The sequence below is a fragment of the Passer montanus genome, unplaced genomic scaffold, assembly GCF_014805655.1.
Source record: "Passer montanus isolate IOZ18808 unplaced genomic scaffold, ASM1480565v1 scaffold52, whole genome shotgun sequence".
NCBI classification, from domain to species: domain Eukaryota; kingdom Metazoa; phylum Chordata; class Aves; order Passeriformes; family Passeridae; genus Passer; species Passer montanus.
Window position 1 is genome coordinate 922,175 of NW_024370152.1, and position 72,089 is coordinate 994,263.

General features: G+C 38.3%; 1 protein-coding gene across 11 annotated transcripts; it reads right to left on the reverse strand.

Moving 5' to 3' along the window:
• Positions 1–1,909: 1,909 nt before the first annotated feature.
• Positions 1,910–57,390, reverse strand: PCGF3 (polycomb group ring finger 3). 11 transcript variants are annotated; one of them, XM_039724093.1, is made up of 12 exons: positions 57,117–57,390; positions 51,357–51,394; positions 29,458–29,500; positions 25,541–25,603; positions 22,792–22,909; positions 17,968–18,064; positions 14,160–14,215; positions 13,093–13,203; positions 12,500–12,588; positions 10,726–10,863; positions 8,642–8,722; positions 1,910–7,237 (listed from the first exon to the last, which is right to left on the reverse strand). In XM_039724093.1, exons 5-12 carry the CDS (start codon positions 22,898–22,900, stop codon positions 7,190–7,192), a joined length of 729 nt encoding a protein of 242 aa, XP_039580027.1. In that variant the 5' UTR covers positions 22,901–22,909; positions 25,541–25,603; positions 29,458–29,500; positions 51,357–51,394; positions 57,117–57,390; the 3' UTR covers positions 1,910–7,189. The 11 variants fall into 11 exon arrangements, with proteins under 11 accessions (XP_039580027.1, XP_039580025.1, XP_039580029.1 ...); XM_039724091.1 differs by lacking the exon at positions 51,357–51,394; XM_039724095.1 differs by lacking the exon at positions 29,458–29,500.
• Between the last annotated feature and the right edge of the window lie 14,699 nt (positions 57,391–72,089).

The window sequence follows — 72,089 nt, forward strand, 5'->3', positions numbered from 1 at the left end:
CTTTGTGTTCTCTTGGAACAAGGATTCAACCAAGGGACAGCGAACTTTGCATCAAAGGAGAAAACAAATAAACAAATAGCCTTTAAGAATTTAATGACAATGAAGTTTTACTTTCTTCAAGTGTGTGAAGAAACAATTGCAAACTACAAACTGGAGCAGGAAACAACAAACAAGGCTTTAACGGCAACATCTTCTCATGGAAATCACCCAATCAAGTCTTCGGACTGAAGCCAATGGCTTTCATTTTTGTTTCATTTCCATGGACACATCAACATGCAATCATTACACAAAACACAAAAAGCACAGACATGTCCAATTTAAGCCCTTCAGTAAAACACCCCTACACACGACAAGTGCAAGCGTATTGCCATGTGAAAGACTAGACACATTTAAACAGATGTGGATCACATCTTCCTTTTAGTAGCCGAATAATCTCTCAGACTACTGTTGCAAACCTTTTTATCCACTTTTTCAAAATAAAACTAATGAAAAGGAAGCCTAAAAAAAATCAAGAATATAAAAAACTAAATGAGGATGATGTTGGAAATTAAAGATGCACAGGAACTTGTTATGGAGGTACTAGGGATTTGCACTGCAGTCTACCTCTATTCATATGCAGGACTGGATTAAGCCTAACTTCAGTTGTGGCCAGTTGAATCCTGAGTGACTATGTCTACACCTGGGTTTAAACAGCTGAATGTATCTATCTTAAATGCACATATTCAATTGATGTGGATTTTTTCTCTGACTGCTCTAATCCCAAGGAAGAAGTTATTGCACAAAAAAAGGTAGTGCACTCAAAGTAATGATTTTTCTGTAGCAGAATAGTCAATCAGCAAAATAAGAAACTCTATGTTACATATAAAGTAAGAAATACCAGTAAAAACTTGTATTTCCTCTGGGATAAAAAATGTAGTTAGTTTCTACTGGCTGCAGGGCAGGTTTATGCTTTCAGGGCTAGCAAACACAACTATTAGCACAATTAGCACAATTTCTTTTTGTGATGCTTGGGAATTTCAGTCAAACAGGAGAAGGTTTTACTCTTTATTTATTAGAATAACACCATGTTTAGGAAAGGGAGGGAATGAGGCCCATACTGGTTATGTCACAGATAGATGGAAGCAACCAGTAGCACAAAGTTCAGGTAAGTATTAAAACCACATATAATAAAGTCTTTTGGAAGACTTTCAAAAAGTAACACTTGCTGAATTAGTGCTAATTTTCATTCACTTTTAAATGACTATACACAGGCAAAGGGACTTTTCTGCAGTTAGTCTCTCATATTGATATTTAAATGAAGCTAGTAAGTGGCACATGCCTAATTTCCTCAGGACAATTATGCATGAGTAATATTAGTGCAAATAAGAAACGTGTGTATGAACTGATTTCACAGCAGCCCAGAGCTGCTGGCAGTTCCTAACAAGCCAAGAGCATAAATAAAGGTATTGTCCTCTCAGCATGCACAGCAGTTCACAAGCTATACATCTGCATTACTCCATGTAATTCCAAGAAATTCCACTACTGTAGCATCTGTTTTGCATTGTTAATGTCTCAACCAGGGTACGGTTGTAAGAGTAAGACTGAAAGGAACGCATATAGGTCAAGTAAGTACCTCTTTATCCAGGTACATAAAGACATCAGGATAGTGCTGTTTTCCCTCTGGGTGACTGAAGCCATTTAATTGCCTATCTAGCAGTTACTTGACACACACTTGTCACAGACATACTGCCAGCGGAGTAATACTTTAAGCCATCCTTCTGTTTTGAGTAAAAGGCAGATTTTATGACAATGCAATGCCACACCACCTCTGTTTCAGCCACACTGCATTTATTCAGTGCTACGATGACTGCCAGCTCCTTATGTTCCTGGGAGAGAATGGGACAAAAACTTTCAGCCTCACAGCATTTCAAGTTAGTTTCTCTGCTTTTATTAACAAGCATATAATATTCATTGGCAAAACACTGGATACAAGCTTCACTATCATAAAATCAAAACATTAAGCATTAATCCCCAAAAGGCTTATTCAGACAAAACTAGCCACCAGTAGTACAGAAATTACACAGCAACACAAAGCATAAAAAATTGTAAACTTTTAAATGAAGCTAAGCCAAAAATATGGTTTTACACTCTGACAGTTCCAGAATCTTTATTATGCCACATATAAGGATAAAAGGCTTAGTGGTTGCACTGGCTAATTGTCCCTTAACTGCAAAATGATCCTGTTTGCAGAAGGAAAGAACAAACTTTCCTTTTGTCCAGATAAGTCACTTGAATTAAAGATTCCATCAAACCAATACTTTCCATTTCAAACAGAAATAACAAAAATAGTGGAATATCAGTACTCAAAACTCAGGAGTTCTTCCTTCAGCCACACCTCTGTTTGAATGAATGATCCCACTGGTTTCTGTGGAACCATCCAGGTTATTAGTAAAGTTACCAATGTAAATGTTCATAGAATTGGACATGTAGTTCCTACCCTACCACCAGGACATGGACAGGTCATTGTGGCTTCAAAAGATTTCCAAAAAACTCTAAGTAGGATAAAATATGGAAGAAATACTAGAGTCATACCTTTGATTTGTATATAAATAAAACAGGTAAAACACTACCTGCTGATTTGCCACAAGACCCAAGTTCCTAGGTAATTTTTGTCCTGACTGCAAGTTTTGATGAGAGCAGAGATTGAAGCATTGTTCCATATTCTTTACTGTTGTTCTCTGCACCTTCTTCAAAAACAGATCTCAAGACCCAAGTAACATCTAATTGGATCTTATGTAGGGAGACTTGCGTGCGGAACAATTTCTGTTATCAATTTTAGGCAGACTAACTAAAGTTGCATTAATGTTTTCAGTGAAACATCCAAACGGAAGTGATTACCTGAGGAAAAGCAGAAACTTGATTTTTCTGTTCAGTAAAGCCTTCTGTACAAAATGTGTACCTAAGATTCATCTCACTGATGTACAGACTGGTTGGCTTTTTCCTATTATATTTATCTCAATGTAATATGCAGAATGCTGTAAAACAGCAAGTTATATTTATTATCTAGTAGAAAAAAAAATCTGTAAATCCCCTAGAACTGTGTTGTTATAAAGACAATAAGAGCCACATAAGCTTTCAAAGGCTCATAGCCTATTGGAAAAAATAGCACCATCATAGTTGTAGTCTGATATTTTTTACGGTCCCATATCTCCTGAGTGACAGTGTTGTGTATACTATTGCACAACCGCAGAAAAAAATATTCCCAGGTGTGATGGTACACAAATATACCAGACCTAACAATGGCACAAAACATTTTCAGATAGGCTGCAAGTCTTGTCGATTGCTTCCACAATTCACATTAAGGTTTCTTGCAAGATCATTTATTTTAAAATATTGCTGACAGATAGTTCTTGTACTTACAGATATTTTAAATCCCCCATTTCACTCTTAAAATAAAAAATGGAACAAAGCATAAAACACACACACCCACCCCCAAATAACAGCCCCAAATAAAACTCCATTTGAACAAGTGAGAAAAGCCATCTACATTCCTTTTAAATGTAATGGTAAGTAGATGCTACATTTACAATTTAAACATAAGCCTAATAAATGCATGTTTCAAACCTATTGCACGAAAGCATAATAATGCTCTTTATCCATACAAAACAAAAACATACAGATGAAAGCTACTCAAACTCAATGTAAAATGAAGAAGCTTGTAAAAACATCTTACAATTTCAATTTATATGCCCGTAAATAAAGCTGGACCACTAAAACCAAAAATACTTGGATGGTAAAATAAGACAGAAGGCTTAAAATAGAATAAATAATTTTATAAAGTTAAAATTTAAACCCCCAAATCTTATTTAAATTCAGTATTATATATTCTATCTGAATTATTTATTTTTACTGAAAGTATACTTAATGAGACTCTAAGCCCAGGTGATTCATCAGTCTCACTGCTGCTGAGGATAATGCAACAAGATACTTCCTTACCGCAGCTATTTACCAGCGTAAGAAATTGTAAAAACTACTTCACAGTAATGGCATCTTCACAAAAGCCAAAACCAACTACCATGATCTCATCAGGACTAAGAAATATGTATGGCCAAGTCCAAATTTTAGTTCAACTTTCAACAGTATCAGGGTTACTTTACCCAATATAATCTTGATATAAATTGTCTCTTAAGTGTCACAGAAATTCAACAAGGCTCTGACCCAAAGAAGACCTCGCTCTACACTGGAGTCTTTTAGTGAGACTAACATATGGTACAGACAGTCACACCACTTCTGAGGGCAATTTTTGTAGTGAAGATGTTATCACATGTGATTTAAAAAAACAACTGAGTAACTTTGGAGTTTTCTGTTGGTTTGGGGGGTTTTTGTTTGGTTTTCTTTGTTTGTTTTTTGTGGGTTTTTTTATTTTTTTGTTTTTTTGGTTTTTTTTAATTGGTGCGGTTTTATCAGATTAAACACATTGCAAAGCAGTTACACACAATTACAAGCAAAAACCCCAGCTATAGGTATTAATACTGGCTTGAATTTATGTATCCATATAAAGTTTTCTATATACTGATAGCACCATAACAAATTCAAGTGATTCTAAAGATGGTTATAAACTTATGAGTTTTGTATTGTAAGTTGTTACAGCAAGAGATAGATTTGAAAGGCTTCTGAATTTGTGTGTTCGTAATTAATTTCTCAGTTGCTCAAGTACACAAGGAAGAAATGAAATCCTAATGTACTTTAACAGCACTGCGTCAGTATCTAGTCATACAAAAGTTTCCTGCAGTACACACACTTGAGGTAGACAGATCTCATTTATATGTGTATATGTATATATATTTTTGTTTATGTGTGTGTATATATATAAATATATATATATATATTCTGATTAAGGTGGTTAATCAGAATGCTGTCTGGCAGCTTTAGTTCAATGTCTACATCAGGTACAGCCACTGTGTGTATACTATGGGTGCACAGAGCTGGGACCCTTACAGTCCTGTCCACATTCCCAGGGCCTCAGTGGCAAAGCCAGCCTCTTATTTACACTAGAACAGTAACAATCACATAGAAACAGCTCCAGAGAGGCCCATTATGAAAGCTTGTGTACACATCCATACCACCTGCATTGACTGCTTTCATGGAAAGTTTTAAAAATGGTAGACACATGATCTTGTTTGCTCTTTTCTGCCAGATCAAGTAATGCTAAATACAGAAAAAGAAAGCTGAAAATACACAAACAGCAAGACAAAATCAGAGCCAAATTTGATTCCATGAATCACAGACATGCATACAAACACCACACAAGAACCAGATGTGGAGTTCTGTGTAACCTAAACATTCAAATGCAGCTATCTTAAGACTTTCACCCACAAGGACAGCAGCATGTTCTGGCCATCGTGTGGCTCTCCTTTCCATCTCCACAATTCAGGAGGCTCCCTTTCATTCTCTGCTCACATAATTTCTTTTTCATTTCCTTCCTACTCACATCTGTGACTGTAATCAAAAATAAGGAGCCCTGTTGTCAAAGGTAAGCACAAGCAGCAGCAGAGCTGGGAAAGGAGAACTGAAGCCACGAGTCAAGGACACTAAGGGAAATGTGCTGAGGAATGTAGGGCTTTGAAAACTCAAGAGGAAGAATATTTAAAATGCTTAGATAAATCTCTTGCAGTATCAGCTTCCGGTTACTAAGTAACACTTTCTAGCAGAAGAAGCAAAGGAGCACAGCAAGAGGAAGCAGGGCTTCTTATCCAAAGACAATTTTTCAAAAAATAACAGGGTTTAATAATAGGAATAATGACTAACATTTTCAGCTGACAGGAAAAAATTCCTTCAAAAAATCAGGTTAACTATTTCCAGCTGGCAATAATAGGGCATACACTGTTTTCAGTGACTTCACACCTGCGCCAGACAAATGTTCTTACAATTGTACTATGGATGATACACAGTGGATATAGCTTGCAGAAATCACTTTCAACTACAGTTTTTTAAAAGCCAATTATTTTCAAAAGCCTTACAAAAAGTGCAGTGAGCCCTGCTAAGTGCCATTGAGGGTTCTTTCTATAATATAAATAGTTATATGTGTATACAGATGTATGTACCCATACATACATTAATGTGTATTACCTTGCATCCATTAGGGCTGATGCAAGCAAAATTACTAGTTAAGGCCAAAAGGTGCTAAAATAATCTTGTCTTGACTCCCCCTTCCTCCCCATCCCATGTAAGTTAGGAATTGCAGCAAGTAAAATGCCATGGTTTCATAAGAAAACAGCTAAAGAAATTTAAAGCTGCTAAGTTTTAATCAGTGAAATGAAAAATCTGCAATACTCCCAAAGTTGTCCAAGAGCCACTTTTCCAATAGATAGTGATAGCAAATTCTCTCTAAATTAAAAACTGATTTCTGCAAGCCACAAATACATAAGAAATGTTTATTTTTTAAGAAATTCACAAATCTAGCACTTGTGAGTATTTGTCATTACGTGGTGCAATGTATACCATAGCAAAATATATATCACAGCACATGAAAATCAACTGAAATTATTTCTCTTAGCCTTACCAAATTAACACGTATACAGAAGTATCAAAACTTTATTAAAACACAGGTGAGGGAAAGCAATGGGCAAAAATTACAGATTTACTGGTTTCCCAGATCTTCTTAAGTTTTCAATGCAGCATAATAAATTATCACCAGTCACTGTATTATCAGGTATGTTCAATGCTCTACAGAATAACTTGAATAAAGCCAATGCAATCAGGCATACTATATAAGACAATAACACTTTGCAAAAATATAGTTTTTAAAGATTTAGAATGCAAGTAACTAAATGCAACTTGGTGTCAAAAGCAACATATTTATATCACCCCACAACACTCAAACTTTTTTTTCTGTGTGTAACTGTAAGAGACAAATCAGGCTGAGCTACATGGAACTGTGAAGTGTTTTCAGTATCTGTAAACTTAATGCTGGTAGTGTCGTGCTGAGTTGAAACTTCTTTCTTCTGTACAAAAAAAGTATAAATATTGTCTGCCCAGAAGTCTAGGTAACACTTCCCTAGAAGAAATATTCAGGACAGCCCACTATGAAAGCCCTCCAGTCTTCCAAAATTATTCAGCTGGTTTGTGTCATGTGATTAGTGATGCACTAAGAAGGTGCCAGATGATAGTCTCTGCAAAAAGCTCTGTCCAGAAGGACAATAAAGTTCCCTTACAGCAAGTCCATTTTGGGTCTATAATGTAGAAGTAGAGGTGCTTTCTGCAAGACAGAAATACCAGTAAGTTAAGAAACAAATCCAGAACTAATCTGCTAAGAAGGAAAAACTTCTGCGTCATAAATTAAAGCTTCAATTAATATAAGAGCAGCCATCTGATCTGTCAAAAATTCACCAAGACAAAGACAAGGTGCAACTTCATCTGTGGAGCTCAAACAGGTGATAAAGAACCCTTTCCCCTTTATCTCAGGAGCATATCTGTTTATCTTGGAAAACTCCCTGAAGTAAGGGATGTCTAGAAAGCAGCACTAGACTATGTGGTAGTTCACATTTAATAGCTCTCACTTGAGTCCTCCTCTGTGAAAGCATCTGTTGATTTTTTTACGAATAGGCAAATATCCACACCACAACATCCTGCACCATGGACTTCTGTGTCTCATAAAAACAGTTACTTCAGCTTGTTTGTTCTGGACCTTCTGCGTCTCAGTTCCATTTTACATCCACCACTTCTTTTACATGGGAGGGCAGTTTACAGTTCTGCTTTCCACATGACTCACAATTACACAGATCTCTCACAGTGGACTGTACAGATGCATATCAATTTGATGCTCATGTTTGGTTCACCCAGCTACACCACAAAACCCTAATGTTTGCATTGTATCCTTTTATCTATACCTACATTCAACTTCAGATATTTGTTAATCACCTGTCACTCAGAACTGTAAAGACTTCATCCAATATTTTATCATCAATCTGTCACTAACCTAATTAATGACAATGAGGTCACTGCACTGGTAATGAACTACTCAAATGCACTTCCAGGTCATTCAGAAACACCATATGAAACAGATTCCAGCAGGATTCCACTTATGACATCTCTGCATTTTTAACACTGACCACTGACTTTATCCTGTGACTCTTATACAGGTCAATTATTTTGTAATTCCAAGACAGAAAAATGCTCCCACATGGACCTCTTCTAGATACGCATCCAAAGTCACCGAGTGATTTCACCTCAGTGTACATTGTATGCTCAGAATGTGTTGCTTCTGCATTACAAATACAAACTTCTTCCAATAAGTCCATGTATACATATACTGACTATGTTCAGTGTTGACTTCCCTCACAAGAGTTCAGTTTTGCTACTCATTCATAACCCCTTCTGCCTGAAAGGGTTAAAAATAATACATTTTGAAGCTTCTACTTCCTCTGACAGACTTGATAACAATTTGACAACTAATATAGTGTTCCCTTTTCTCTTCAATGAATACTTAGTTCTCTTTTCCTTAATTTACTGGAAACAAATACTTGGTGTCTAAAGATATTGTAGTAGATATTTATAAAAGTACATTCCATAAAGGTATACTGCAGTATATTCCAAATTATTGCTATTTTATAAACATTTTATTTGGCCATTTCATGATTTACATTGAATCATTGTGTCATACCTTAAATCTCCATCTAGTAACAACTACAAACTTGAGCGTATGGTCCTTGCCAAGAATCTCTTCATTGCATAATATGTCCAGCTGACAAAATAAAGGAGACAGTTAATTCATTGGGACCCAATGCACCAAACAACATATTTCACATAATACAAGACTTTTTTTTTTCTCTGAAGACACTGGTACTGGAAATTCTGAAGTTGCCCTGCAGACAAAAATCATACCAGGAAAGAAAAGATAATACCTGCTCTCAACATAAAGTACCATGTCAAGGCCTGCCTAAGAAATACAGTATGATAAGGATTTAATGTTTGATTTATCTTCCCAAGCAGTACTCAAGTTATTTCCTGAAAGCTTTACATGCTTTAAAAAATGTTGAATACATGAACAAGGGGACAGAAATCTCAAAGAGAGCTGTTATTTAGCATACTATGAATTTTTTTTTACCTAACACCAGTCAGGTGGCATTGTTACAAGGCACAGGTTTTTTTAAAAAACACCATCTACCATATACTTATATGCTACATTTACAGGGATTTTACAGATACTCAACAGGTATTTTTTGTTTTCTATCTCTGTTTTAAAAAATCTTGATATTAGAAACAGGGAGGATCTCAACATAAAGGCATGAGGATCATACGACTACTAAATCAGCTGAACTACAATATCTGAACATGAACTAAAACCAGGCAACATGTATGAAAACAGCAAGTTCCACAAAGATGGTTTATGTTACAATGCTTTACCCCATAGCCTAGAAAGGCCTGAATGTGCATGCAGTCCACTTACATGGCAGTAACTCAAACCTGGAATAGTCTGTATCAAGCAACCAAGTAACCATATCCTCAAATTCTCCTTCTATGTTACTTGGTACTGGTACAAGGATTACACGGTATTTATGTATTTTTTAAGAAGGCACAAAGCGATAACAAGGAAATAAACAGTACTCCATAAAAGTTTTTCCTTCAGTAGAAGCCAAGTAGATTTTTAAGTTACATCTTGCCACACTGCATTGGAGGGCTTACACACACATATACCAAAAGAATATATTAAAAATAAACCTATTTGAACAATCCTTGTAGCTATGCAGCTGCTGTGCTAAAGCCAGGAGTCAACCACCTCTGAACCAGCTGAGAACAAGGTGGGATATATAGTTTTGTTTTAGGAAAACTGGCAGAGTTTGGGGATATACTTGAACCATAAGAGAGAGAGTGTGTTTGAAGTGTACAGAAGATATGAAGGAAAAGTGATAGAGATGCAAATTGGCTGTTGACAAGTTTGAGCAGCAAGGTGTTGACACACTGGACTGGAAAGCAGATGATTTGATTTGTATGAAATATCTTAATGAAATTCAGTGAATCAGTGTCATAATATGGAATTGAGAGATGTCAAGCTGAGAATCAACTGAGATGCCCAGAAACTGTAACCAAGATCCAGCCAAGTGATAAATAGGGGCTGCATTCACAGTTTGCCACTTTTCATTTTTGAATCTGGTCTAGGAGAAGTTCAAAGTATTGCCTTTCCTGTACCTTTCAACTTAAACTCTTCCCATGATACCCTGCAAAGACAAGGAAAAGTAGACATCTGATAACACTCTGGCTGTGGTAGGCAGCAACTTCAGATTGTGCTTCACTAAGACACAGAAAATAATAATAATCTATTTGTGTTGCTTTCTCTTCAACTGGGCTTTACTGTTGAAGTGTTGATTTCTGTCTGGCCCCTGCAGAGTGCAAACTTCCTAAAATGCTGGAGATAAACTCAACTACAATCTGTCAAACAAATCGTCTTGCCAGAGTCCATTTCAACACATGGAAGCACATAACCAAGGCTTTTTGCTCAACTATTTATAAAGCGCATTAAAAAACGCACTGCAAACTAAGTGGGAAGTCCTGTACAGACCCAAGAAAGGACAAGAAAATTGCTACATAAAATATAATTCAAGAAGCAGTGTATGCTTCTGTTTCCTGGAAATAAAATCAGAATAAAAGACATCCTTTTGCAAAGGAACAAGCCCACCCCTTTCAAGTTTTCGTATCTGTACGATACAGATTTTTAAAAATTAAAATTTTTAAAAATTAAAATATTACCTCATTAAAAGAAGAAAGGTTGAGTTTTTTGGCAATGAACTTCTTTAGATGCAAGACTGTTGCTTGTGCAGAGCAACGAATCCATTTTCGTTTCAATCCACGCAGTTTGCTACTATTGCACTCCAAGCAGATGCTCACCTTCAGGAAAAGGCAAAAAATCAAGAGTTGGCTGCAACAATTTCCTGCAGTCTCCTATGTATTCCACATGCAGTTTTTATTAATCCAATACAGTGAAGTACAGTACTAGTGTTCTTTAAATTGAAACACCTATTAAGAAAACCACTTTTTCTAAGATTTCATAAGCTGAGTGGTAAGTAATAATCAAAAATCTTCAAGCAGTAATTTTTGATGTTGGAACAAGGAGGCTACTTCAGTCCAAATTCATAGGCTGTCAATAGCTTAAGAGGACCATATGATAAAAACTAGAGCAAGAAAACAGTAAGCAAACCATTGTCAATTCTTAATGATTGCTTCTAACATAATTTCCAACTGTCAATGCAACTGCTAATCTAGTTTAATTTTAACATGTTTAGAAAGAATTAATATAAATTATATGACAAATATTTCAAATGCTCACTTTTTTCCCTTCCAGCTATTCATTACAGTCTAAACTCTTTGTGATGGTATGCACTTGTATTGCACTAGGAGGATCTAGTAACAAGTATAATCCCTTTGAAAGTTCCCTTACATGGCAACTGAGAAGAAAATTAACCCAATCTAAAGTTACTCTGGACATGCATAACTAGAAAACTTAAAAGGCATGGCCTGTTTATACCAAAGGGAATTTTCACCTTCAAACAGGCTTTGTGTTTAAAACTTAAAAGTGGACTTCCTCGCTTTTATGATATTTTTATGATACAGGGCTAACACTGACTTAACATTAAAGGTTGAAAACAAAATATGTAATAAGTTAGTAAGAGTGCTGTTAAGGAAGCTTCCCTGTCTGACCATGCAGGAGCCACTCTGGCAGTCACATTCACACCAGCTAAGCTGGGACTGAAGCCCCTTCACAGCTACACCCCTCACACTTCCATTCAGACCAGGATTCCTTACCAACTCAACCCCAGGTTTCCCATAGCAGAGTCTCAAACATCCAAGTCCTTCAGATAGCTTAATTGTGGTGCAGTAACTAAATAACAACAGCTCCAGCTGGTGGCTCTGAGAAGGGGCCCTGAACAAAGGAACCCCTGGGCATTCAGACCCTAGCAGCACCAAAGTCTGGGGGTCTCAGCTACTGCTGTGTCTCAGTGTCCAGTCCCCAGGCTGATGCCACAGGTCCCTGTGCCCCTTCCTGTGCCAAGGGTTGGCAGCTCATGGCCTTGCCTCGGGCTCCCACCCAGAGCTCAGCCTGCAGCTCTCATGCAACTGCACCCTGAGCTAACTGCACTGAATGTGTTAACAGTGCCAGAGGTTTAATTCATAATTATCAATACACATTCAGTTTAATGTATCATACTAACACTGGGGTACATTCCTATAGAAGGTGGAAAATTACACAAATATGTTTTCACAGCAAACTTTGAAGACTCACAAACAGTCAGAAATATAAAGACATTTGCATGAAGATTTGAATGTATTCTCCTGCCAAAACCCAAAGGTAAAACCTCATGCTTACAAAAAAGCATTGCCCAAGCTGCATCATGTTTGTATCAGACAACAGAAAAAGTAGCTTCAAATAAGCTTATTTTCTTCTCTGTTAGATTATCAAAGTTACCTTACCAAAACACGACAGCTAAAACACAAAATAAAACTAGAGCATGCCCTATGATCCCACCTGTTCATCACTTCGGTGGTAGTCATTATCTTCTTCCTGTTTTTCCTCTGAAGTTTCTTTATTTATATTTTCGTCTGCTTTAGTTTCACCTTAGATAAAAAAACACAGATATATGGGATACATATATATTATTTTCATATATAAATCCCAGATATACTCAGCAGCAGCTTATAGTGCTAATACAATTAAAACAGCACGTTTCAGGACCACAGTACAGAATAAGCTTTGCTATTCCCAAATTGTACTTATAGGCTCAAGCAACACTTGTAGCCAACAGCCCGTGACATGAAAGAGGAGAACACCTATGGAGTTCAGCTGCTAGCAGCCCAGAAGCTGGCTAATTTCACAATCCCCATAGTAGACACTACTATGGAGACCAACTTTGCCACAAGCAACATGCTATTAACAGCTAAAACCAAGAATTCTGTGCACAAATAAGGGACAAGGCAACAATCCTATGCTGATTCTATTCCTTGCTGTTAGGAAACAATTATGACTGTAATATACCCACTGGGCACATACTTCCAACAGATCTGTTTATCAATTTACTATATGTCACCCACCAAAGACAGAATAAATAAAGGACTATTTACCATTTCGATGAGAATCTAGGTGCTGTTTTGTAGAACATGTCTCCCCTTTGATGTCCCCTGGAACTTCCATGCCCAGTTTGTGATAAAACTCCCTTTGCTTTTTCATTTCCGCTGTTTAAAATTGCAAATATTAATCCCTGTAATCAAGTTCTAATGCAATATTCATGAAGTTATTCCAAATCCCTTCCCACTTAAGGATTGCCAACAAGTGGTGGTGGTGTCATTATTTACTGTCTTCTATCTCTCCTATCACATCAAGTTATGCCTAATCTTATTTTTCAGAATTACAAAAGCATAAAGTTATCTGTATAATTACTACTATACTATTACTACTAGAATGAGATGGAATTTAAAATACTACAACTAATTCTGAATATCCCCTATTTTGAATATGACCTTATTTCAGTCAAAACATTGGTTTTGAATTTTTATTCATAGTTCTGATTTTCCCAGAAATAATTTTTCAAGTATCTATTTAATCACACTGATATTTGAAAATGCTCTGGTTAAAAAGAAGCTTCAACAGAGTAAAATACTCTACTTAAATGAAAGCTTTAACATACTTTAAGACAAAAAAACCCCCACTGAGCAATATTTATAAAGTATTTCTTTAGTTTAACAGATCTCGTGTCAAAGAGGATTATCAAAACAGTAATTGAAAGTTCTCTAATAAAAAAGAACTCTCAAAACAACAGAAACTAAAACCATTTTAAAATTGCATTTTACCTCTGAGAATTCTAGAAAGCTTGCACAACAGGTATACAGTTTAACAAAAACAAATTAGAATTATGGTATGGCAGCATTCAAAAGCTGAATGACTATTCTGCTTTACATAATATTGCTTTTGGAAGAAACATCCCATGTTGTCTCCCACCACCCCCACACGCAGTTGCTGCTAGTTCAGGTATGAAATTAAATTAATTGCTAAAAATTACACAAGTGAAAGAGTCTAGTTTTCTGCATTTTTTCTCCCATCCCTTTTTCATCACTGAAACTTTCTTTTTTTTTTTTTTAATGTCAAAGAATATGTGCAAACTGACCTTTAAAAAGGTCATACCACAACTTACCTTCCTGGAGGCCTGGCACAAGTTTGTAAACAATATCTTGCATTGTTCTGTCATGACTAGCAAGGAAAAAAAAAACAACAAAGAAACAAAAACAAAATCAAAAGCTTAAGTTCATGATCTTGATTGAAAACATTTCTCTTTAAAAAGTTCCAGTACTAACCATATGCAAAAATCTCGAAATTCACCTAAGAAGAATTTTACTTCTCAATCAGTATTTCTATCAAACCAGAAAGAACAGCAACACAGAAGAAATTATGAAAAAGTACAAGCTAAGATAGAAAACAAATGAAACTTTGAGAAAGACTAGGCTGTAGAAGAATTCACCCCACTGATATGTCCTTCTGCATCAAGACAAGAATGTCAGGCATAATCTAAAATTCTTTTCCAACTTAGAGGTAAACTCATTTTTATTACAACAGAATCAATAATAACTTGTTTCTCACTCCTATAGACTAATTTCTCACATTTCTAGATTAGTTATATTTACTAGGATTCTTCTAAAATGCATGAGACCAGTTCACAGAAAAAGACCACGACAAACTAAATTTTACTTTGTTCTTAAAAGGACAAAGTAACTGTGAGAAACATTATGTAGCTAAGCAGCCTGTAGAGGTAGTGTGACTCAAATGAAAAAAAGGTAATAATTGCACTGCAGGTAGAACAGTAGGGCCAGTAAAGATTCTAAACTTTAATCCCCAGCTCACCGAGAAAAATCCTGTTCTAATCCAAAATAAGTCATGATCTCAAAGAAATTAAATATTACATTAAATTCCAATTAAGAAATAGTATATGAAGCATTTCAAGTGTCTGCCTTGACTGCTGCAATGTCATTACCTCAAAAGTGTCTGCAGTATCAAGTCATAAATTGGACTTGAACAGAAAAGGCTTACAAAAGTAGTCTCAGGATTCTCATCACCTGACATGAGCATTTCACAGCAGTAGAGATCAGTAAGCAAGTACAGAAATGGTGACAAATCAAGACATTTACAAACAGTAATTACAATATTCTAAGTACCACTACAACAAGATCCAGAATATCACTTATCCTAAATTCATGTCATTTTCACCAGCAGCAATCCCATTTGTACAGGCTGAGATTATGAAGTGTCATTTGTGGACTGCAAACACATTGCCAAAATTATTTGAACAAAAATATATAAGACATTAAATCAGAGGGGACAATTTGGGGGTTGGAACTAGATCATACAGATGATTTTAAGGTCCCAAAGAATTTAAGATTCTATGGTGATATTTAACAGTATTTAGAAATGTAAACAAGGAGATACATTTAGTTTACTTATTTTTCAGACAGACACATATGAATAGGAGTTTAAATCTTCATTTTCAAACACCCTTTGAAACTCTGGAGTGTCAATTATTTTTTTTTAAAAAGTAAATAAATATATCCAAAAGCAGGCCGGTCAAAGTCTGTTTCAATTTCGATGGGGCAGTATTTTAAAACTAGTTTAAGCAGCTTACGTAAGTTGAAGTGTATCCAACAATAAAAAACAAATAACAAATTGCCTTCTAGCCGCTCTCAATATCATGTTGTTTCCCGGCCCTTTTAGCACAAAACCCAGGTTTTTGAACCAAGGCAAACATGTTGTCTTACATGTCATTTATTCATTCTTGGCTATTTGCATGTACTTGTCCCTTTAATTATACACTCACACAGGAGTATGAGTGTATTATATGAATGTGGAGACAGCATACTTAGTTTCAGGCTCCTGAATGAGGATGAGCTTGAGCAATTCAAGTGTGTACGGAACATCGACAGTTTTCTGTAAAAGTGCAATCAGACTCATTTGCTAAAACCATTGCTTCAGAAATTGTTATAGAAGTGAGAAAGGCACATTGAAAAATGCTATGAACAAACACATGTTCTTTATAATGGAAGACAAAACACTACACGATATGGAACAGGTAATGCAGACATGTCATTACAATGTATTTTCATCAGCAGGAGTAAAATGGAAAGCACTCAAGGAAAAGAAAGAGAATGTCTTTTCTGGCAAGAAAAGGAGGAAAAAACCCAACAAAAATACTTAGTGAACATGCAATTTGACTATGTAAATGCAGACGGAAAATAAGGAGGAGATTGGCAACAGCCAACATGGCTTTCACTATGAGCAAACCATGTCAGACAGATTTGGTGGTCTTCTCTGATGAGGTTACAGAGACAGTGGATGAAGAAAGGGTGAGTCACGACATCTACCTGGACTAGTGCAAAGCATTTGATGCTGTCCTGCACAACATCCTTGTCCCTAACTTGAGAGACATGGATTTGACTAATGCAGCACTTGGTCGACAAGGAATTGGCTGGATGGCTGCACTCAAAAGTGATCAACAGTTAATATCCAAGATGAGACTAGTCACAAGTGCTGTCCCACAGGGGTCAGTACTGGGATCAATGCTGTTTAACATCTTTGTCAATGACAGTGGGATTGAGGGCACCCTCGGCAAATCTGGCAGTGACATCAAGCTGTGTGGGGCAGTGGACATGCTGGAAGGAAGGAATGCTGGAAGGAGGTGGGTCCATGTGAAGCTCAGTTCAACAAGACCATGTAGAAGGTCCTGCACCTGGACTGGGGTAATTCCAAGCACAAATGTAGGCTGGGCAGAGAAGTGATTGAGGGGAAGGACTTGGGGATACTAGCAAACCAAAAAATCAACATGACCTGGCAATGTGCACTTGCAGTCCAGAAAGCAAATTGCAACCTGGGCTGCATCAAGAAATTCGGCAGCATATCGAAGCAGGTGATTCTGTCCTTCTACTCTGCCTGCAAAAGCCGCCACCTAGACCACTGCTTATTTGGGGCCCCCAAATAAGAAGGATGTGGATCTGTTCGAGTGAGTCCAGAGGAGAGTCATGAAAATGACGAGAGGGATGGACTTCCTCTCCTGTGAAGACAAGCTGATCGAGCCGGAGCTGTAGAGCCTGGAGAAGGAAGACTGCAGGGAACCCTCAGAGCAGCCTTCCAGTACATGCAGGGAACCCAAAAGAAGGCTGGAAACAGACTTTTTACATAAGCATGTAGTCATAGGACAAGGAGGAATGGTTTTAAACTAAAGTATAACAAATATAGGTTAGATAATAGGTAGAAATTCTCCAGTGAGAGTGCCAAGGCTGGAAGAGGTTGCCTAGAGATGTTGTGTATACCCCATCCCCAGAAAGATGGGGGTGCAGGCGGAGGGCAGGGTCCAGTCCAGGCTTCATGAAACTTTGATCAATCTGGGGTCAGGTAAAAGGTGTCCCTACCCATGGCAGGACAGTTGGAACTAGATGATTTCAAAGGTCCCTTCCCACCCAAACCATTTTATGATGATTCTATGACATTCTTATCTGCTCCTACGACCTAAGCAGACCGTTGAAAGATTAACTGAACAACAAAGCTGAAAATTATTTCTATTACTACTGTGAGACACTGAAAAGCACTGTTCAACTGAGACTAATTTTTGATAATTTTGTAAAAGTGTAATACCTAGAAATGTTTCATATATATAATTTTTGCAACCCAAGCATACAAAATGAGGAATGACTATATCCCATTAAAAATCACACAAAAATTAAACATTTGAGTGTATAGTTTACTTGTTTGTAAGTCTGGAACAAACTGCCATGCTAAGGCCTTGCAAACTCATAGCAGAAGTTTCATGCTGTATCTCCTCCTCAAGCTCCTTCGTACCTCTTTTTCAATGTTTAACATGCTGATAAGCATGAATGAAAATTTTGAGAGAAGCTGTAGTGTATCAAAGGGGATGAACCAGTCTAGAGTAAAGCTACCTGCACTTCTGCTTTTATACTTACCCAATATACTGCAATGGGTGGCTCTGATGTATAACAATCCTACATGTTGGACAGGTGTTGTTTTCCTCCAAATATTTCACTAGGCAGCTTCTACAGACTAATAAAAAAGACATTCACGATTAAAAAGGAATAAAAGTAGCATAACAGAAGTCTGCTTTTATACAGTCACAGAATGCACATTACTGAAATTTACAACAAGTTCATTTTTCTACATCATAAGTGCATGATGTCCAATCTTGCAGAATACAGTTTCCAGTACCTTTCATAAATTTTCCTGATATAGGGAAAGGATGCACTAGAATTAAAGCATCATACCTGTCAAAAACCTTAACACAGTACACAACACTAAATCTCACTTCAAAATTTACTAGAACAATTTCTAGCAGGTCAACATGCAGCTTGCATGGATGACATTACAGGAACGATTTGCCATTACAATACTAAACAAAAAGTATTTGCTTTAACCATGGCCACATACAGAACAAGTGTGTGTGGTGGCAACACACAAAAAGAATTCCAAAGCAGGAAAATGGAAATCTGGGTGTTATCTTAAATCTAACTTTCACAGAGTGTACTACAGCTGAACTTCCATCAGAAAAAAAATTACATTGTCACAGACCCTCATTATTAGTAAAATATCCTGCTAGAAGTTGCTAAAGAAGTCATTCACTATTAAGCTGCACATTTCTATATGCATACACACAATCACCCATCTTTTTCAAAGTAAACTATTTATACACCACTCTCCTCTCCTGCCCCAAAACAGTACTCATAAAAAACACTACTACATGATATCCTCACTCACTTGAATTTACAACTGAGAAGGTATGGAGCAAAGAAGGGAGGTTTTCTTGAAGTGCACTAGTTCATGTAGTCTTGGTATTCATGCACTTACCACACAAAACAAAAGGATTTCTGTAACTCTAGTGCCATCTACCTCTCAAACAAGAAGACAGTACAATTACATAAACACCCGTTGACTAAAAAAAAAAGTAACAGTAAATGAAGTACCATAACTTTGCAGTGTGTTTTGCATTTACACACCGAGGATGACAGCCCTGTTGGTGGCAGAGGTAAGACAAAGCCTCCTTGTCTTACCAAGAGGTAAGACAAGCACAGCAGCTTGCTCCAGCAGGGTGCCAGAACAGTAGATCCATCCACTTTGCAAAACTGGAGTGAAACACCATTCCTACCAAGCCAATAAAAGCAGAATCTGACAGAGGAATCAGGGACAGGTATCCTGGAAAGAGTATAGGGATGTTGCTAACTTGGGTAGGGAAGGGTCAGAAAGGTTCAGCTGAAGCTGAACTCGGCGAGGGACATGAAGCATTATAAAGGGTTTCTGTAAGTATGTCACAAAAAGAAGGCCAAACAATGTGTAACCCCCAGACACACATGACTGGTAAACCAGTAACAATCGACAAGAAGATACCTGAGGTATTCAATTTTTCTGCCTCAGTCTTCTCTAGCAATTTCTCCTCCCACAGCTCTCACACAGATGAACCGCAAAGGAGGCACTGGGGGTGTAAAATCCCTTCTACTGTGTGAAAAGATCAGAGTTATGAACACCTGGGAATGTGAATACATGTAAGTCTCTGGGACCTGATGAGATGTGTCCCAGGGTCTCAAATTGGCTGATGTAGCTGCCAAGTCACTAACAGCGATAGTCCTGACAGTCAGAGGAAATGTCCAGTGACTAGAAAAAGGCAAACACTGCTTCCACTTTTAGGAAGTGGTAGAAAGGGTGAGACCTGGAAATCACCAACATGTCTGCCTTGACTCTGTGCCTGGGAAGATCATGGAGTACTAAAAGCTATGCTAAGGCACGTGGAGGACAGGGAGATGACTCCGGACAGTCAGCACAGCTTCACCAAGGACTCTGAGAATCTTCATGCAGCTGAAGATGCCCTGCCCATTGCAGTGGTGATGCATTATGTGACTTCAATAGTTACTTTCCAACCCAAAGTAATCTCTGATATCTAAAACATCATCCCATGTTAGCACATCTTCCAGCTTGGACTGGGTAAACACTAACTCCTCCTAAAATGAACTGGTCACAAGTTAGCTAATGTTCTGGCAGGTTTCAGTCTGAGTACAGCATCCAAATAAATGCCACTAGATGGCTTATGAAGGGTGCTGCAGCCACCTAGATTCTTTTTTTCTGGGATCAGGTTGAGATTATAAACTCTCCTGAAATGAGAAGTCTTTGGAACAATGGACATGCAACATGGAAATCATTCTACAGCCTGAAACAATATTATTTCAAGAATTTTCCATTACTTTGGTTTTCCAGTATCTCTGATCTCTGTTCACCCAGACATACAGGCACTGATTGTGGACATAGACTTAGCTGTACATTTTCTGATTTCTTAAACACATCACAGAGGTTTAATCAGAACAGGAACAGGCAAGGCTAACGCTCACTTTTTTATTTTAACAGTTTCACTTCTCTTGACTTTTTTTATTTTCGGTATCTAGTTCAAGCTGACCTTTTATCATCCTGATGCACTCAGAAGATGATACGTGAGGTACACCTCATAATGTGAGGTTTTCCCTTTCATAACACAGGACAGCTTTCACATGTAAACACTAAAATACTGACATTATAAACACGAAGTTTTACAAGACCTCCATACATCATCTAGTCTGGAAGTTTAATCAAGGAACAAACACAAACTAAAAAGACTTGACTTTTTTTTTAGTTACTACTAATGAAGTTTTTAGCCACTGATTCAGTGGCCTACTGTCACCAACAAACTAAAACCACAGCAGAGAAATAAGTAGGATAAAAATTGTTTTCTCCTACATTCCGTTTTACAAAAATTCGCTCTGTTCCTCCAGAGGACTGGCCTTGGTCCTCCAAATTACTTCCACTAAAGGACTCAAGAACTTTATTTACTACTGAAGAATCTTTGAATGACTAAAGATCAGTAAATTAGAGAAAAATTGAAAAGGTAAGAAAAATGTGCAGTTCTGAGTAGAAGAGAATGAAAATTTCAAGTTGGTATAATTTAGAAGAGAATTCACTACCTCAACAGACAGGGTAATTTCATTATGGATTTTGAAAGGATGCTTTTCCACGAACATACATTATTAGCATTATCTTATATAATACAAACAATGCCAACATGTATGAAGTTTTGTTAAAAAGACAGGACAATGTGCCTGTTCTCAAAAAACTAATTCTACAGGCACAGAGTGAAGTAGTATTCATAAAATATGAACTGTCAAAGTAAGGGAGAAACAAGCCAAAGAAAACCGCAGAGAAAGCAGCAGGAAAAGGTAGTAAGGTGCATTTCCTGGCTTTTGCAGCAAGCACCATAGAGCTGTGGATCTATGCATTTCCCCCATAAGTAAATATAAGAGATGGTGCGGATGGTATCAGCTGAGGCGTATTTGTGAGGTTTTGCTTTGTTTTTAAAGAACAATAAAAAATTACCTCTCTCTAGCTCTCTGTCAGCCATGTTAACTTGTTATGATACTCATTTTGGATAGTCTTCTAACCAGCAACAGTAAAGAAATCTGGGCACAACTAAGTAGAAGTCTAGCTCTGAAAATAATACTACAGAAATTGAGACAGGAAGCAAGGCTCTGGAGAGACCTTAAAGCAGTCTTACAAAAGTTTAAGGGCACTACAAGAGAGATGGAGATGAACTTTCTACAGGTGCGTGTACTGACAGCACAAGGGGGAATGGCTTCAAACTGAAGGAAGATAGGTTCAGATTAGATATTAAAAAGAATAAGGGTAATTGGCACAGGTTGCACAAAGAAGCTGTGGACATATCATCACTGGAAGCATTCAAGGTCAGGTTAGATAGGGCTTTGAGCAACCTGCTCCAGTAGATGCTGACCCTGCCCCATGGCCAGGTGATTGAATATAGATTCTAGAACCATTCTGTGATTCTTGGAATCATACAACAAACCCTTCTACTGTGCTAGATTCTGTGAGGATATTCAGAATGACATGAAGCGTGACAAATGCAACAAATTCATCAAGGCTGATAAACAGAGCTTCTAAATGGAATATAATAAAAAACATAATAAACTGACAAATCATGAACATTGCCTTTCCCCTTTGTCAGATATAAAAGCTGAAGTCCGACGACACTTATTGTTTTATGATAAAGACACAGTCACCAAATAATTGCCTTGCAAGAAAATTTAGGACTAAGTCATTAGACTAACTAAACAACCTACCAGCTTTATCAGAATAAACATAAATATTGTGACAGAGCAATTTTAAAACATAGGATGGGTTGCAAGGTTTTAAGTCATCCTTCGCTTACATGAAAATAGAAATTCACGGAGTAACTTATCAACAAACAACTACTTTATCACAGTGTTTTGGAATACAAGTTTATTTCTAGGATACAATACAAGATACTTATTCCTTATTGGTAAACTACTCTGTTTTCTGCAGAGGAACAGGAGAGAAAGAAACATCTAAAAGGCTCCAGGTGGAGAACATATGCTACATCAACTGTCACAGAAGAGAGAACTAGGTATTCCACATTCCTTTAGCATGAAGGCACACTGCATTCTTGAATAGTTACACTGCCACAAATTGTATATGGCTTCAAGTTTATGCAGCACAGCTTTAATGTTCCCTCCATTTGTTTTGTTAAAAAAGCAAATCATCTGTTAAAGAAAAGCAGTCTAGTAAAACACATGCTTTTTGGCTGATGCACAATTTGAAATTTCAACTGAAAACCATTACAATATGTTTGAAACCTGCATATCAAGTTTTTTAAAAAAAAAAAAAAAGCCAGAGACAAACAGATACAAAAAAGTCAGCAAGTTTAACTTAATTATACTTCTACTTACAAGTATGCAAGCATTCTGTTACAGTAGTAGCATCAATCAGGTATCCATTGCACAGACGACAGGTTATATGGGCATTAATGTCCCAAAGCTTAATCTTCCTTGTTAGCATCTTTGGTGTCTGTGGAAGAGACGCATCATAAAACAACACAGCTGTAGTCATTTGGGAATAAATTATTAACTTGTGTTAACCTAGCTTCAGACTTTTGTACAATGTACATTGATGTGCAGGCACAGTGGTGGCACTAACTTTTATGTCACTTCACAGAAACTAAACAACGTAAACCCCACACTATTTTGCAAGTCAGTACTGCAAGAGCATAGAAAATGGCCCTTCTGTATGCTACTACTAAGTTCCTTTACCAACCAACAGACTCAGATTTAAAGTGAAACCTACTATCCTGGTAACTTGAGTCATCATAGTCAATCGAGTAATGATGTAACTCACAAAATATGGAGGAAGAAAATCCTCAAAGTAATTTCAGATTCAAAAATATTTTGACAATTCAAAAGTCAAAGCAACTGTTCAGTTTAACCACACTTTTAAGTGTTTGCCTATGTGAAAGCATAATTTTGAATCTGTCTCTCAACAATGGAGCTGGAAAGTAAACCTTCTGAAATCCCTTTTATTTAAACAGAAGTAAATTGAAGACTACACTACAGATTAAAATAATTTCATTGGCAGAGGAGCAGTTGATTGTGCTAAAACTAGAACTAGACATTTTTCCTTTCTTTTGAGCATAGGATGGCATAACCATCTTTAAAAGGGAAAAAAAATAGAAATCAAAAATGAAAAAGCTCATTTAACTTTTTTTTTGCAGTAACTCCAACTGCTTAGAGAGAAAACACCACACAAAGCCCATGCCTTTACAAACACACTGTTACATTTTAAACACAGCTGTTATTATTTTTTTCAAAACATTTTGAAAATTGTACTGTTACCAGAACTTGATCAGCATTCTACTTACCACCTACTATATTTGTTCTCGTACTGCAATAGTCACCAAATTATACTGTTTTCCTTTAAAGTGATTTTACTGTCCCTGGCTCACAAATACTGGTTTTCATCTAGCTCAGTTTGGAAAACATTTCAGAATTTGAATGGTGACACATGTTCCCCAAGTTTCACAGTGAACAAGGTTGTCTGATTTTAAATTTTGTCAACTTTCTTTGTCTATGTTCAGTGAAGTGGTACTAAGAAAAAGAAACAGCAAACAGCAAACTTCCACAATCTGAACTATGCCAGTGCAGAGAAGTACCAAATGTTCCACTGTAAACTGTAGAGAAACATATCCAACACCTATACATGTAAATCTGCATTGTCCTATACAAAAAAACTAGGAAGATTTCCAGGTCTTATTGTTAAGAATTAAACAATGGGAGAAAAAAAAAATCAGTATTATTTTATAGTATTTGAGATTTAGCTATAAATCTAGTAACCACCTATTAAAGAAGAATAAAAGAGCAGCTTGGTTTTGCAGCAGACAAAATAGGTGAGAAACATTTACTCAGAACCTGAATGACTTTCCTAATTGTAGAATTATTTTTAACCCTCTGAAAACCAGATGCACATTAAATCCTTTCAAGTTAGTACATGAGGTCATCAGTTAAACGCTACTACATGAGATATGTAAGTTTCTGTGGTGCTGAGGAAGAGCTATTCAACATCACTCTTCAAGAAGAGCTCAAGAGATGGCATTAAGCCACCAGTTAATTTGAAAGTGGGCATGCTAAAAAACACAATTCATGACAGACAAAAGGGAAATTAGCCTAAACAGATCCTGAAAAAGGCAGTATCAATACAACTAGCTGCTTGTCTAGGCAAGAATTGAGAAGGTGTTGAGAACAACCACAGGCAGAAATCCAAGCACTCCTAAGGCAGAAGAGCCAAAGACTTAACAGTGAAATCTGAAGCAAAGAAGTTTATTTTCTAGAAAAAAAATTACAAGTTTTCCTCCCAACAGTAGAGATAAATGCTGGCACTAGAAGAACCCTCAACAAACAAAAAAAAAATCAGATGGGGTATAATATTATGAGAACAGTGACTGAACCATACAACAAAAGCAAAAATAATACCAAATAAAGACCATTGTGCTAGAGGAAAAAAAAAGGGGATATCAAGAATAATATACACTTTTCCAACTTAATAGGAAAAAAAAAATCATACACATTTTGGCACTGGAAAAATGAGCATCTTCTAGAATATCAAGAGCAAGCCTATCAAATCAACCTTATGAAAATTTCATACACCTTTGAAGGAGGACAGAAAGTCGCTCTCATTAGATGTTTGAAGGACTGAGAATAAGAACTATTGGAAGAAGCAACAGAAAGGTAAGAGGTCTTTCCAGGACAGTAGACACCTCAAAAGGTGATAAAACCTACAGAAGGAGCTGCCTTCTTGCAGCTACTAAAACAGGAGAAGGATCTCTTCTCTGCTCATCCAGAGATCCAGACATGGTTGCTTCAGCACACCTTGAATCTCCCAATGAACAATGCAACTTTCAAGATCTATAAGGAAGCTATCAGTGTCATACTTTATTTGAGCATCTTCTACAATTGTGACCCACATCCTCCAGTCTTGGGAAAAAAAATAACTCAAAATGCCTCTCTTGCTTTTCAAAACAGTTAACCTCTTACAACAAGAGGACTTATTAAAAATTTTAAATGAATTAAAATAAAATTTTTAAAAAGCCAGACCACTTCATATATATTTAGAAAGGTAGAGAGAAGCTCACAAAAAATGGCATATTACCAAGATGTCAGTTCAGTCAGATAACATAAATGCTCAGACTTTGCAGAAAACTTGAATTGCTTCCTAGAGGGAAATAGAAAAAAAAATTTAGCAGAACTAATGACACATATAAAGAAAAATAGAGACACTTATGTTACAACCTCATATAAGAAATTAAATTCACTAATCATAGCAACTAATTAAAAACATAAAGTAATTCCATGTTATGTAAAGTAATTTCACATTTATCACCTGCTTGTTCTGTATCACTTCATAGGGAAGTAAAGAACATAATTGCAGATTTAATCATAAACTATTTTTTTCTCACTATTATTGCATTTGAAGATGATACACAGTCATACTAGAAAATACCAGAAATAGAAAAACTAAGCTACTACTCACAATGCTTAAGAAGAAACACTCCATGTGGATTGGAAGCTAATACAGGATGTCTTTCACGTTCCTATCTGGAATACACTATCAGCTCAGAAGGGGTGCTAGCAGTACTCGAACCACACATCTGTTCTTGGGAAGGCACTCCAAGATGCCCATGTTTCTACAGTCTAGTGCCAAACAAAAGTTAAGCACCACTTCTATTGTATAAGACAGCCAAGTTGTTATCATCCCACCAAAATCCATGCCAGTAATGTCACACAAACTGGAACAAAACAGCAAGACTACACAACATCCTAGACACCAAGTTTGACTAAGAATCATATAAGCTATTTTTCTATTTTCCAGACAAATCCAGGTCTCCCTTAAACAACTTCCTTTTGAAAAGGGCATATTTTTTCAAATCTGAATTCCAGATGACCTCTTTCACAGAACTTGTCTTCCCATCTCTCAAACAGTTGTATGCTGAAAAGAAAGCTAAAAATTAATTCACATGCCTCCAAAACAAGTAATCTAACCTTAAAAACAAAATCACAAGTTTAAATACATATTCCCAAGAAATTATGCAGCTTAAAAGCACAGACAGATATCTGGATAACACATTGAGCCACTTGGTCTGACCTCAGTTGACTCTGCTTTGAGCAGCTGGATTATATAGAATATCCTAAGTTGGAAGCGACCCATGGAATCATCAAGTCCAAATCCTGCACAGGACATCCCTAATGTCTCTCATGCGCGTGAGAGTATTGTCTGAATGCTTCTTGAACTCTGTCAGGCTTGGTGCTGTGACCACTTCCCTGGGGAGCCTGTTCCAGTGCCAAACCACGCTCTGAGGGAAGAACCTTTCCCCAATACCTAACCTAAATCCTCCCTGACACAGGTCATGCCATTCCCTCAGGTCCTTTTACAGGTAACCACCTCACATAAAGGACATGATCTTTTTGTAACCTGAATCATCATATGATTCTATGAATTTACTATCTCTGCCTATCCATGTATTAAACAAGCTGAACTTCTTGACTGATCTCAAGCTGCTGATGACTGTTAGAAAATCATAGAGACACTAATTCAATGAAGTTAGCATGAGCTCAATAGCGAACACATCTAAAGCTGCTGTGAAAAGAAAACACACAGAATCAGGTTGACAATTAAGTCATGCACACCAGCTTGAACAAATAGTAGAAGTTTACTTTTCCAAAGCACAACCTAGAGTGATACCTTCTTGCCTAAATATATATATATATATATATAATTTTTAAAAAATCAGACCAAAAACATATCTCCCAATTGACACTTCCCCCCCCAGAGACTAACTAGACTGTGCAGGATTTAGTAGAAGTAGCAAGCCTCTAAAAGAGACCATTACATTTGCATTATTTTGTAATATGACCTATCGTGCACTGTAGAAGATGCATGCACAAGAGCTTCCGAATCTTTCACAGGATCACAATCAAGTTCAGAAGCAAAAGTTTCACAGAAAGGTACCATCCTATATAAAAACAGGTAAATTCAGAGGACAGACCAAACTCTGAACATTTACAGCATCATTTTCCAAACCTAATAGCTCATTTGAACACTGTGAACCTCAGGCTCCCACTAAACCCCCACAACAGTTAGCAGACAAGAGAAAATACCATACCTTAATTTAGTTTTAGAAAGCCAAAGCCAAGAAAGGCAAATCTCTGTAAAACAGAAATTCTTTAGTTCTTCTAAATTAAATTGTTAGTTCTTATGAGATTTACCTGCTGAAATAGTAACCTATGACAGCAAGCAATCTCAAATGTTAAGAACTGTAGATAAGATTGAAACTTTCAATCCACTGACTTAACCATGACACTTGATTAAAAAATTTAAAGCCTTGTTTTGTACTTAGTCAACAAATGAACACTGGAGCCAAAACACAGTTCTTCTCCCTCAAAAGCATGTTGCCAGAATAGTAAGAAGTCACTACTCAGTTCTATAATCACCAAACTCTACTCAACTCACCAATAAAAAAAATTTTTAAAAAAACCCACCAAAAACAACAACAAAAAAAAGTAAAGCAAAGCAAAACAAAAAAACCAAACAACCCCCCCCCAAAACAAAAACCCACCTAAAAAAGACACACAACACATCAACCTGACCCTCACCTGTTTTTACAGGAAATGTACAATTCATAAAAAGTGTCCCTTGAACATGTCACATAGGATAATATTATAGATATAATGAAGTAAGCTCTCCAGGCTTCTCTAATCCAACCTTTTATTCAAAGCAGGCCACTTACATAGAATTACAGTGGGCTATTCTATTTCACTCAGAAATTGTTCAACAATTAAGATTCCACAGCCTCTTTGGGCAACCTTTTCCAGTCCCCAGCAACCCTCACTGGCAAAAAATGCTCCTACTGTCTCATAGGAATCTCCTGCATTGCAACTTGGGTACAATGCCTCTCACCCTACAAGTGTGCACCTCCAAGAGTAGTGCAGTATCCTCACCTTGATTTCTGTCCACAGATTGTGTAGAAAATAGCAATAACATCTTCCCTAATTCTTAGCATCACTTTCTTTAGGAGTTTTGTAAACACTGCATAAAAAAGAGCAACACCAAAATCTTACTCAACAGCTGAAGAGCCACTCTTAACCCAAGTTGTTAGTAATTCATCCTGGTTATTGTTTTGGAGGCAGAACAAATCAGCACTGCACTGCTTTAGAGAAAAAGAAGCCCTCTGAAGTGCTTAAAAAGAATTGAGAGATCCTGTTTTAAAAAGTTAAAAAAAGAAAATACTCACACCAATCTTTCTCTTACAAAGACAAAGCCTACTTTTCTAACATATGCCACCACATCTGCTTGAAATGGATGGAAGACATGGTAGAAGAATTCCATTTTGAATAGACAGTTTTCTTAACAGCTGCCAAACAATGAATTATTCAAAAACAACATACCAACAATGGAGAGAGAAGAGACACTTTCTTTCAGTGCTGGAACATGAAACCCCAAACAAACACAGAAAATGTTCCAAACATTCAGCTAATATGAAAAAAAGATAATTTGCAAAAAAGATTAGTATTTCTTCATCTTGGATCCAACTGACATTATTTTAAACACACTGCTGGCATGGTGTCAGCCTCTCACTGTCTGGATGTCTTACAAAACACCAAAAAGGGAATGAGGGCGTTTACAAAATCTGGACTATATTCCCAATTAAAAAACAAGCAAATAAATGAACCCCCACACACACGAAGTCATGAGAGGCTGAAAGGGGACACGCACATTTCAGAAAGTTGACTTGCTTTGTTTGTGCTTCATCCCCTGCGTCCACTAAGGCAGAGCTCTCTTAAGATGATCAAGCAAAAAGTTAAGCAACGTATTACAGGCCTCTCCACTAAAATTGATAAGACAAGCCTGTATATCTCAGCACAAGCTTTCACATTTCAGAGAGTTGTCAGCATTGAAACTATTATTCATGCAAGATTACAGAGAGGATCAGCAGATGGACTCCTCAGAAATACAGCCTTATCATTTATATGGAAACCAGTCCAAAATATTTTGGCCTACATGAGGCATACCTCTTAAAACAGCATTTCTTTTCAGAGTCTGCCATCCAGAGACCTGAAAAGACAGAAAAATAGTCTGAAAGTTAACATCCAAAATTCCTCAAAATACTGCTGCCACAAAGAAATACTCAGCTCACTAAATTTACCTAAGTATTTAGGTATCACTATTAATTTAAGAGAACAGTAGGGCAGAAGCACTGGTAAGCAAGAAAAGGGGGAAAAAACTGATCCTCAGGAAAAATAAAGAAAAATAAGATTTAACATAGTCTCCTACTAGACAAGGAAAATTGCTCAAAAATGAAGTCCTAAGAAGTCCTCTTATCATGTGACGGAAAAATAAAAGAAATTCATTATATTGAAAAATGACATGGAAAAATAACCAAATAAATAAGCAGATTTCTTAAACAACAACCTATGGACTAGAAAGTCTGTAAGAAAAGAAAACATTTTGAATTGAAGATGCACATTTAGATGAGCAGCATTCTCAGTTTTCAAGCTATACTTTAAAGTAATCTGCTCTTTGTATCTTAATCTTCCAAAATACTTTCAGGGAAATAACTAGTATTTCCAGAATCTCTAGCTATTTGCCAGAATAAAATTATATTTTTAAAAATAATAAAAAATAGGATCTTTGTTCTTTGGCTAAAGATGATACAGTCTCATGTGAGTAGGTAAGTTTGACAGAAGAAGCAATTTTTCTTATCGATTCACAGAGGGAAGATTCAGCTATTACAGTGACAGATAAAGAGTACTACTAGTTCCATCTTCCTGCTCCAAAAAGTCAAAGGTATAGCCGGTAGTTACTGATTTTGCTGTTTTATTGCTAAGGGAATTACAAAAACAATGACAAAACAAGCTGTTAATGACAGGACTTGACAAAAACTTAAGAAAAATGCCAATAAAAATATCTTTGCAGTTCCACTGTGAACTTCTTTGATTGAATTCAAAATAAAAAATTACTAGTAACTGGAAGCAGTACAGAGTTGCAGGAGATGCTCTTTTGTTGGAATCCACAAAAAAGATCCCCATTAAAGACACATAGCCCCTCACACAGCAGAATAAACTCTGTAAGACTTTATTTAAAAGATCTATTTTTCCAGCAAAATGTGGAGAACAGAGCAGTCACTCTGCTTCTAAAGAAACCAGCTCAGAGGCTTATCACAACTCTAAAAGCACATCACAACATGAACTCAAGTAACAAGTCTTCCAAAAGGCCTTGTCATGAATCTTCCCTCACTACTGCTGGAAGAGGAAAAGATTACACTTTGGTTCATGTGGAAAAAGGAAGTGGTACTCAATTTGTGAGAAAAAAAACAACAACCAAATTCATCTTAAATCATCAGTATATTCTTCCAGTTCTAGTTACAGGGTGATAGTGATACACTATGAAAGCTAACAACAGGGAAATTCAGTTCCTTTTTAGATCTAGATGGATGCTGGAGACTGGGCAAGTGGATTATTGTACTGATCTTGCAAAAAGTTAGAAGTGAGTATTAATATTTCCTTTAAAGGATTTCTTAAGTGCTGTGATTGCTATTAACAACTTGTCAGATTATCAAACTGAAACTGTAGTTTGTACCACCTAACTTTATGGTACAAGACAGGAAGTCATTGTTACCAGGTACAAATTCAGAACTGAAGAGAATGGCAGATGTACAAACCGCTACAACTTTGCTCTATTTTAACAGAATAAGCATACATATTTTTCTTTTGCTGAAACTTAGCACAATAACGTTAATTCATTAACAAACAGAAGGATAATGCTCACAGTGGGGAAACCCTGAGGAAAACAACTAAATGTAGCAAATAATAATAATTTAGCTGAATAATTTTGCTGAAAGGTACTAAAGTCATACAGCACCAAAAGCTGAATGACAACTGTACTGAAAGCAACAGGTATACCCCAACTCACAAGGACAGTATATTTAAGGTGAAAGTCATATCTCTAAGAACAAAGCACTACAACAATAGAACTTTGTTCAGATTCAAAACTAAGTGTGGAAAAGAAAAATTTTAAATCTGATGCTCATGATTGTGTGGCATACATTGAGCATAAGCATCTCACTTTTATGAGATCATGAAAATCAGGCATCTCACTCAGCAGACAAACCTAGATTTTCAATGAGCTGAATTTAAGTGCAGGAAAAGAAGTGCCCTTGCTATGGCAAACAGTTTTGTTATCCTCAAAGATGACCAACAAATACTGATAAATTAACATTTTAACTATAATTTAAATATTAACATTAAATTATTAAGTACTATTATATATGTTAAATTCTAATAGCTGTTTCTAATTCCACAAACTATACTAGCTGAACAGGCCTGGAAATAACTTATTCTGTAAAGACAGAATTAAAAAATGGCTCCTGATATTGTGAGCACAACCATGTAAAGAGAGAACTAACGCAATTACTTATCAGAGCTAAGTCTAATTTACACTTCTATCACAATGCCAGTAAAGTGATGTATGGTCATGAGGTCAGAGATTATGAAGAAATACAAGCACAGAATGTGTCTTTTTCAACTACCTGGATTAAAACAAAAATAGTCTGTTATTCTAATCAGCTGCAATAGAAAGAAGGTTTTAATGACTGAACAAACAGACGTCTGTTCCATAAAGAAATTTATTTAAAAGTAACTTATAAAAATAATATGGTGACCTGCAACAGATGAAGAGTAACAGTTAAATGAAATTAATCAAAAAGCTCACCAACTTAAAATAAAGTACCTTTCTCTTTTACAAGTTTTTCCATTGTAGGGCAAGCTACTTATCAGTCAGACATTTACTTCAAGAGAAGTGGAGAAGCAGGTCACAGTCCTACTTCCATCCCTAGAAATGTCAATACAGCCTGTACAGAGCGTTCTGAAGAAGGATGAGGATATTAACTCAGGTAAGCAACTTAAGATGGAGGACACGATTTCAACAGATGGGCAGACAAAGAAAACAGTACTGTGGTTGCTTTTGCTTCAGATACCAAAGTTTTTTATTTCAACTGTCGTCAGATGTATGTTGTTGAACTTTTACTTTGAAACAATATATAAGCAACTTACAAAACAGCACAGTGACTTCAAACATTAGCAGTGAGAAATTTTGGCTGGGTTTAGCAAAATGGTATAAGAGAAGATATTCTGTCTTTTAAAATGAGTTTTAAAATATTGGAAGCTCCAATAAAACTCTTCTATGTTGTTTCATAGAAGAAACTACTAGAAACAAACCCTTTTGTTGAGCAGAAAGAAATAGACTAAAGACTTAAATTTGCTGCAGCAAGCTTAGTTACGAATGCATGTGCAGATTTTTATGACTTAATTCAAGAGAATAATTACATGCTAAGGCAGAATATATATCCATGTACTTTTTTTTTAATTCCTCACAAGGGATTTTTCTCATTCCTGGGAATGCCCTAACACCACCAGATGGCACCAGTACTCTACCTTCAATAAAGCAGCTAGCTGTATCTTAGTAACTGAGCACAGAAAAAAACAGGACTGCTCTGAAACAGAAAGAAATAAATTAATTAAACCAACACATTCACCATAATTTTCACGATGGAGACTTCCAGATCCTGGTGTGTCCCTGGAAGCCACCCAGACTCGTTTGGTCACCCCAACAGTCAGTTCCTCCATCTCCCCCTTAAGACACACATGCCTGTCCATGCTGGTGAGCTTGGCTGGTTTGTCAGTAGTACTCACTCAAATTACTATAATTGCTGGCACTATAAACCACAGATTCAGCCAAGCACATCACTAAACCATGTCCTTTAGTGCCACATCTAAACATCTTTTAAACACCTGCAGGGTTTCAACACTGCCCTGGACAGCCTGGTTTGATGCCTGACCACTATTCGAAATCTTTCCAAATATCCTGTCTCACCCTCACCTGGCATAGTTTGAGGCCATTTCCTCTGATTATATCACTTGCTTCCTGGGAGAAAAGACTGACCCCCACCTAGGGTCAGCCTCCTCTCAGGTGGAGAGTGAGAGCCTCCTTTCTCCAGACTAAACAACCTCAGCTCGCTCAGCTGCTCTTCAACAGGACTTGTGCTCCAGACCCTTTCACCAGCTCCTTTTCCTTCTCTGGACTTGCTCCACCACCTCAATGTCCTTCCTGTCATGAGGGGCCCAGAACTGAACACAGAACTTGAGGTGTGGCATCACCAGTGATGAGTATAGAGGGACAATCACTGCCCTGGTCCCGCTGGCCACACTATTGCTGATACAGGCCAGGATGCCATTGGCCTTCTTGGCCACCTGGGCACATGCTGGCTCATGTTCAGTTGCTGTCAATCAGCATCCCCAGATCATTATCTGCTGGAAAGTTTTCCAACCACTTTGCCCCCAACCTGTAGCACTGCATGGGGTTGTTTTGATCCAAGAGCAGGACATGGCACTGGGCCTTGTTCAGTTTCGTATCTCTGCCTCAGCCTACCTATCCATCCTGTCCAGATAACAGTGTAGAGCCTTCCTGCCCTCCAGATCAACACTCCCACCCAATCTGGTATCATCTGCAGGCTGACTGAAGCAACACTTAATCCCCAGATACAGGTTGTTGATAAAAACATTAAATAGAAGCGGCCCCAATACTGAGCCCTTGGGAACACCACCTGTGACCAACAGCCAGCTGGATTCAATTCTATTTCCCACCAATCTCTAGACTTGCCCATCCAGAGAGTGTTTTAACCAGCAAAGAGTGCACTTACCCAAGCCCTAAGCAGCCAGTTTCTACAGAATACTGTGGGAAATGGTGCCAAAGGCTCTACTAAAGTTCATATAAACAAGATAATCCCTTCCCTCATTCACTAAGCGGGTCACCTTGTCACTGAAGGAGATCAGGTCAGTCAATCAAGATTAAAAACTAGGTCAATACAAGGCCAATATAAAAGTTATCAGAATGCATTTACCTTTCATGAAGTGATTAGGAAGAAAATCACCATGCCGTCCTTCTCCAGGATAACATCCATATCTATTTTCGTTTTGTGTATTCCAATACTTTGGAAGGACAAGGTGCATGGGCATGCTGGGATATTTCACTGTTCCTTAATAAACCAGGAACCTTCTCTAGCAGGAATAACTTTATAAGATGAGGAAAAGTTATGGAATCCTTCCCAGTAATTCGTATTACTGCACGCTTGTGTCAGAGGTACTGCTTCCAAGAACAATGGTTACCAAACACATTCAGACATCCTGAGAACACAGCTAAGCAAAAGAGAAGGTTGGTAGGAGAAGAAAAACTGGAGCAGTACTTAAAGCTCTAGACTATCACATTTTTCTCCCTGAAATACTCCCCAGGTCTAAGTTTATTTATTTCAATTCCAGTTTAGAGGAAATCAAAAAAGGGGAAAAAGCCCAGAAAACCAACCAAGGACAAAATCCCCACCTTATTTTGCACACAGCAAGTAAAAATATCCTTGATACAGACAGATTAAAATTCCTAATTTATACAAGAGCATTACTATTGTCACAAGAATACTGGAGAAAATTGTTCAAAAACCAAAGCCTATGATCCTAGTTTTAAAGTGACTGTGTGAGTTGGTACCTTAAAAGGCTGTTTAGATCTTGTTATTTGGCTTTTTCATCTCTAGTCTTGGTTCTGGAACTAAACAAATACATGAAATGTTTCTTTTTTTTTTCTCCCTCCCTGCAACCAGCTGGCAACTCAAATAAACTCTATCTGAACATTTCTGTGTAAAATTTCTTATACACAGGAAGTATAACTTGATCTTTAATATTGCTACCCAAGAGACTGATTCAGTGATGAGCTTTATGCTAGACAGATTTTTACTCTAAAAGTTCTTACTATTCACTAGACAATTCCCATTTCACATTTATGATCAAAAGACAAAGAGCTGACAAGTCAACCAAAGCATAAATAATGGGATCTTTAGAAACTTATTTGTAATTAAGTTTGCCATGTTATTTTAGAGAACTTGGATCATGATTAGTGGTAACGTCAACTATCAGATAATACAAAACAAAGAAGTCTTCAAAAAAGAAAGAAGTGGTGTAATAACACCACAAAAACAAAGAAGTAGTGTGATTACACCACTTTCATGAAAATATCCTTGAAAATCACCATGTAGTATTTATTTCTTTGATCTATTACATTCAAGAGAACCTGGCTCTTTTTTTGAGAAAACTTGACTAATTGGTTAAAGAGAAACTACTCAAGATATATTCACAACATTACTAATAGTTGCATTAAGGTGGCTTAAGAAAAGTTCACCCCAAAGCAAAACACACTCACTTTTACACACAGTTAATTCATTTAACTGTAAAATAAAAGACAGCACTGATAATAAATTACATGTAAAAACTGACACAAATGTTTGAGATAAAGTAGAAGCAACAATAAGGACACAGAAGCATTAAATCTACCCATCAACTCTTTATTCACATCACATATTTTCTTCTATGTTACAATGAGAAGCTGATCTATCTGGTACTTCTCCATCAAACATGTCCAGAGAAAATGAAACAGGCCCTGTAGTAAATTGTCAAAGCAGCAAAGATGTTCAAAATGTATGCTTACATGTCATTAGTGAAAGGCATAATGAAGAAAAGAAGGATTTCATTTAAGACAGGAGAAATAGCATTGAAGTTGAAGTCTAAGTGACTAAGTGACTCAAAACTAGGTCCCACAACCCCTCACAAAAATTTTGGTAACATTTTATGTCATTTCAATCTGAAGAATGAAACGACAAACATAAAATACCACCCCCTCCCAGCTGTCACAGGAATTAACTTCCTTAGAAAATTTGTAAGATATAAATACTATCAAAATGTTATACATATCAAAAATAAATTTAATTCCCCACACACAAAGTGATCACCACAAACAACAACAAGAAGGACCACTCAATCTCAGTTTGCCAAATATCTTAAAAATCTCATTTACTAGACATGTATTTAATACCAGGGTTGAATACAATGACATTTTAATGTAAGGTTTTATTTCAGTATTTTCTCTTACACATTGCTTAGATTTGGAGTCTTTATTAAAATTAATTGACTGCATTAGAATCCTGAACTGTGAAGGAACCTGTTAAATTTAGCTAAAAAACGGTTGCAAAACTGATCCATCAATGTGTTTGCAGCCAAAGAGATAAACAAATACCAAAATCAAAGTAAGAGTTCTTTAAATTTTCAACTGACAACAGATGCTTAAAAAGCACTAAATTTAGGAAGATGCATTGAAAATCAAGTAAGTAGCCATTATTCCTCTAATAAAATCAACTACAGACAATAAATACCTATTTGTCAGAAAAATGGCAACACTAGAGTTATTATACACAGTGTTTACTTTAAAAACACATCTACATCTTCACCTACCAATAACATAAGACTTCAAAGAAGAAAAACATAATCCCTGTACTAAGATTCATATTTCATCTTCAACAAATAGAGTTTCATTAGATTCATTGTAGACTTGAATTCATAGATGCCAAGACTTAACAGCATAAAAACCCCACATGGACAGATGCGCAGTACCTTCTGTCCAAACATGTGAAAGCACAGGCTTCAAACATTGACAGTATTTACTGCAGCCATAATCAGATAGAGACTAATCCAGAATGTATCAGGGGCCAACTTAAATAGCTACAGTCTGCCTTAAATGCAATGTTGTAAGCTACTAAGTAAAGCATCTTTTAAAATACAGTTCAATTCTATATCAACACATTAAGGAATAATGACATGAAACTGGACCAAGTATCAGAACACTGTGAGTAAAAAAATCCCTCTGTCTTTCCTATATTCACCTATCACATCCTGATCTGAGAGGGCTATATAAATGTTACTTACAAGATAAGGAGAAAACAGAAGGAGTTATTTAAATTAAATATACACTGGGAAAAAACCACATGCGCAAACTATCAGAGTATATTTAGGTGGGCTTTAGAAAAATGTTCCCAAATATCTGTAATACTTTTGTATTTCACATAATGTAGAAATGTAATAAGGAACTTTGTTTGTTTACTTAAAGACAGACGGAGAGTGAAGTTAACATAATAATCCAGACAGTGTTTCAGGCTTTACAGTTTCTCTTTGATACAGCAAGGTCACAGCAAACACAGCAAAATGACAATAAAAGTGGTTTTTTTCTTCTCGTTATGCCAGCTGCAGAAAAACAAATGCAAATGATGTCATACTCTCAACTCTGACTTGCAGCACAACCATTATTTAACCCCTCCCATAAAGACCACCTGTAACTTCTCCAAATCTTTATTATAATGAAGCCTGCTACAATTTTGCTGCAGGACTACATCATGAGGAAAGAAAATGAAACTGCATTTAAAATGTACAAATGGGAATTCAACAGAGCGGAGAAATAAGCACCCTGCCTCTCTATAGGAAGCTGGAGACAGATTTTGGCATTAGCTGCCTTCAGCTCTGAAGGCAAAAGCAAACACAGTGCAAAGCAATTAAAGATTAAGGTTTTCCTGATGTCGAGCAATGATGATTAAAAATTGTCTTATATTAATATGCATAAAGTACCAATACCGAATCAGAGCTGGCATTTTAAAAAGTTCTGTTTAGGAAGAAGAGCAATGCAAGTGAAAAATAAGAGAATGGAAGATTTTTGAAGTAAGGAACATGTACATACATACACACTAAATGCAACATCCTGGCCTACTTACTTGATTGCTTCCCACCTACCATCACTACTGTCAGCCCCAGTGCATTATTCCCCATATCCTTCCTCCTCCACTTTTTCTACTGCCTCAACATTTCTTAGAGTCAGACAAGGGATAAATATGTATTACATCCACCCAAGACACTGGAAGTGTTATTATGGAAGAGATCACATTCCCACAGTTCATCAATAGGAAGCTTTTCAAGTAGCAACAGATGGCAGGCATTTCTTACCAGAAATAAAACATTATAATGAATATAAAGTAATACTTTATTTGAGAATTTTTATAGGTACTTTCAGTTTTCTTTAAATAAGAGTATTAACTTAAAAGTTACAGTAAGTGCAGTTGCAGTGCTTTTACTTGAGCTTGTAAGTCACAATACAGATTTCACTGTAAAATGATATCTTATCTTAAAATCAATATTCAAAATTTGTTGAAACTAATCCAAAGACTGCTGCTGTTACAAAAGAAAAAGGATTTTAAAAAAGGGGGCTGACTACTGAAAAAATATTCATCCTAGAGAAAGAAACATTAATTATAAAGGCCATGTATTCCTGTAGCTAGTCAAAAATGTACAAAACACAAGATAAATCTAATTCTCAGAGTACTTTCACATTGGCTAATATTTTTTCCTATTATTTTACCGAGGTGTATTAGGATACTAGGGTTTGGAGTATTGTTTGTTATATAGTGGTTCATCTCAAAACCATGCATGCTACAGTCAGTATTCCTAAACTGTATTGGTCATATGTATTAATATTGTAAAGCTAGACTGTAAAGCTCAGTAAAGGGGGTAAAAAGGTGATTATACTCTTCAAGGTTTCTTGAACGATATTTGAAATGGCAGTAAGCATACTACCAGAAAAATATAGGGATATTTAGTATTGTGAATTCCTATAATTTAAACATACTTTTTCCACATCAACATTTCCTTCATCAGGCAGGATGTAGACAACTGGCTAGCCAGCCAAATTTCAGATGCAAGATACTGAACTGCATTAGTATGAAACCCTAATTACTGGGATCAGATTCACAAGCTTTTGACCTAGTACTGAATTTCTGTAGCTTGGGAGGAAAGGTGTCTGGGCAAAAGATCTGCACAAAGCAGCAGTCTCTCTGGAGACTCAAAGTGAGAGCATATGAAGTGGCCCTATTGCAACAACACAAAATTTTCTAAGTTTTGTTGTACCTGCAGTGCCAGCTGTTATGGGAAATGTGATTCTTTCATTTTTGGCTCCAGCCTTCCGAATCATTCATTCCTTTTAACCTCTGAGACAGGTAATGCAGTGGGCAGAGCAGGAGTCAGCAGCACAAAACCAGAGGGAAAGAAAGGGCAAGACAAAAAGGTTTTGAAAACAACAAAACACCTTTAAAACCTGGTGTCTTGTACTTGTTTTTGCTGTGCTTATACTCAGTATCAAAGAAATTAAGGATGTACACCTAACTATAATGTCAGTTATTTCACTATTAAGCCCATTTAGAAAGATTTAGATTAAGCCCATTTAGAAAGAGGATGAAATTTATTACTGAGAATTTTATGCCCTTCTTTTACACACCCCGATATACTAAGTACCATCTCCAGGGGGAAAAAGGTGTTAAATATAAAGAGTCATAGGACAAAGAATTATTCTTCGTAACTTTTGTGCTCATCTGTTAACAGGGAGGGCATGGTCACCTACAAACACCTACAGTTTGTGTTTCAGCCCAGTCACTACCTTGCCCTCCACATAAACCATTTTGACACAGTTGCTTTCACTAAGAGCAGCTACTATATCCAATGCAATTAATGCATTTAATGTGTCTATATTACATGATGTTTTGGTAATGTAAGACATTTCCATTTCATTCTGGTAAGACTTAGGCAGCTGCAACATAAACAGAGAAGAACTACGGGAAAATGAGGAAACACTGCCTCAAAGCAAATCTTTCATTTGGTAATAGAAAACCTAAGAGAATCTCAAGCACTTGTAATATAATACAAATAGAAATGGTAATTTAGTGATCTCAAACCTCTAAAATATCACAGTTATTCTTTGCTTTTTATTTTGGTGGGTTTTTTAAAAATCAAATGGACTTATTTGTAGTTTACTGTAAAATACCTGGATGTACACAAAGTCCTATATAACTAGTAAGGTATAAATTTAAAATGAAATTTCATTAATGAAACCTATACTTAGAAAAGCTTTTATAAATGACCTTGTCAGTAACATTCCTTGCAAGAAAAGTATTTTGTGGCACCTTACATTAGAAAACATGTTTTCTTAACTAACATCTAGCTTGTCTTGATTACCAGACTTTAGAATTTCACCACTGTACTGTTCAAAATGCTCCTAACAGAGTCACATTAAGACAGTACCTTCCAGACAGGTAGTGCTGTTTCAAAGCTTAGAGATGCTTTGGAAATGGCTCCAGTCTGGGGATGGTCTTCTGCAGGACTGCTAAATTCACTTATTCACAGGAAGGTTAATGGAGAACTTTGCTCAAGCAAAGAGGATGCACTGCATGGTGAAAACTGAAATTTGTTTGGTAGCAAAACACCACTACCTTGGCTCCTCAGTCTGTGAAACCACTTCCTTCATTTAGGTGCTTTCCAGACCCTTCTTCCAATTAAAACATGCTTAATTGTTTAGATCATGAGATGATCATGACAAGGTCTTGACACAGCCCTGAGAACAAAGTAACAAATACAAGGACACAGAAAAAAATTTGTGCAACAAAAGATAAAATTCTCTGCAAGATAGCTTGAATAAAAACATCTGTCTGGCAAGATTTTATCCAACTAAACATTTTCCAACTTCTGACAAAGAAACACTGATTTAATTACATTTAAATTACTCTTTATATTCTGCTATTTCCTTTTTTAGTGCTGAGGTCATTTCCAATCAACATCCATTTACAAGCATGGATAAAACTGGGAAGCAGTCTTAGAGTGCCAAAGTTCCCAAAGTCTTAAAATAGTATAAAAGCAAAAAACATTACTGCAGAAGTGAACTTACTTTCTGAAATGAACACTACTATGACCTCCTCTAAATAAAATCTGTCTCATTATTAGAAATCAAAATCACTGCTAGAGGCCTCCTGGCTTTTGAAGAAAAGACTACTCTTGAGTGCTATCCCAGATCAAGTCTTGACAAAATGGTATGGAGACATTTGTCATACACCGTGTTATGAATAGAAAATTATATTTTTTTTAGGTTGCAGAGTTAAAAAACAAGTCAGACCAGTTGTTGTAAGCTATTTTCACTCCTAAAGAGGAGTGCGCCCTGGGGTGTTAGACAAAAAAGCCAGGAATCTGCGACTCTCCTGTGAGGACGGAATCCCCAGCTCTGTCTGCAGACCAGCAGACAAAGCTGCATCACCCTCCTTCTCCGTGCCACACCTGGGAGCAGCGGCGGCGTGGGTGCGACCCGTCAACTTCTCCCCACGTGAGCTGATTCTTCTTAATAAAGGCATTAAAAAGGAGAAAGATCTCCTGCCCATTTATTTCACACCGGAAGAATATATGCCAGCATACTACATGTTAAGAATATAGAGATGTAAACTACAAGTCATTAAAAAAGCACTTTGTTTCACACAGAGCAAGAGATCCTTGACTTCCAGTAAGTAAAACTGAGATCAAAACCAGCCCTGAATCTCATGAAGAAAAAAAATCTTCAGTGAGATTTTACTACCTGATTTCACATCACTTTTTGAATGTTTAATATCCATGCACTTCAGAGAAGTAATTTAAGGTCTTAGCCACAGCTGAAACAGAATGTAATATTCATTATGAAGACCTCTGCAGAACAGATGGACAACCCAAAATAACAAATTACTTTCAGTTGTCATTTGAATCTGATGGTGTACCTTTGAATTGATTGCTCTGACTCCATCCAGACAAGAAAACCAGGGATGGAAAAGTTTACCATGAAGAAGAAAGAAGCCTTATGGATCTGTGCCATCAACTCCTCAAAATCTTTAAGCTGTGGTGGTCTTTGCCTTCCTCATTCTACTTACACATATATGTTTTAACTTTCATTGTTGAAAAATCCTAATCATACAATAAAAACATCCAGTTACATAAGAAATTAAATGTAATTCTATAACCCCAGAAATCAACCACTTATTAACAAAGACAAGAAAAATGTGTATCCTTAGTAAGTAATTGTATGATAACCTGAGTACTAGGATTTTTATCTTTCATCACAGATCTCTACCAAAAACAACAATTTTCTCTATCATTTGTTTCTGAAACAGAGAGGAAGAATATTCATAAAATTGTCATAAGACAATTCCCCTTGCTATCTATTAAAAGGTCCTTAAAAATTCAGGTTTTCAGTCACCTGACTCCACTTACTGGCCCAGGTACACTGGCAGAACAGTAAAAGAGTACCTGTTAGACTATGTAGTGACAGGCCAGAAGCTACCAGCTGGGAAGAAGCAGAAGGGTACTACAATTCAGCTGAAGACACATTTTACCAACAATCACTTTTTCACATTCCCATGTAGATTAAGCCCAGATAGCAGCACTTGATGGCTAATTAATCCAAAGATTTGAAAGGGCCTGAGAAACTACATACCCTTTGGTTAAAAAAATTAAGTGACTAAAGCTTTCAACTTCACTGATCTGTCCAATAATTGATTCTGTGCTGATGACAAAAGAAGATGTTTCTAGAATTGCTCCATAACCTGCAAGTGGTTAGCAGGTACTCTGGAGTCTTTGTGGATTTGAATGTACAGACAGTAAATTACAAAAAATTAGCTATCCATGTACCATATAATTCAAATTATAAAGGAGCCTTGCAAAATTTTTCTTTTCTTCCTGAAAGCCTGGGAGGACTCTAAGATGCACTCTGTTCATATGTTTCTCCCATTATTCTGACATTCAGCTCTTTCAGATATAAATTGTGGCAATGATACAACAAACTCAAAGTCTCCTTTGAACTCTTGCTGCAGCAGCTTTCTTACCCCAGACACAATCCTCATGTCTGGCAATGAGAAACAAACAAATAGTTTACATTATTTATTTCATATTAAATACTACAGCAGGAGTGTAACCAAGAGAGCAAAAAAGCTATTTTTCTTTCCACCTACAGCTGTTCAGTCCTTCATTTCTTTCAGGATTTAATTCCCTCAATTCTTGAAGTCTTGAAACTTTGCTTTTGAAAGCATTTTCCATCTTTTTTCCTCTCTCAAAACAAATGTAATTGTTAAAGTGACATCATGCTTAGTGAATTAAGTGGGGGGAAGAAAGAAGAACAAGGGAAACTTTGGCGTGATGGCATTTGTCTTCTCAAATGACAGTTAAAAGTGATGGGGCCCTGCTCCTGGAGATGGCTGAACAACTGCCCATAGGTAGCAGTGAATTTGTTTTCTTGTTTCCACTGCTTCTGCACACAGCTTTTGCTTTCCCTGTTAAACTGTCATTATCTAAACCCATGAGTCTTTTTAGAGTACACCCTTACGATTCTCTTCCCCCTGCTGCTCCAGGGGAGTGGGTGAGCAGCTGCATGAGGCTTGGTTAAACTGCGACAGTACTTTTTTGCATCAGATATTAGGCACAAAGGGTTCAAGGTAATGACAGATTCCATTCCACGTATTAGACTGAATATATAGCTTTTAGTACTGTTCAGCTGGTAAACAGCAGCCTCCTGAGCTTGCCTTGGGGCTTGCTTTCCTGACATGTATTAAGAGCCTAGTGCTTGCCAGTGCTTGCTTTTTGCTTTCACTGCTTTCTGTACTGCTACACTGCTTCTCACCTTCCTGAATTGTGCCTGGGAACACTCTGGTAACACCACATCGATGTGCCTGGGCTGGCAGATGGCCAGGGTAGTGCTACTGTGCTGACAGGTTAAACTTTGATCTGAGTTTGAGCTGAAGAGACTGTGATGTGTCCTCCATGGTGGAGGAGTGATCCACCTGCAGCCCATGTAGAATCCCCTGCTAGAGCAGGAAGATGACTTAACAAGGCTGTGACCTTGTAAGAAGCCCAGGCTGGAGCAGGTTTGCTGACAGGACCTGTGTCTCCACAGGGAACCCTCACTGGATCAGTTTATGAACAACTGCAGCCCATGGCAAGGACCCACGTTGGACAAGTTCAAGAACAACTGTTTCCCATTAGTGGGGCCCCACACTGGAGCAGGGGAAGCAGAGTCCCTTGCAGCCTGTGCTGAAGACAATGGTAAGGCAGGCTGTGTCTCTGCTGCCCCGGGAAGGCCTCCACTAACAGTGGACTCTTTACAGGAACCCCCTTGGAGCCAGGCTGGGGACAAGAAAAGGATTTCACTGCAATACTACACCCTATAAACCCAAAAGGACCAGGTGTGAAGATTATAATGGATATGTCATTAAATTGTTACAATCCATTCCCTGAATTGTATGTTGCAGGAATAAATATAACAGGAACTTCTCAAACCAATGGAGGAGAAGCCTTCCAGATGTCCAAGCACAGCAGTGACACAATCTGAGCTGGCTTTGGTGCCCAGTAATTGGACTAAATTAATTGCATGCAACACACCTCCTCTCCTGTCCTGAGTAACTAGCATAACAGATGGAGCCTGAAGTCGTGGACTAAATGAATGAAAAGATATATTATGGACATTTTGCAGGTGTGGTCCACAGACTACGGAATGACATCTGGGTATCTTATCAAAGAGAGAGAAGGGGAATGGTGTTTAATGAGCTTGTATGGAATAGTGTGGGACCTGAGCATAATGTAAATGGTATGGGATAAGGGGTGCAATCTGCTGATTTTGAATAGGGCAGAGCTAATTCTCTTAAGAGTGGCTAGTATGGCACCATGTCTTGGATGTGTGCTGAACAGTGTTGATAATACAGGGATCTACTTGGCTGCTGGTTGGAGTAAAACCACAAGAGGCTTTTATGTGCTATTTACAAAGACTGGAAGATTTCTCCTTGTTAACTATATGCTAGAATACACTATTAAAAGCTTCCCTTTTTTTAACAAGGAGATCTACAAATAATTTCAATGATAACTGTCCATTAACAGTTGGGATAAAGCTACACTTGTCAGTCACTGCAAGCAAAATAATATACCAGGAAAAAATCATCACTAATTAGTGAGATTGCATGTGTCATGAAGCAGCATCCACTCCTATTCCCGCAGACCCCTATTCAGTGTCAACCCCACATGCCTTGTACTGCACGGATGGTTCTCATGGTTAAGTCATTTTTCATTCAGGTACCACTCATGGCATGTGATGAACTTCCCTTGAAAGACAGCAGGTAGCCAGCAGTGAAGGCCCAAAAGCCATTTCCATCAGCCTGCAAGTGAGCAGCAGAACTGATCAAAAAATGTGAGACACCATTCCTCAGCTGCACAAAAACCCCTTAGGCCCATCTGTCCTCTGCAGAATCAAGGGCAATGAATAATCACTTGTCAGCCCTACAAAGACAGGAAAAACCAGCAACCTAGTCAAATCAAACCTAGCAGAACTCTTCTTCTTTTGTACCAATGCGAACTGCAATCCAATAACAGCCTTCAATATAAACAGACTAAAAGGAAAGCTGCCATTAGAGTGACAAAAACATGTAGGCTTGTAATAGAAGAAGGGATACCTGAGAGGAATTAAGAAATAAATGGACAGATGAACAGGTAATAAAAAGGAAAAATAGCAGTTTCAACAAAGGAGGACTAAGACATGGCATAAAAAATCTTAGACTCATCCAGTAAGCATGAAACCACATCCTTCCAATACAGTAAAACTCTAGCTTTTAAGATCTGAGCACATTTTGACATGATGAACATACCACTTTTATCATATTAAATCAAAATAGGAACATAAATAGCAGCCCTAAACTACTAACCAGCTGTCCTAACAGGTTATTTTTAACCTTTACAATTTTTCAGCAATTAGATGCTGTATCCATTAGAACCAGCAGACACCACAGAGATCTCGAAGTATCTTCTACCAAAACACAGAAGACATTCATAACTAGATTTCATCAGCTATGTCTCTCACATTTCATCTATTCTAAATTTTTCTTACTATGCTTGTACTTAGGATTGGTCCCATTATGTGAAGGAAAGATTACACTCATGCTTGTGGCAGGCTTAATGAAATAATTACAGAGACATGAGCCAGGCATCTCTGAAATTTCTCTACATTGCTATGTATGCTCATGTAAAACTACTACACTTCCAAGTCTGAATGATTCAGCAATGAGAATTACCTCACTTTCCATTTCAAAATATTCTCAGCAGAATAACAGTGCTTAAAAATGTACACTTGTAGAAAGAATGGTACCTTTAAAGCACTCACATTCTATTTATTTTCATTTCTTAATCATTATTAGATCTGGTGTTTTGCATGCATGTAGGAATGAAGACAAGAAGTTAAATGTCTAGCATTATCAAAATATGCATTATCTTCCACAATGAAATTATACCTCACAGAAAAAAAAAAATCTTCAGTTATCAAAACTGTTGCTGTTTTGCTGGGTATTGATTTGAGGTTTTTTGATTGTTTTGTTTCAGTTTGTTGGTTGGTTTGTGAGTTTTGGGTTTGTTTTTATATTTCACTGTAAATGTTGCAGATAGAAAAATCTTCCAAAGTTTTACTGTTAAGATTTTTTTCACTGCATAATCTAATAATGTGTCACAGTTCAAGAAAACCTGATAGTAAATACAGAAATCAATAATTCCAAACATTGCATTAAAATCATTATTAACAAATAGTTCCTCAAACTCCAACCAAAAAGCAGAGCGACACCATTACACCATCACTATTTTGTCTGTCAGTGTCAATGGAGAACATTGCCCACAGTGGACAACAACATGAGAGGCTTCAGCACTAACATCTGAATTCTTTGCTGTGACCCAATCACTGCCATGATGTGACATTTGCTGGTTTATTTAAAACAGAGAAAATTTGCTTGGCAGTATGCAGGAGCTGAAAGGTCTAAATTACTAAGGCAACAAAATTTCACCAGAGGCTTGTTTCACTTATGCAAGAGCCTAGACCAACTCTAAAACTGCAATTTTAGAAACTACTGATTGGTACTGTCCACTTGCCTAGCTGGAGATCACCACCTGAAAGCAAAACCTTCTTACAGATCAGGTGCTTATTTTAACAGATACTACCACAAATTAATGATGAAGGCAACTTTGTGGCAATGCAGGCTTCGTATAGCAGAAGAGCAAGGAGAAACTTCAGGAAGAAAGGCAGGTGCAAGAAGAGGTACATCCACCAACCTGCCTGACAGACAGAATTCCCAAGTGCTATTTTAACAGTATACATTATTAAGATCTGTCAAAATGATAGTCTGCATTTACTTCATCTAGGTCATTAAGAGTTGCAGTTTAAGGAAGGAGTAGCCAAGGAAACACTTGCTAAATTGCCAAATACCAGCTGCTTAAATGTATCCCAGAGAAAGTAAATAGTTACCAGTTTCTCTTACAAGCACCTCAGTACCTGCTGCAACTTTAACAAAATACTCACATAATCTAGCTAGTAGAAGTTTCCCTTTCCAGTCTTGTCTATAGTAATTTCGCCAGACAGAAAGCCTTCAGTCTGAAGTCAGAAATATAGAAAACACATACTCAGTGCAAAAGTTAAGTTGCTCTTCCTTATCCAGTCCTGGTAATGGTACTCTGCAGCTTCTGCAATACTTTAGTTTTAATCCAAAAAAGAGTTTGTTCAGACATGTTCTGCATTTAGATCTTTGCACAAAACTCAGAATCCCTTAAAACAAGACACTGATGTCAACTTTTATAGGTAATGGGAAATTGTTAGTGAAAATAAAGAAGTTGGAACAGAAACCAAATAACCAGCTACCTCTTGCCAATTTCAAGTAAAAAGGACGGCATTAACAGACAGGTGAAATGAAGTAAGAACATACATGTGGAACACTAGTACAAAAGCAGACAAATAATGACTAAAATAATTACTAAAATGGCTTTTTTGCTGTGAGGAATCATGACAGCATTTCAGATGAACATTATGATTTTCTGATATACTGATAAACTTTTCTAATCCGTAGTTTAAGATCAGAAAGCAGCAAAATACAAAGAAAGCACTGGCAAGTCATTGATGAGCTACAGCTTTTCATAATTATCTTTTGCTTAGTCTGTATAAAAAGTTATCCATCTATAGAAACATCACTGAACTTACAGAATTGATAATTAACATTCAAACAGATAGCCATTTCCACCCAAAACTGTTCAGCTGCACATTGATACAAACTGTTCAAAAAGTGTAGAAATAAACTAATAAATCTCTGAAAAGGCTCAGCTTAAACAGAGCCTGACAGTCCATGCAAGGAATAAGTAAATAAATAAACACTATCTCTGCTATTTATCTTAATAATTGTATCCCAGATATACTTTTAAACTACCCTCAGGAATTTCTTGAAGTCAAATCACTTTCATACACCCCTATTGCTTCCTACAATAAATTTCAAATGCTAGATGGATGTATGACATGAAGTAAAAAGAAAACATAACCTTTCACTTCAAGTTATTAACTACTGCAGCTTACTAGTAGTATCTGTAGGCTTGAATTTAGTCCTTCTTTGCAATTCACAAAGACCTGCTTTTGGTGACTAAACTATACCATAAGAGACAACGAAAATAATTTACCAGTTTTATTAAAAATGTAACAGTTTTTTAATTGATGACACCCACACTGACATTTGCCTCCCTCCATTCTTCAGAACACAACATTCATCACAACAAACATGCACCAGTAAAAGTTTGGCTGACAAGGTCAGAAAAGACCATGTCTCCCAGCAATCTCCACAAGGCAAATCCTGGGCATCTCAAAGACTTTCTGTTCTCAGGATTTACCATGTATAGGTCTCTTCATACTAGAAAGCAGTAATTTCAGAGGAAAAAGAAAGAAATTCATTCCTTTGGTTTTGGATTAAAGCTGGGAGAAGAGAGCTGAATTTGGGGTTTTTTTCCATTTGAATGCTAAAATTGTCAAACTCTGCAGATGGTGATAATGGATGAGTAAGTCGAAAAAAAGGTTACTTATGGGAAGCCATAAATGGCTAAGGAATCTGGGGGAGAAGCAAAAGCAGCTCATTCTTCCCTTGTCTTCACTCTTACAGTGAATATACCTTATAGTATCATCAGGCCTAATAATGGAAGCTACAGAAGAGGACTCCAGAAACTTTTTGCATTTACTTATACCCTTTTGCATTTACTTATTACCCTTATACCTTTCCCATACTAAAGATTAAGGAAAAAAAAAAATCTATGACACTTTCCAAACACCTTCAGAAATTCAGTTCATTGGCAACTAATGGTTGTGACTGGAGAATAAATGCTCTGACAGAGCACTGCCTTTGGAAGTGTACCTCAAGTTCTATAATGAAAGTAATTTGACCCATCTGGTGGAGTGATGGAGAGCAGAACTGAAGAATGGGGACAGGATGGACTTTGTCTTCCCTAAGGGAAGCTGCAAAAGAAGACTATAATCAATTTACCTATCTGATCACAGAATAGCTTACATAAAGAATTAGTCCTACAATTATTTTCAACCCGTAGCATTTATAAATTCAGTAAATTAAGAGAAAGGCCAGGGTAAAACACATCTTCGTCCAAAAAAAAAAACAAACAAAAGAACAAAAATAAAACCAAAACCACCAATACCAATGGCAAACAAACCAAAATATTATCCTCCCTGTATCTGCAAAACTTTGTTCAAATTCAAGCCATTTTTAGTCATAAAATCATAATCACACAACCCAAGAGCTATTATTGTCTGGACAAAATAACCTTACATAATTTGAATGACTGCTACAGATTAGAGAAACAGATTTAGATAAACAATTCCCAGTGGCAGTATCTATGATATCCCTAAAATGTTACATTAAAAATTATTGCAATTAATACAGTACTTTTTACACCTATATATTCCTAAGACAGTAAAATGAAACCTTGAACTGCCAAGATCCACTTAATACCACATAGATCAGTGTGCAGACTGCTTCTGGTGACTTTTACCAGAAAAATTTGAAAGAATCTCACAAGCAAGGAAGTGAAGAGACAAAAACTGCTCCCCGCAGAGTCCTTTTTACATGGTGTGGTGTCATTTACAACACTAGGCTACTTTTCCTGTGGCCAATGGTCAAAGAATGACAAATGAAGTATTTTACCAATATAAACACAAGTCTTCTGAAATTGTTGCAGAAGGACCTGATCTTGGGAGAGATTTCTACCTCATTCTAGTCAATCTAGAAAGAGAAGTACAAGACTAGAAACAGAAAATTAATAAATTGATGTGCAATAAATTACTTACTCTGGTGCTACCAATTCTAACACTACTATTAATACGAATACATGTTATTAAAAAGCATTTGAATTAAACTCCTCCTACTCAACAATAGTTAGATTGAAAATTTTGGTAAAATATGTTATTACCACAGTAATTTCTGTCACAGAAAAGGCCTATGGATTTTTCAAGGGCAAATACAAAAATATCGTCCATCTGCAATTTATCTGAGAACAAGCATAAATCAGAGAATTTTATTTTACCAATATTCAAACTAAATACCTGTGAAGTAATCATCATCTCATGGCAACCCAATAAAAAAGTATGATCTTAAAGCTTAAATTGATTTAAGATGGAAGTCTACTTTGCAATTAAGGAAGTTAATTGTTTAAGGAAAGTGCTACTGGAAAAGACACTTTACTTACTTCATTCAACATATTAAATAAATCCATACAAATGTTACTAGAAAAACTAAATGTTTTTCTCTAAGACCATGAATTTCACACAAGAGTGTAATTTTTTACTACACTTTCCACAGTGCAGAACTTTTCTACAAGTGTAGTCTTTTGCACATGGTAAGAACAACGTGTGCATGCAGATAAGAAATTTTAAGTGAGTATTTAAGAAGTTATGCTTGCTTTTTCCTAAAAACGGTTCAGTAAAGCTTAAAACCCAGACAGTAAACAACCAACTAGTACAACGGTAAAGCAAGAAAGATTAATCACTTGCTGCAGCACTGCAGCTGGGAGGCTTTCCTAAGTACAGACAGAAGCAATCCGGCAAACAAACACTGTACACTGGTGTGGGATTCAGACCTCAGACGAAAGGAATAACTCAAGGACGGAAAGAAAACCATTTCAAGCGTTAAGAAGATAGGTTTGAATACAGTGTGTTAGCACTTTCTTAAAGTGATGAAAAACCATTAGAAGTATCTTTAACAGATACAGATTTAACAAAAGTTATATTCTAAAATGTAACTATCTGGATGTAGGAACAGGGGCATATATACATTTAGCAGCATGCATGATTAGGTACTTACACAGCACATAAAAAGTTTCCTTACCTCTTCTTATTTTGAATTCTGAAATCAATATCTGAGTCCTTGTGTCCAGAATAAAATTTATATATTAGGGAAAAAAAGGTAAATGAAAGAAAATCCAGTTATTATCACAACAAAAAAGTAGGAAATACAATCATCTGAAATGCAGGAGTTAAGATCCCAGACCACCTTGATGTTAGTGCTAAGACAGAGCTTAAGCTTCTAAATGTCTCTGTGTTCCAATGACTTTTGGGAAAAGTCACTCAAGGAACAAAAGACGGCACTATGTTGAAAAAAATCCAAAAAACCAAAAGCTCCTGTTCCTCAAATCTGTTCCACTGATTGCCTCTGCTTAGTTCAACAAATAATTTTTTATTGCAAAAACATTTTGTCTAGTCAGTTAAAATAAATTTGGCAATGCCCTTTAACTAATTAATCAACTGACTGATGCCTTTTATTATGCCACTCTGTGTACTCAATAGTGCAAATACAACAGTAAGTGTCAAAAAGAATTCTTCATAAATAAAACATTTATAATTTGGCCAGCTGTACTGTATCTTTCAGCTTCTTCTTTCAGGTGACAAACCAGAAAAAATTGTACTTCACAACACAGTCCCTAAAAATTCATCAAACACTGCAGTGACACATTTGCATGAAAAAATTGCATTCATGATTACAAAAATTGTATTGTTTGCATGCATATTGTAAAAGAATAACAAAGATGACCTGTACTAGTATAATATAATCATAATTCACACAAAAAATTCATTATTTATAAAAATTGTGATGTTCCTGGATAATAATCAACTAGAGAAGGTACTTTATGCTGTCTGGTTATGTACAGAGAAAAAAAAGTTCTTAAGGAAAAATCTTGACAAAGCAGCCATTTCCAAGTTAGCAAATAACATCAAACTTATGCCATGAACCTAAAAAATTAACTTTTCCTCTCCTAATTACACAGGTACTGCACAGCATTTTCTCATTGACACCAAACACACACAGAATGTTTTCTGTCTTAAATGAAAATGAACTTAATGCTATTCACAAAGCAACAGTTTCCAGCAATAAGGACAGTCTCAGTATCAAACAAGAAAGATCCTTACTGCTGCCAGAACACAAACCATTTTAACATAGACAAAGTTGTATGTTACTGTCAGTTAAAAATTCAGAAAACAAAATAGTTATCTATTCAGATCATCTGAAATAGATGTCTGCAGGGAGAGTAAGTCTTTTCCATGCCACTTTGCAGACATGAAAAATAGTGTCAGAGCTAGTTTAAGTTCTTCTACTGGCAACAAAACTTCAAAAAAGACTGATTACCACTCTTGCATATTTCTTCCCTACAATCCCTGTACTATAATAATGCTATCACACGTACCTTGATATACTCCAGTTCTCACCCCCACCCCCTGAAAAATTTCCCCACTGGCTGCATCAACTTATAATTGTAATTTGAAAGAGGCAGTCATAACTGTGAGAACAGTCATTTTCTGGTACAAAGAACAAGTAACTTGAGCTCACTAGAGTTTGTCATTCCCCCTACTTTTAATGATCTCTACCACCCCCTACTTTTAAAAAGTATGTGTTGTGTTTGTCAAAAGAATAAAGAGACCCTTAAGTTCCTACATACAGTTTGAAGTTCCAAGTCTAAAGTATTGTTTCTGATTAAAGAGAAAAAAGAAAAGGTAGAGGGGAAAAGAAAATAATGTCATTGAAGAACTCACTGCTGGTTTATTTGTTTCTACAATGCTGGCTCTTCAGTATGATTGCAAAACTTCAGGTCTCTACAAACTTCAATCAAACTATCAGTAGCACATAAGGTTTTCAGTCCAATTAGTTCCCACCCCACTGAGTATTTCAATTTCATATTCTGTTGATTTAAGTATAGATGCACTTATTCAGTAAACTTAACTTGAGAAAAGCTAATTTCCAGTCAGACAATGAGGCAGCATTCACCAGCACAGGTAAGTGTAGGTGAGCACTAGATCAAGATGTGCAGGGAGGTTCCCAAGCTCAAGGACTCCTGAGCAAGAGCCCAGACCCGCATCCAGACCTGGAAACCTTGGTGAGCCCATCAAGTTGGCAGACAAACAGATGGAGAGCAGTCCTGGGGAGAAGGACTTGGGAGTGCTGTTAGTGGCCAGGAGGGCAAGGGAGGGGATTCCGCCCCTCTGCTCTGCTCTGGTGAGACCCCACATGGGTCTAACCCTAACCCTACATCCAGCTCTACACAGGAAAGACAGCACAGGAAAGACATGGACCTGCTGGAGTGAGTCCAGAGGAGGCCATCAAGATGATCAGAGGGCTAGAGCAGCTCCTACAAGGAAAGGCTGAGCAAACTGGGGTTGTTCAGCCTGGAAAACAGAAAGCTTTAGGGTGATCTAATAGCAGCCTTCCAGTACTTAAAGGGAACCTACATGAAAAAAGAAGGATTTTGTACAAGAACATGTACTGACAGGACAAAGTGGAATGGCATCGAAGTGAAAGACAGGAGGTTTAGATTAGATACTGTATGGAAATTCTTTGCTTGTAAGGGTGGTGAGGCACTGAAACAGGATGCCCAGGGAAGCTGTGGATACTCCATCCCTAGAGGTGTTAAAGGCCAATTTGGATGTTGCCCTGAGAATTGGGTCTAGTGGGAGTTGTCCCTGTCCACAGCAGGGAAGTTGGAACAAAATGATGTTTAAGGCTCCTTCCAACCCAAACATCCTATGATTCTATGAATTTTGACAAAAGTGGCAAGTTTTCTCTAGGCTCTTCAAAGCAATTATAGAACAAACCACTATTTATAGTGTTTCTTCAGTTAGCAATGAAAATGTGTTACAATAGGTAAGACTGCTTTTAACACACAAAAACCTGATTCTTTTTTCTCTTGTACTGCATGTAAGACTTTCACATACTAGCTAAACTTGCAGCCTAATATAGCAAGCTTGTATTTTAAAAAGGGTGGTGTAAGTAATACAAAACTACTTCCAGACAGCTTCCAAATAATCTTGTGTAAGCTAGAAGACATGGGTACTTCTGCCTGGCTTCTAACCTACTATAGTCAAAGTGCCCTGAGAAGATTTTCCCCCCCATTTACTTTAAACATGACAGCAAACCTAACCTAAAACTAGCAAATCAGAGAAGTTTAAATGCCACTAAACATCTTTAGTAGCACTGACAAAAAGAGACCAGAGTTTAGATTAATAAACTCAGGAATGCTGACAGTCTAAATCAACTGCATCTCCAAATGCTACTATTAAAACAAACTTCCACTTAGTAACTACTGACTTACTACACACATGCACCAAAGGACAACAGTTCCAAAGCAAGAAGTAAATATTTCTTTTATAAAATACAAGATGCCCTTACACTTTGTTGTAAGCTGGTATCATAATTTAATACAGCAGTTGTAGGGTGAAAGGCTATCAACACGCATGCTTTTCAAAACATCACATCCACATCCCCTTTGTAGCTTAGAGCTTAGTAGCTCCACTTAAGATTTTCAATGGAAATGGTTCAACTTCTTCTCACTGTGTGATCCAAGGAGTTCAGGAATTTAATCCAGAATTATTTCAGTCCTGGGAGTTCATTACATGACAAAAGCTAAAAAGGCCACGCTACCTAGATTAAATGGCCATATGGGGAAAAAAAAAAGAAAGCTATTAAAGTAAGTGTAGAATGGTTCTTGATGAGAAAACTTACCCGTATCTCAAATATGAAGCTTTGAGATGACCTCCTCTAAATCATGTAAGTAGACAGGAGATGTAAGAGCAGGACAGCTGAGTGACTAAATGCTGTACTTTACAATCTCTTAGTAGCAAAAATCTTTCATGCCATAGCAATTAATTTCTGCCATTCTTGGCATTACTATTAGGCTAGGATAATTACAAACTCTAAGTTGACTTCATTATAACATTTACAAGTACTTCATCTTGATTTTCTACAGTGATAGCAGAGAAACAAGATCAAGTCATCCAGATCAGCTCACAGAAAGAAATCCAATGGATTTTCCTCAAAAACTGGTTTATGAAATGTTTTATTTCCAAGCTTTCTGTCACTGTGCACCTATGCATTTCCAGAAAGTCAGCTGACCCTCTTCTAATGCATCCTATGTGCTTCCACCAAGTCTCCTGGGTTCTGCATTCCCTTCAACACATTATGAACTGTCTGCAAGAACAGCTTCAAAAGAAATAGTAACACTACAGTAATGGTACAAAGTTTCTATTCCCCTTGTTACGAAATAATTTAATGAATTTCAGAGCACCTTTATGAGACACATGATGAGTACCACAGTTGAGATTCTAATCTGATCTGCCACTAAAAGAATGAACACAGAACTTTACAAGTATCCTACCCTAAAATAACTAATAATAATCTTTTAACAGCACAGTACCTAGTACTAAAATGACTCCTAACAACATAGCTATCATATGCTTAATTGTTCATTCCGTATAAACAAAACCAATCTATAATGGAGGACACATACATGGGATGCTCCTTAAACATAAAGGCTCATCTCAACTTTTTTTTTTTTTTTTAATTCAAAGCTTTTGATCCACAGACTTAATTATTCTATGATATTCTGGAAGAAAATACACAGTATTATTTTGAAAAGCACCAAAGAAAATATTTTCAGAACATTCCAGAGAATGTAGGGGTAGTAAACCAGAATTTCTTGGACTGGTTTCTCAGAGGCATTCATTTCATACAGAAGGCAAGAAGAGCCTAAACTGATCTGACAGAAAGCCTGCACAAACAGTTTTGTAACCAAAAAAAAAAAAAAAAAAAAAAAAAAGAAAGAAATTGCAAATATATGAAGTAGCAAAAGACCATCCAAGTGCTTGATAAGCCTCAATAATCAAACCTCCTTTGAACCTTATTAACTTTGGGAGACGCAAAACTTTCCACACAGGACACTGAAGTAACACCCAACAGTTTCAGGCTAGAAGTGACCAGCTTAAAAGGGCAAGTGTGACACCACAAGCTCCTAGAACTCAATGGTTTAGAAAACTTTCAAAATTTCTCAATACCGAACACATACACATGAAAATATGTGTGCACATATATGTATATTTGTCCCTAGACTGTAAAACAGACTTTAGACTGTAAAACAATTCAAGCCCCTGTATTTTACGTATGAGTATAAATTAATTTCCTATTTCTCACAACTTCATATCAGATACACAGCAGTGGAGCCACATACCTGCACGGCTGAAGTCGCACACCCAAGGGACGTGTCCCCTCTATCTCCACCTTACTAGAAACGCCATCTTCACCCCCCCCCACTCAAAGAGACCCTTTCTCCCCAAGCCGTGGGATTCCGTCCCCGGCCCAGGCCCCTCCACACAACCGGCAGCTCCCCCCGAGGGTAGGAACGGGTGGGGCGGGGGTGTGCGGGCTTCCTTTCCCCCAGCACCCGAGCCACCTTCCCCCACGGGGGGCTCACCACGCTGGGCACACGCGGCAGGACAGGGACAGACGCTCCCCCGGCCCACGGAGACTCCCTGACAGTTTCGGGAGAGGAGCCCCACAAAACCCCCACGCCCGCCCCGAAAGTTCCAGCGCGGCCCCCCCAGCCCCGGCCCGCTCCTCCGCGGCCCCCTCAGCCGTCGGGGCGGAGAGGACCCTCGGCCCGCAGCCCCGCGCCCCCTCGTCTCACCCCGCAGCCCGCACCGCAAATACCCCGCAGGCGGGCGGGGGGGCGGCGGGCCCGCCCCGCCCCCGAGCCCCTCGGCTGCCCTCCAGCCCCTCTGCGGGGCAAGGCCGGGACCCCCACGCCCGCCCCGGCCCCGCACTGACCTGACGGGGGGGGCGCGGCCGCCGCTCGGGGCTACAGCGGGGGCTCCCCCCGCCGCCGCCGACCCTCCGCTCCCCGGCCCGTCCTTCTCCGAGCGTCACCGCAGGGCAGAGAGCAGAGGAGTCGGAAACGCGAGGCGGAGGGAAACACCGGCCCCTCTTCCCTTTCCCAAGAAAATTTTAAAAAGAAAAAAAGGGGGATTTAAAGGGCTCGGCCCGGAGTTTAAAACAAAGAGGCGGAAATAGCCGAGTGCGGCCCGAGCGGAGCCGAGCGGGGGCGCCGCGCTCGTGGCGCATGCGCGCGGGGCGCTCACCCGGGCACGGCGCCGGCCGCCCCCTCCTTCCCTCCCCCGGGCAGCGGGGCCGGCGGAAGGGGGCCGGGCCCCGACAGGCCTGGGCCCGAGCCGCGTCCCGGGCACGGGGCAGCAGAGTGCGCTGAGGTGGAAGGGAGCCGTCAGGATCATCGAGTCCGACTCTTATGCTTGCACAGGACACCCCTGAGAATCACACCGTGTGCCTCAGAGCATTGTCCAAACGCTGCTTGAGCTCTGTCAGGCTTGGTGCTGTGACCACTGCCCTGGGGGACCTCTTCCAGTGCCCAAACACCTGCTGGGTGAAGAACCTCTTCCTAACACCTAACCTACAGCACTTCTGACACAACTCCAGGCCGTTCCCTCTGGTCCTGTCACAGAGAAGAGATCAGTGCCTGCCTGTCCATCTCTCCGTCGTCCATCCTCTCTGGTGAGGATGTTGGAAATTCCAATCCCCCCTCAAGTCTCCTCCAGGCTGAACAGACCAACTGACCTCAGCCACTGCTTGAATGGCTTCCCCTCAAAGCTGTCTTCACTGTCCTCCTTTGGACATTAATGGCTTAATACTTTTCTTACACTGAATTAGAATTGTATATAACACTCAAGTGGAGGCCACACCAGCAGAGAGCATAGGTAGGAGTAGAAGCTGGGTGGCCAACCTTGAAAAATCCATGCAACTTTGGAAGGTGAGATCAGCAAAGGTGGTTGGCTTTTAGGCAGGATGTGCCTATGCGTTGCTCCAAGCCACCTCTTCCCGCTGAAAGGTTTTCTTCAAAAGCACACACCTGTCTTTCCAACTGATGAGAGTGGAAACTTGAGCAGGAGCTCGGTAGAAGGAGTGCTGATGGCAAGACACACTGTATCAAACTGCAGGTGGCTCAAAACACTCCTGACTGGTGAAATGACAAAGGTCCTGTCTTCCTGAAGGTGTGAAGTCATAGGTCAAAGAGCATGCACAAAGCTTGAGAAGCCCTTGCCATGTTCAAGTTTGCACCAAACACCTGAATGTTTAACTTGCAAAGACAAGTACTTAAAAATTCAAGGGCTGTCCAAGGGCTAAAGACACCAAACCAATCTTCACCTTCACAAATATGCATCTATTATGAATGTAATCCTTTAAAATACCTGGATATTTCCCTCTTTTCTTTCTTCCTTTCCAACAAAGAATGAGCCATGAGACAATCTTCCACCTTGTCTAAAAATGCCATTGGAAATGGGCTATCTGATATGGCACAAGCCCTCCATGTTCTACAAACAACTGAGCTTTTATTGTATGCCAAGACAGGGACTGTGCTTGGCTCTGGGAGCTATGTTTTCCAGATGCTAAGCCTGAGTTAATGGAAAATATGTCAGCATTTTAGATTTGCTTTGTTTCAGTTCAAGGGTTATGTAGTTACATGAGTGCATCTTGTCTATCTGTTATAAATTCTGTTTCCAGTTTAACCACAAATTACTTTGTTGTGTGTTGTAGAAAGCAATGGGGCTTCCTATCTCACCCCTGGAACTGGGGTTCAAGTAGCCAGAAGCAAAAGTAACAAACTATAAGAATGTGCATGAAATTATAAACTTTATGCCTGCTTTTCTTGTTGGCTTGGCTTATTTCTCCCTAGTGTTTCCAGACCAAACACTACAAATTGGGAAAACCATTAAGACCATGGTGTATAAGCGTTAACTTTCTCTTACTGTAGAATTTTTTTTGAAGATGGCACCTTAAGCAAGACGATATGACCATGCCCACTATAACAATCTACTGTAATATACTCACTATGATAAGATTTGTGACCCCCAGAGCACAGTCAGGGCTGTCTTCTCAACCTCATCACCTAACACCAGTTCTAATGCCTTTGGCAATACCATTAGTGTGTGTTAGCCACAAGTGATGTTTCTGAAATATAAGCTTTGCTAATGACTACTGCATGTAATATCACAATTAAAGTGCATTTTTGGAACTACAACACTGGATATTAGAAGAGAAGTGAAACTTTTTGTTTGCATTTGCAGTCAGTGAGCCATGGTCAAACTACAGAATTTCAGAGAGTGACTTAAGGAGAACTGGAAACTGCATTTAAGAGTCTTGAAGTTAGCTTTACATGCATTAGTCTTCACCATTTTAACCCAAATAAGAGCATGATGTGAACATGGGTAAATTGAACCTCTAGCTTCCAGAAACATGTATTTCCTCACTAAAACAATTCATGGAACAGAATCTGAGAACTTCTTGACAGAAAAACTCCCAAACCTCTCAGGTAAAAAAAGGGTTTTTATCTTCTTTAGGTCTTCTAACAGTGAAAAGGAACAGGTCAGCATGAGAACGTTAATAGTAATGGAATAAATAAAGAAATTACTAGAAACCAAACAAAGCAACATGTTTTCATAAACAAAGCAGAAAAGTAGCAAATAAAATGAATAAAGCACAAAGTAGGAAAATAAAGGACAAAACTACTCTAATTTAAGACTTATTATGCTAAAGTGTTTAGATACAGAAACATTGAGAGTTAACATTTCCAGTAGTTTCTCAGAGCACAAGAGCTACTGTAGGTCTGTGAATGAGACTGTTTGCAAGTGCTGAGAGAATCTGTTGATGCCTTTGCAAGGTTACTCCCCAGCTATTACCTTTTTGAGATCATGGTGACGAGGCAATTCCCCAGTACTGGAGAATAGTAAATATTTCACCTGTCTTTGAAATCAGTAAGAAAGATAATTTGGAGAACTACAGCTTCACTTTGGTCCCTGAGAATCATGGAAAAATCAAAGATCTCAGAGCTGGACTCAAACATCTTGCAGCCTAAAACCAAAGAGCTCAAGCATTCACCAGCTTAATTCTTATGCACAGATGTACCAGGCACAAATTATTTAAGCACCATACTCTAATGTGTCAATTTATAAGATATGGACATTATCAGAACACACATGCAGAATGTGTGAGGTTGGAAGGGGCATTTGGAGATCACTCAGAACAGTCTCCCTGCACAAAGGAGGATAAGGTAGAGCAGCAGTGTCGCTTCTTTAGTTATCACCAGACCAAGCACTGCCATTCTTACACTGTAGATTCTGCATGGTCATCCTGAGGACTGAATGGTGACTTCACTCTTGCCCAGGAACCACTGAAAAACAGTCTTTTGAATGTCAATTTCACTATAGCTACATTCTGGCTTCAGAGATGTGGTCTGTTAATCATCTTATCTAAAAATAAAGACCTAAAGGTCCTAGAGGAAGACCTAGAAGAGCTAGAGGACCGGAGGAGCTATGAGCTACCACCCCCTACGGATACATGGGGGTGACATGGGTGCCAGGTCAATCAACCAGCAAACCATGTTGGCAAGAGACTATTTGGAGGTTCACTGCTCCCCAAATTCTGCCATTCTGAAATACGGTTACCTGAGCATAAGCATAATAACCATAAGTTTTTAACACCATAACTGTTATGCAATCTCCTGCATCCATAGAATAGTAGGAAATTCTTGTTTCTTTCAATAACCTTTAATATTTTGGGTTTGGTGAGTTGATATATTTCTCCCTGTTGTCCTTGCTCAAGAACTGATAAAGCATTCTCTGAGTCTCTAGCTAAACAGTTTTATTCCTAAACTGATCTGCTTTTTTTTTTTTTTTTTTTTTTTTTTTTTTTTTTTTTTTTTTTATGATTTAAAGATACTCTAAAATTCTGAGAGGTTTAAACCCAAGTGATAAATATTTAACTATTCCCTCAATCATTCCAACCCACTTGAGCTGTCCAATCATCAGTGTTACTTGGCTTTCAAGGTCCTCCATTTCCCATGGAAATAAAATCCTTCATTTTCTCACTGGTCTCAATGTCAAATAAATCAAGTTCATTCCCTAGTCAAATCCAGTCAACTGTACAAGAAAAACTGATTCAGGAATCATTTGTAAAAGAGGAAAAAGCAAATACCAGACGTTTAAGTATCTCTAGTTTTACAAATATTTCCACTGGTAAGTGAAAGATTAATGCTCTTGCCAGAGCATATAACTGTTAGCTAGCAATTAGAAACTTCTGGTTTTGAAGTCTTCCTCACCAGAAAACATCTTAATATTTAAAAGATAAGCATTAGATAGAAAAGTGGAAATAGTGAGGGATTTAGTGACTCAAAAAATAATAATCTTTTGACACTAATTACTTACATAAATACAGCTTAGATCCCTTCAACAATCTGGGTGTTAAACACAAAAGCTTTAGCAATATACTTACTTTTAAATTATGAAATTTATACTGAGGACAGGGGGCAGCAGGGAGAAGCAAAAGAGAAACTCTTGCTCAGTTCCTAGGAGTTCTGCATCTTGGATATTCTGTTCTCAGAACCTGGAGCTTGAGAAAATTTATCAGCAGTCTACTCTATTGTGCAAGGCAATGTGTTGTCCCTGTGACTGTCATCTATAGATATTGCATTGAAACTGAGGAGGAAGTTCTCTTCCTGACTGGTGTTTACCTTCCTGACTTCTTTATGACCATCAATTTTAATTTAGCTCTAGTATGCCAGTTTGAACACTGACAAGAACACTGGTCAGTCTTTTGATTGACTACACAAGTAAAAACCACAAACATCAATACTTAAACTCCAGCAATTCAGTTTAAGATACACTTCCATGCAACCTGTACAAAATTAAAAGCAGAGGTGGTAAGCCAGAAGTAAAGTCTGTAAAGAGAAGGAGGCTACAGGAGAAAGGAACATTTAGAAAAAGAATAAAAATAATTTCTTCTTGAGTATCCAGCATGTACTGATTTACTGCTTAGACACACACAAGTCCATGAGACCAGATGGGACCCACCCAAGGGTACAGAGGGAGCTGGTGGAGTCACTGAGTCATTTTCAATCATTTAGCAGCAGGCGTGGCTAAAGAGGGAGGTCCCAGGCGACCAGAAGTTAGTCAATGTAACATCCAGCTCCAAGAAGGGCTGGAGAGACAATCCAGGGAACTGTCTGTCAGTCAGGCCTGTCAGTCTGACAGTGATGCCAGAGGAGGACATGGAGCAGATTTGTTGAGTGTCATTATGCAGCACATTCAGGACAACCAGGGGATCAGGCCCAGCCGGCAAATGTTTAGGGAAGGCAGGTCCTGCTTGACCAACCTGATCTCCTTCTATAACAGGATGACCTACTTAGTGGATGAGAGAAAGGCTGTGGATGTTGTCTCTGTGAACCTTCATGAAGCCTTTGACACCGTTTCCCACAGCTTTCTCCTGGAGAAACTGGCTGTTCATAGCTTGGATTGGTGCACTCTTGGCTGAGTAAATATCTGGCTGAAGAGCTGGACCAAGAGAGTGGTGGCAAATGGAGTTACATCCAGCTGGCAGCTGGTTGCAAGCACTATTCCCCAGGGCTCAGTATTGGGGCCACTCTTGTTTAACACCTTTATCAATGGTTTGGACAAGGGAACAAGTGTCCCTTCAGGTCAGTATGCAGGTGATACCAAATTGGGCAGAAATCTGCTGCAGGGCAAGAAGGTTCTGTAGAAGGATCTGGACAGTCTGGATTGATAGACTGAGGCCAGCTGTATGAGGTTTGACAAGGTGAAGTGCTGGGTCCTGCCTTTGGGTTACAACAACCCCATGCAGTGCCACAGGCTTAAGGAAGAGTGGCTGGAAAACTCCCTGATGGAAAAGGACCTGGAGGTCCTGGTTGACAGCTGGCTGAACATGAGCCAGGACTGTGCCCAGGTGGCCAAGAAAACCTCTAGCATCCTGGCTGATCCTGACCCATATCACCTACTGTCTTTTGTGCTGAAGTCCAAATACTTCCTTCCATGGGAAGGAAGACACATTAGCCCATGCTGTGATCTTCAGCAAGGCATGGGGATTCCTGAGGCCTTTAACAATCTCCTTTTTAAACCTATCCTGAGCAGCCTTGGACTTCCCCTCCTAAGCTTTCCAATTATTTTCAAGACTTCTCTATAGCATTTCTCACAATGGTATTACAAGAGATTAATTAATTATCTTGGAAGTAGATGGACATGTCCAGTATGCTGTTGGAAAGTGTTTTTACTTATAAATGTGGTCACCTGGTAATTCATCCATACGGAATTGGACAAATAGTTAGGAAAGTCCACCACAGGATTTCTAAACTTATCATCAGGTTTCTTGTGGCAGGAAAAATAGGGGGACATTCTGATGATATGCTAAAGTTTGTCAGATCAGTGACAATAGCAGATGTACCGGAATGCAAATGTTTCCAGATGCAGCCGCAGCTTTTGAGGTGAAGTATGCTGTCGATCTAGGAATCAGGAGAGAGACATAGGGAGTAAAAAAGCCTCAATAATAATAAGAATTATTGCCATCAAGACCTCAGAAATTCATATGTTCACCTTCTGATCATATTTATTTGGGGGACTAGCATATTCATACTCTGACAGCAACAGCCACAAACAGCCACCCCACTCTGAAGAAACATGAAAATATTGTCTTATGATAAGCTGCATCATGTGACTGGACTTGAGTACAGCAAGAATACATCTTCCTGCACCTGCAGACACAGGGAGAAACCATGTCCTGAGCAGCTTTAGATGGGACTTGATGGTTCTTTCTATTGTGACTGTGTTCAAAGAGCTACAGAGATTCTGCATGACGCCTTCTATGCTAAGTGAGGCAAACCATCCTGTGAAATACCTGGATCTGCATCATGTAGGTGATTCTCACAGCCTTTCTTAAAGCAGGAACTACTAACACCAGCATCTAATTACCGTGAAGCTCCACAGAAGCACATGCGCTACTCAACTTTAGGCAGAGACTCCTAGGACTGAAAAGGATTCAAATGTGTATAGAAACATGAAGGGCAAACAGGATGTCTGAAGCTGTTTGATTAAACCAGTTTGCTAGTGATCTGGACCTTTCAAGAGCTGTACCCACACCTAGGAACTACCTTTTATAATTTAACATTCAGATAGATAATGTGACTCAGTGAAAAATAGCCACCTTTGCAAGGCACTTGGCAAGGCAAGTCCCTTTACTGTAAATCAGTTTTTTTCTGGTTGATCTTTGTGACCCTGTCTCACAGGGGATCAAGTTTCCTGCTTCTGTGATATATGTCTGGAAGAGTTTATACCAGAAAGAAGGAACAGATAGAACATTGGACAAATAGAAATATTTAATGGTGAGTGAAAGTCCCCAAAGTAGAAATTTATTTTGGATGAGATACTGATACAATTTTGTGGGATAATTGTCCAAAGACAGTCTTAGACATCTCAAATTGAAGGCAAATCTCTTGTAGATATTGACACTGAAGGTGTTTGGACTCTAGTCCTCTCTGTAATCACAGAACCTACCCATAAATCTTTACCTAGTTCCTCCACTTCTCAATCATCTGATACTACATAGTATTTTCCCTTTTTATCTAAGAAGTGGCCAAGGAGCAAAGCAACGGGCTGTGCGAGAGGAATGAAAGGAGGCTGGGAGATAGGCACCCTGAGATATGCTAGGCAAACTAAACACGGGAAAAAAATAAACACAAATGAATACTAGGGGAGAGAAGAATACTGCAGAGAAGGAGGAAAAAAATTAAAACAAACTTTGAAAGTGTGTAGGAGGGGAGAAAGAGGGCAAGGAGAAAAAGTGGAGGAAAGAGCATATGAAGTTTGGATTTGTTTTTTGTTTAGTTTTACAGAACTAAACTTTTTGTTTATTTACTACAGAAAATGTAGTAAGTGTACATTAGTGTAAAAGTTAATTCTCCATTTATCACTTCCAGGAATTCTGCAAAGACACTTCTCTTTTGTAGGGAACTTGAAAGCATCGCTAGGGAAAATGAAATGGGTGTACCCCCTTCTGTTTGTGTCCCCCTGTTTGGGTGTCCTCCCTTTTGTTATTGAGCCTAAGAGGTTATGTGGTAGTCTCTCAAGATTATGTGCCATGACCTAAAGCCACCTGGCTTGTTAGATTTATTGCATTTTCAAATTGACACTAGTGCATTCCTTTTACTTTCAAAGCAAAGTATGTTGAACTACGATATAGTTGAAGCTGTGAATTTATGACAGGTTTTGAAAAGACATTTAGATTGAAGGCCATCTTCTAAAATGCAACCACTATAAAGCCCAGGAATTTCTAGGTTGAGTTTTTTCATATTTCTTTAAAACAACTTTAATAAAGGAGTTGCTGATTTGAGGCAGTAAGCCTTTGTCCAAAGCCTGCAACACTTTCAGGCTTATGACTAACTTTTCTACAGTAGTTTATACTGGAGAATCCTAAGATTGGAATACTAACTACCTCCTCTAAGTCCTCTTCACTTCTACAGTATCTGTCCCATTCTGTAACTGCACACATGGTTAGTTGTTCTACACAACTGTAGAAGAACTAGTTCACTCAAAACCAAAGAAATAAATCAGCTCTCTGAGTGGAAAAAGGGCAAGCATTTCAGCAGGAGGTCTGTAATTTCCTATCTAAAACTCCGTCTGCATGGCCACAAAGGAGCTCCCTGCAATGACACACTCACTGAGCCTAACAAAGGAAGTGAAGGCCTGGCTCCTGTACCCCTTCTTCCTCCCAGGTTTAGTGAGGTCTGCAGCTCTTTCCATCAAGAGTGCTACAGTGATGTAGTGTCTCTTGACCCAGCCACCTGCTATCATAAACCTCGTGGCAGCTAGAGACTGAGGTCGCCACTTTATTGCTGGATGTCTTGGAGATTGGCAAAGGAAAACAAAGATTTGGAGGAGGTAGACATAAGCCATTTTTCTTAGGAAAACAAAGATCAAAATAAGAAGGCTACAGCTTAATGTAAGACATACTATTATTTCAATCAGGCATTTCCATAAAGGAGCAAATCTGAATCATGGTTTTGTGGCATACATAGCAGTCATCCACTGACTAACAATCTCTGCCTGGATTAATGAGTCAGCCAAATCACCCACACATATGAAAACTACAGATAAAATTTATAAGAGCTGTCATTTTCCTTGAGGAGAAGGCAGCTCTGATTAATGAATCTTAGTCTGCTAAGGTTCCCAGTCATGGACAGCAATGCATTTATTCCTTCTATGAACTCTGAAGATGATGTTACACACCAGTGATTAATGACTTGGGGTACTTCAAATTGGTGCAGCATAAGAAGCATTGCATAATTACTCTAGAAGTTAGGCATCTCATTTTGGTTTCTTAAATCAATACCTTTAGTCCCTTTTGAAATATATTGGCCTTTAATTTTTTTTTTTAAATAAAAAGCAAAATTGAGTTGGAACCTTGCTTCCATTCTTAAACACCTTTTAGGTTCCCTCAAGTTTTTTGCTTGAATGAAAGTGTACCATGTTTCTATGAGAACAAAAAATAAAACTACAAGCATTGCTGAAGTACCAACCATGGCACTAGCCTGCTTTGAAATCTTTTTTTTTTCTTAACATTTTTCTTCCTTATTTGTACCTCAAATACTACCTTTTTAGCACTATTTTGGTGGTTTTGGAGAGCTAGCCCCCACTGTTAACCTGGGAGAAAACTAGGCTGACAGCGAAGGACTTCAGACAAGGTGAGCAGTTAACAGGGCAAACACCAATAATATGGCTCCTTTAGCCACCACTCTCTGAAATCAGATCCAGCCCCTAATGTCAACTAACCAAGTTTGTGGATACAAAGTTTTGCATTTAAATTTATACCTATGACATTTAAATTGAATTTTCATTGTATGTAAAGACAGAGTCAAATCTTCACATTTATCTCCAGTCTAATGAAGTGTTCAGTCTGTTCAATAGGCTGTTGCATGGACTAAGAACAATGTTGGGGCCATCTGAGCTGGGGTTGCAGCTGTTCTATGCTGCTCATTTAGAGATTAACAAATCCCTCAGCAGATTCCTACAAGACAAACTTTCTCTTTGGGATGGAATGGGTGAGAGGGAAGGGGTTCTTCTGGGGAGTCCAAATCTCTGTCAAAGAGAATTCTGTCGAGTGCTGTGGGTTAAAATTTAATCAATTATTGAAGATAATCATCTAATGGTTAATCTACACCCATTTATTTAAAGATTCAGCTTGGCTCATTTAACACTGGGCAGCTCAAAGATTTGTTGCATGCTACAGCAAACAGTTCCCATATGGGTGCTTTTCGCTTTCCAGAGTTCAGTGTCATTATGACATTTGCATACTGAGCAGCCATCCACAACTTCATTACAACAGCCTCTTCGGTCAACAGTACCAGTTCAATTACCATGTTATCTGAAATACATATAATGCTCAACTATCGTTAAAAAAGCACAGCAATCAAAAATTCTATGAGAGCTCAGAGACCTACACTTGAGTAAGTGGCCTCAGAAGTAATTCCTCCTCATTAGCCCCATGTCTAATGCCAGATGGACACTGAACAACCTGAAGCTCTCCTGAATACAAAACAGCACATGATTCTCCTTTGAGGAGGAGAAATTATTTCAGTAACGATTTTTGGCACTTCCTGATTTGGTAATATGTGTAGCCTTCGAGTGGTGCAACATGGAGGAGTTACTGTGTCCTGAAAATAGGAGCTGAGGAGAAGCAGCCCTGCAGAGAACAGTAGCAAAAGACATATTTTACTTCCGTTTGATGTGATCTGATCCTTTTAGGTCCCTGGACTGTAACTCACATTCTGGACAAACAGAAACCATGCATAGTTCGATCTTTTTTTCTGTCTTTTGCCTATTAAAAATGTACTTTTCAACCCCACTTATGTCCTTCCTAGTGGTGCTAGGAAATCCTTTTCCACTGTGGTTCTCCAGAGGTTCTTCTCTCATCTGGTCAGAAGAAAACCTCTAATTCTTGGGGAATCTATGCTTCCCTTCCCAGGACAGGACCCAGCCCAATACTGGGATATGATAACTCTTCTCCATGTTCTTTTCTACCCACTCACCCCATGAGCCTCCAGTGAGTGGGTTTAAATACTGACAGCATTCTTGTGCACAGCCACGCTCCCCAGTATGTAATCCCCAGACAGTACGGCTCCATCTGTGCCACATTTCCAAGCACGTGGGGGAGGATCTGCAGGCTGTAAGTTTATTTCAGTGGCATAGAACTTCCATAAGTTTTTGCAGCCTTGAGTGGGCAAAGAGTTGGAGGGCAGTAAAGCTGCCATCCCACCTTTCTTCCCTTTTCACAAGTCAGCTTTAATATCAAAGAGCAAACTGCAAACACAGGATGAAACAAGATGCCAGGCTTCTAAAAAGCAATGTCAGTGATTAATAGTGTGATCATGCCAAGACATTTGTGGGTTAGCTTACTGCAGTTCAGATTTTAAAAAGTAAATTGAGAAATGTATTTGCATGATGATGAGAAATGCACGAAAGACTCACAGTGACAGGGTATTACTATGGTGACCAGTGCAGCATCATATTTAGACTGCAGTGATAAGAGATGTTGATGGCAGAATCCTGACTCCTGAAGCAGCCAGACCTTTAGGGGAGCTGAGTACACTTTTAAAGGAGGATGAAGGTGTTTCCCAGAGATAACAAAGCAAAAACACAGACAGAAACACTGTCCTAGCCATGCAGAAGTTTGGGGCTGAGATATGAGGGCGTTTGGATTCCCAAGCACACCTTTGAGACTACAGCACTACTTTTTCTGTATTTCTAGTGCAACAGGAAGAAAACAAGCAGAAACAATGGGTGCATTTGTGAAGCTGGATACCAGAGGAATACAAAGAGTGTATTTTTAGCTTCCTATGAGGAAAACATCACAGCTCAGTTGTTTTCAGCTTGCACATTGATGTTTTGTTGCTAAAGAAGCCAGGGCACATCATGGGATACAAGGCTCAGACCCAGGAAATAGAAAATAATCCCAAAGTCCATATCTAGCTATAAATCACACATTATTTTTTAGAAGAGCTATAAAGGGAAACATGTTATCCCATAGTTTTGTGATAATTTTCCTCTGAAAAACCTTTGTATTTTGAGCATGCCAACAGATAGTATTCCATCTTTGTTATAAACTAAAAGCATATACCTGTGTTAGACTTCAGGTCTACCCTGTTCCTTGCTAAGCTGGTTTTTGTTTTGTTTTGTTTTCTCCAGTAATATGTTCATAAATTTCTTCAGTCTTCTTCTGCTACTTTCATCCTGGATTAGGCCATTGGTCTTTTCTTGTACCTGCTTGCACCTGCTGCTACTACTACAGATTCTACCACCAACTTTCCTTAGCCCTCTACAGCAGCCATAATCTAGCTTGACTTGCAGAAGCCTCTGACTCCCTTTATTCTTGTAAGGCTTTCTTAGTAACTTTTGAAATCAGGATAAATCAGGGCATCATTGTCTCATGAGGAACAGGCAGTAGAAATACACTTGATGGCCTGCCACCAGGGCAATTGTTACCAATATTACAGCTTCAGGACAAAGAAGCCTCACAACAAATTATCTCCTGTGGTCTCTATTTGTCCTCTAACACAAGGATTCATCCAACACACCAAGTACTACTCCTGTTAGCTTTGGAATGTTAACAGATTGCAGAGGATATTTCAGGAAAATGAGCTGAAACAGTGTTCAGAAAGCTGTGGCATAGTATTGCAGAATATATTTTTCACAAGAGACCTCTGAAGGTCTGTGATCCACCACTTTCCCCATCACACCTTTAAGCTCCATGTTTAAGGAGTGGCAGCTGAACCAGGGTGCCTCAGGATTTGTTCAGTAGAGCAGGGAAGATCTACAGGAGAACCCATGGCTTCTCTGTATCTCTCTTCCTCAGTCAAGCATCTTGCTGGGGAATAAAGGGACCCTTTGGTCTCTGGCAAGTGTCTTTGGTGCTGTCCCTCTGTACCTCAGAGCAGAGGTCTGTCCCTTTCGTTTCTGTTTCCCCACCACAAAGAAGTTGAAGACATGCAAAAGAATCTTCCTATCCCTTGTCTCCAGATTGTATGAAAGTCTTTTCTCCATCTCTTTCCAGATGTACTGTGCTCCAGCACCTTCTCTATCTCTGTAGCATCTCCTGGGCTTTTTCCATGGAGTCAGTGGCTGCCCAGTTCTGAGGAGGTAAAACTGGGCACAGGTGTCCAGATGCAGCCAGGCTCACTGGTGCTGATGCAAGGGGAAAAACACCTAACTTTGGGATGAAGCGGCACAGAAGCAAATTCAGGCAGTTGAGTCTATTAATCTGAAGCACTGGTCTTGGTGCTCTCCTGAACTTGACTGGGGAATTCTTAGGTGAGAAGTTTTTGTGCACCAGATACTGATTTTTCTAGGAAAGGACATCTAAGTGTGAGTGGCACAGAATCAGGTGTATAGAACAGTTCCTTGACACTGTGCCAGTCCTGCAGGGGACCACTGTTTAAAACTGTCCTCAAAGGACTGTTGGACTAGATGTGTTTCTTTCCACTGTCTTGTGCCTTAAGTCCTTGTACCTGATTTTCTTTGGCCTCATAAGAGGTAAAAAAGTGACAGGTTTTAGATTGTAACGTATTTTATGACATGAGACCCCTTAAATAATTGTACTTATTAATTTTGGTTTTAATTTCTGGCAGCTGCTGATGTGTGAAACAGTGATCCAGAGTCTAGCGCAATAAAATGAATACTGAATGAAAACTCTGCCCAGGGCAGAGGCATTTCTTTTCCATGAGAAAACCACTGAAAGGCTCCCTAACCTTTATGAGGAATATCTACATACTCCATACTAATACTTAAACATTGATAAAAGTACTTTAATTCAAATTTTTGTAAGCACTTTTCAGAAACTGCTCAAAGACTTGTCTTTGTACAATGATCTAAATGCTATCCACTTCTATTGAAACAAATTATTTTCAGGACTAAAGAATTAATCTAAAACTGCCTCTGAAACTTCTTTTCTCAAAAAGACAAAATTAATTTTAGACACAAAAATCCATAGAAATAATTTTATATTCTTTAAGTAAACTGTTGAATTTGGAGCTGGACTTCAAAAACTATTGGTTATTTTTGTATTTTAAGTATCTTGACTAAGATTTAAATTTGAGCAACTAAAACCAATCACTTTAGCAGAGTAAATCCCATGGTTCAAACTCAGCTCTTCTGTAATCATTTTAGATAAAAAAATGCTTACAAACAACCCTAGGAGTGGAGAAAACAAGATCAGCTCTTTCCTTGGAGTGGCAAGGGCTTATTGTTACAAACCCACAACAGCTGTTCTCATATGATGGGGAAGTGAGAAACCACATATAATCAGTGTCTGCAGTCTTGGAGCCACTAGCTGCCTTTAATTGCAGAGAGTTTGGAGACTCTGTCTAATGTAAACTGTGCAATTAAATCCAGCTCACTCACCTCTCATCTGGGCAACTGACCCTCAGTGACCCTGCTGGAGCCGGGGGGCTGGACTGGGCCAGGACCTCCAGAGACCCCTGCCACCCCCAGCTGTTCTGCAGGTCCCCAGAAGCAGAGGCTGTGATCCCTGCCACAGCAATGATGAGGTGTGGTCAGCAGCCACCCTAAGACAGCCCTCCTCCCTGCGCAGAGCAGTGCCCCTGTCAAACCCCAGGTCAGGAAGTCTCAGCTCCTTATTCCTGCACTATGCTGGAGCCCAGCAAGACCCCAACCAGCTGCAATGGCAGGGTGAGGGCAAGGTGAAGCATTTCCTGACAGGCTGGAGTCGTTTGGTAGGAGCTCACACTCAGAAGAAAGATGAAGAGGGGTGATAATGGTGAGATGTTCACCTCAGCATGGAATGCCAAGCTGCAGAGCAGAGCTGTCCCACCAGAGCTGAAGCCCCATGCATTTCTTGGTCTGACCTGAGGGATCAAGGACACCCCAAAGCTTAGAA

Bases quoted from the DNA above. Each gene is read 5' to 3' on its own strand.
- PCGF3 (XM_039724099.1), bottom strand. From the start codon at position 22,900: ATGCTAACAAGGAAGATTAAGCTTTGGGACATTAATGCCCATATAACC. The intron at 13,204-14,159 runs GTAAGTTGTGGT...AATTTTAAACAG, and splicing joins TGTGCCAGGCCTCCAGGAAG to CGGAAATGAAAAAGCAAAGG. The intron at 12,589-13,092 runs GTAAATAGTCCT...TTTTTATCTAAG, and splicing joins CCTAGATTCTCATCGAAATG to GTGAAACTAAAGCAGACGAA.